At 50.0% G+C, this 69,686-nt stretch overlaps 3 protein-coding genes across 3 annotated transcripts; 1 reads left to right on the forward strand and 2 right to left on the reverse strand.

Moving 5' to 3' along the window:
- Positions 1 to 4,301: 4,301 nt before the first annotated feature.
- Positions 4,302 to 5,414, reverse strand: SSTR5 (somatostatin receptor 5). The gene has a single exon (XM_041462634.1). The coding sequence runs from the start codon at positions 5,412 to 5,414 to the stop codon at positions 4,302 to 4,304; it is 1,113 nt and encodes a 370-aa protein (XP_041318568.1).
- An 18,405-nt stretch (positions 5,415 to 23,819) lies between these two features.
- On the reverse strand, positions 23,820 to 31,408 carry TEKT4 (tektin 4). Its single transcript, XM_041462684.1, has 6 exons — positions 30,890 to 31,408; positions 29,321 to 29,391; positions 27,861 to 28,004; positions 26,119 to 26,341; positions 24,599 to 24,753; positions 23,820 to 24,039 (listed from the first exon to the last, which is right to left on the reverse strand). Exons 1-6 carry the CDS (start codon positions 31,406 to 31,408, stop codon positions 23,820 to 23,822), a joined length of 1,332 nt encoding a protein of 443 aa, XP_041318618.1.
- Positions 31,409 to 41,455: 10,047 nt separating this feature from the next.
- Positions 41,456 to 42,974, forward strand: LOC121350618 (voltage-dependent T-type calcium channel subunit alpha-1H-like). The gene is made up of 3 exons (XM_041462070.1): positions 41,456 to 41,767; positions 42,013 to 42,460; positions 42,898 to 42,974. Exons 2-3 carry the CDS (start codon positions 42,031 to 42,033, stop codon positions 42,972 to 42,974), a joined length of 507 nt encoding a protein of 168 aa, XP_041318004.1. The 5' UTR covers positions 41,456 to 41,767; positions 42,013 to 42,030.
- The last annotated feature ends 26,712 nt before the right edge of the window (positions 42,975 to 69,686 follow it).

Genomic DNA, 69,686 nt, shown 5'->3' on the forward strand with positions numbered 1-69,686 from the left:
AGGGAACACAGAAACCCCGGAGCGCCGCCCATCCCATGGCAACAGCGCCGGATTTCCATGGAGTTCTCCAAACAACGCCCAAAAGGGCAGGAATGAAGGATCCAGGAACACCAGGAGCAGGGTGAGGTGAGCAGCTGAGGCATTCCAGGTGAGCCAGGGGCTGGAGCTGCATAAAATATCCTGGGAATAAATCTGGGGATGAAATCAGCCGCTCCTGCCTCGGCTGCAGCTCCAAGGAGCAGGGACAGGCATTGGAAATTGGGATTTGTAGGATTTAAGGATGCTGCTGATGGATCAAGGCTGGGTCAGGACTTTGTGGCGCAGGGAATGTTTGGATTCCAGGGATAATCCCAGCCCCGGAACCTCAGGGAATAGAGAGCTGGGAGTTTAACAGAGGGAAGGTGCAAAAATTCCATGTGTGCCTTGCCCTTACTCCAACATCAAGCCACTGATAAATCCCAGGATAAATTCCAACTTAAATCCTGGGATAAATTCCACACTTCAGGCACTTTCCTGGATTTTTCCTCCCTTGGGGAGCAGCCAGGAGAGATCCCAAAGCCAGAGGATTCCATGGTGACCCTGCTGAAACCCAGGAAGTGCCCAAGAATCCCAAACCCTTTGGGATGCCCACCTGGAATCTGCCCTTTGGAACTGCTGTCTCCTAATGCCACTTGTCCAAACTGCACCCATGATTTCCCCCCCTCAATTAAACCCATTTTTCATGGAATAAAAAGTGAATCCCTGAAGGAAACTGCTCCTCTATCCCAAAGGTTGCTTGGTGGATTTTTCCACCCACCCTTCCTTCCCGTCCTTTGGTATCCAGCAGCTGGAATTCCCTTTGTTGCATGGATCTCATTGAATATTCATAGCTGGAGCCTGAACCAGAAATTCCAGTTTATTTTTTATTTATTATTTTATTTAATTTTTTACTTTATCCAAATTATTTTTCTACCTCCTGAAGGTCAGGTAGGCACCAGGCAAATTTTCCATAATCTTCCCGTGGGTGGATTTGTTGGTTTTTTTTCCAGCAGAGCAGAGCCAACATTTGGAATCCTTGGATGAATCAAAGGAAAAGCTGAATAAGCTGGAATTTGGAAGGATTGTCTGTCGAGGTATTAAAAATGTCACTCAATCCCTGGGGCTGAGGGATTGGGGCTGGAATGTGTGGAGAAAAAAAAGGGATCTGGGGAGTGTCGGTGCTGTCTGGAGCTTCCTGGGAAGGGCTGGCTGGGAGGACAGATTTTCCAGGGAATTTGTCAGTCTTTGTGGAAGGATGACATGTTTTGATGGAATGTGTGCAGGGAGGTTGGCAGCTCAGCTGGCTCCTCAAAATTCCACTGCCAAGCTGCCAGGAGAAGCCCAGGAACGGCGTTTGGGGTTCAGGGAAAAGCCAGCAGAGCTTCCTAAGGCATCGAGCAGGTCTGAGGAAAGATTTGTTAGGATGGGGAGGGAATCCCGTGGAGCAAAGGCTGAGTGACACTGGAGAGATGATCTGCAGGAGCTGCTCCCAGAAAAAAAAATTCCTTGGGCCAGGAAAAAAATAAACTCCTGCAAAGCAGCATTCCCATGGCACTGAATTCCCCAGGGTTGGAATTTTCCTGGGAACTGGGGCATTGAGAGCTTTCCTAAATTTGCTCCTTAAATATGATGGATTGCAGCATTACCAACGGGAATGTTGGAGGGGCTGGCTGGAATTTCTGTTTTCTGGGAATTGGGATCCCCATCCTGATCTGGGGGGGTGGGAAAAGAAGTGGGGTCAGTCTGGGGCAGGTGGAAAACAAGGCCCAGGTTTATCCACCTCTTTTCCATGGTTTGTTCCCTCCAGATAAAACTTCCTTAGGTTAATTCCAAGGATTTGATCAAACTCCATGGAAGGAGGGGACAAATGCTCTTTGCTCTGCTCAAAACAGGGTTTATCTCCTTCCCAGAAATCTGAATTTATTAAAATCCTTTTTCTTTCCAAAGCAGATTTTCCTGCCCCAACCTTGAGCTTTCCAGTCATTTCTCACTCCGGAGTTTCCAGGAGGGATCATTTCAGGTGGAAAACTGAGGGAATCACGCCAAACCTACAGGAAAAGTTAATTTTATTAATTAATCAATCAGCTAAACCTGGCTGTGCTGGGATTTGGAATGTGGGCACTGCCTGCTAGTGGGAGAAACATGGGAGTAAATTACTCATGGTCCCAGCCAGGCTCTGGGTGCATCCTGTGAGTTCCTGGCTTTGGGAATGTGAGTGTCACATCCAACAGAATAAACGGAATGATGGAATCACTAAAGTTGGGAAAAACCTCCAGGATTGACAAACACCCCCTGGAAACTGCACCAGTCAGCAGGATTGAGCTGGGTTTAATTTCTGAAAACAATTTTGAGTCCAGACTTGTACTCAGAGGGGATTGAGCTGGGTTTAGTGTCTGAAAACACAGCTTTGAGTCCAGACTTACACTCAGAGGGGATTGAGCTGGGTTTAGTGTCTGAAAACACAGCTTTGAGTCCAGACTTACACTCAGAACCAAGGAATGGACACAAAATCTCCCCAGGAGCCCACGGCCATCAGCACTGGCATCACAACAACGGGGTCACAGCACATTTCATGGGGTGGGAGGGTGGAAATGTCATGGCTACATTGATTCCTTTCCGGAATGTTTTCCTAATCTTGGTTTTTTATCCTTTCTGGCTGTGTTTGAAGAGTTCCTGGCTGTTCAGGCTCGCTGGGATGGGTTCATGACAGGAAAACAAAGCAAAGGCAGCACGCAGCACATCAGAACCCATTTCCAGAGCAGTGCTGGTGCCTTTTTTGCATGAAACTCTGAAGAAATCTCATTTTCCTTTCAGAAATCCCCTTGAAGAATTCCCAAAGATCCCAGCTGAGCTGTTTGCTGCTCGGAGCTGATCCCAGCAGTGCAAAGCAGCCTTAAACCAAGCTTAACAAGGGAATTAGAGCCAGCTTAGTGTTGATTTGCATCACTAGAGGGGTACAAAGCCTGGAAATCATTCCCTGGAGGACCCAAAGTGGTCCCAGACATCACATCCATCAGGACACCACGAGAGCTTGGCACTTCCAGCTGGGAAAAGCAGGGAAGAGCCCTCTGTGTACATTTCTTGGAGCTTCTGGGGCTCCACATTTTCCTTTTGCGTGAACTGAGCGCTCCTTGAAGTCCCCAAGTCCTCCAGGGGACTCTGCAGTGCCGGGCCCTGCTCCAGTTGAAGTCCCCAAGTCCTCCAGGGACTCTGCAGTGCCAGGCCCTGCTCCAGTTGAAGTCCCCAAGTCCTCCAGGGACTCTGCAGTGCCAGGCCCTGCTCCAGTTGAAGTCCCCAAGTCCTCCAGGGACTCTGCAGCGCCGGGCCGTGCCCTCAGACCTTGCTGGTCTGCATGTGCCCGTTGAACTCCGCGTTCCTCTGGGTCAGCATGGACTCCTGCAGGCGGCTGCTGTTCTCCTGCCTGTGCTCCACGGGGTCTCCATCCTCCGCTCCGTCGCCCTTCCGGAGGCAGAGAACCTTCTGGAAGCTCTGCTTGAAGTTGTCGGAGAGGAAGCAGCTTTGAGTCCAGACTTACACTCAGAACCAAGGAATGGACACAAAATCTCCCCAGGAGCCCACGGCCATCAGCACTGGCATCACAACAACGGGGTCACAGCACATTTCATGGGGTGGGAGGGTGGAAATGTCATGGCTACATTGATTCCTTTCCGGAATGTTTTCCTAATCTTGGTTTTTTATCCTTTCTGGCTGTGTTTGAAGAGTTCCTGGCTGTTCAGGCTCGCTGGGATGGGTTCATGACAGGAAAACAAAGCAAAGGCAGCACGCAGCACATCAGAACCCATTTCCAGAGCAGTGCTGGTGCCTTTTTTGCATGAAACTCTGAAGAAATCTCATTTTCCTTTCAGAAATCCCCTTGAAGAATTCCCAAAGATCCCAGCTGAGCTGTTTGCTGCTCGGAGCTGATCCCAGCAGTGCAAAGCAGCCTTAAACCAAGCTTAACAAGGGAATTAGAGCCAGCTTAGTGTTGATTTGCATCACTAGAGGGGTACAAAGCCTGGAAATCATTCCCTGGAGGACCCAAAGTGGTCCCAGACATCACATCCATCAGGACACCACGAGAGCTTGGCACTTCCAGCTGGGAAAAGCAGGGAAGAGCCCTCTGTGTACATTTCTTGGAGCTTCTGGGGCTCCACATTTTCCTTTTGCGTGAACTGAGCTCTCCTTGAAGTCCCCAAGTCCTCCAGGGGACTCTGCAGTGCCGGGCCCTGCTCCAGTTGAAGTCCCCAAGTCCTCCAGGGACTCTGCAGCGCCGGGCCGTGCCCTCAGACCTTGCTGGTCTGCATGTGCCCGTTGAACTCCGCGTTCCTCTGGGTCAGCATGGACTCCTGCAGGCGGCTGCTGTTCTCCTGCCTGTGCTCCACGGGGTCTCCATCCTCCGCTCCGTCGCCCTTCCGGAGGCAGAGAACCTTCTGGAAGCTCTGCTTGAAGTTGTCGGAGAGGAAGCCATAGAGGATGGGGTTGGCGCAGCTGTTGGCGTAGGACAGCACCACCATGAAGAAGTAGAGCCCCTCCAGGACGGGGTCGGCGGGCAGGATGAGGATCAGGTTGACGATGTTCATGGTGTAGAAGGGCAGCCAGCAGAACACGAAGACCACCACGATGATCACCACCATCCTGGTGACCTTCCGCTCCGACCTGCGGCGCCGCGTGGAGCCCACGCGGATCCCCGAGGACTTGACCTTGACCACGATCAGCAGGTAGCACAGGCAGATGACCAGCAAAGGGCCGAAGAAGCCCAGCACCGAGGTGTAGATGATGAACGCCGCCGACCAGACGTTGACCGGCTCCGGCCAGTTCATGTTGCACGTCTGGAAGTCCTCCTGCACGTCCGAGAAGATGATCACGGGCAGCACCACCAAGAAGGAGAAGGTCCAAACGGTGGCACTGATGAGCTTGGCCACCCTGGGGCGTCTCCACTTGGTGGATTTGATGGGGTGCACCACGGCCAGGTAGCGGTCCATGCTCATCACCGTCAGGCAGAAGATGCTGGTGAACTGGTTGATGCCGTCCACGGTCATCACCAGCCGGCAGAGGAAGGAGCCGAAGGGCCAGTAGGAGATGGCGTTTTGGGTGGCCAGGAAGGGCAGGCCCAGCATGAAGAGCACGTCGGCCACGGCCAGGTTGAGGATGTAGATGTTGGTGACCGTTTTCATCTTGGCGTGGCGCAGCACCACGTAGATGACCAGGGCGTTGCCGCTCAGCCCCACGGCGCACACCAGCAGGTAGCAGATGGGGATGAGCACCTTGTGGATGTACTGGAACGGGGGCGGCTCCGCCAGCGTCCCGTTCTCCGTCACGTTGGGCAGCAGGGAGGAGTTCACCTCGCTGGGAGCGGCTTCCATGCTGAACGTGCTGGAAAAGTACAGGGGATCCATGGGTTTTTGTTTTCTCTCCGTGGTTTTTTCCTCTTAAGAGAGATTAAACTTCATGGGCATCTTGTTCCTGGAAGGGAAATTCAAAATTTGAAAAGTAAAAAAATTCAAAAATTCAAAACTTTCAGAAATTCAAAAATTCAAAACTTCCAGAAATTCAAAAATTCAAGGAAAATAGGGACAGGACTTTTACAAAGTGGACTTTTACAATCACTTCCATTTTCTCTTCTATTCAGGATTTGGGGTTGGATTACTGAGACAAGGAGTAGGATGGGATCAATTCCCAACAAAGGAATTGCACAATGGGAGAATCCCCATGCTCATCCCAGCAGATCCCAGGTTCTGTTTCATTTTCACAGGATCCAGGGTTGGGTGTAGCTGTGATGGATTTTTCCCTGTGAGGCTGGAGAGGCTCTGGAACAGAATTCCCAGAGAAGCTGTGGCTGCCCCATCCCTGGAACTGTCCAAGGCTTGGTTGGACGGGGCTTGGAGCAAACTGGGATAGAGGAAGGTTTTGGGGTTGGAACTGGGACCAGGAGAGGAAGTAAAACTTTTCATAACAATGGAAAACCCTTGGAAAATATCCCTGAGCTCCAAGACAGAAAGGATCACATCTGAGATCTTCCCCACCACGTCAGGGTGTGTGCACAGAGAAGGGAAGGAATAAACTCTTTTTTCCATCTCTCAGATTAATATTTGTGTTCCCACATCCTCTCCTCTCACCCTGAGCTGCTTTCTATCCCAAAAATCCCTTTTTCCTGCAGGAAATCCAAGCTGCAGTGGGCAGCTCCAGGACAGCTGAGCAGATTTGAAGCTGAAATAAATTTTTCCAGTCATTCTGAAAAAGGTGGAGAATTTCCAACACCTCTTTCCTGTGGCGAGCTTGATTCCCAGGAATACTTTTCCACCTTTTTGTCAGAATGGGTTTCGATTTATCAGGTGGAGAAACTTGGGAACATCATACTAAAAAAAGGAGATTTAGAACACCAAATCCCACAGCAAATCCTGGTGAAGGTGGAAGAAATGCCCAGCAATTTTTGCTGCCATCACCTGACGATCAGATTCCCACAATAATCCGGGGGTTTGGATCTGGAATCACAAACAGGCAGCCCACAGCACTGCAAAAACTCCTTGTCTCCAGGAGCAATCCGAAACCACCTCCATCAGTGGCTGGGCTTTCTCCTGGGGTGAGAAAACCTGGGGGAGAGGAGGAGCCCCTGCAGCTCCCGGGAGGAATCACAAATGTGCCGAGCTGCTTTGGGAATGTGCAGATGGGGAGTAGGTGTCTCACGTGGCTGGGTGGAGATGCACCGGGGAAATTGGGAGTGCAGGGAGAGCTGAGGGAGCTGCTGGAGCTCCGGGGGGTGGGGATGGGGCAGGAGGAGCTGGATGTGCTGCTGGAATGTTTGGGGTTTAGGTGTTGGGAGCATCCCTGCAATTCCCAACATCCCGCTGCAGGTAGAGGTCAGCCGAGCTCCTCATAAATTAAACAGGAGTGGGTCAGAGCCTGGGTAAAATAGCACAGGAAAAGACCAGTTCTGGCTGGAAAAGTGGAATTTTAAATCCTGATCTTCAGCTTGTTTTGAATTCCTGAGTTGTAGCAAACCTCAGGTTATTTTTGGGGGAATTCTGGGAGAAGCCGAAACTGGGACCCCTCATTCTCGGCTGGGAGGGGTCTGGAAATTCCCATTTTCCTGCTGTGACCCCACTGGGATCACTGAAGGGAAGAACAGGAAGGAAAAATACGTGGGATGGGCAGGCAGGGTTTATAAACTCATATCCATGGGGCTGCATCCTTGGCATTGGGAGTGTTCTTCCCAGACAAGCTCAGCACACCCAGGCTGGGCCCAAAAAGCCCAAATTTCCATTGAGCCTGGGAAAAATTGGAAGGCACGGAAAGAAAAAGTGCTGGAGCTCAGCAGGGAAGGTCAGAAGGGGCAGTCAAGTGTGGCTCATCCTCTAAAAAATGGAAAAGGACACATTTTCCAAAGTCCCTTTTCCCACAGCGCACATCCTTGGATTCAGGACTGGAGGAATTACACAATAATTTCAGTCCTGGTCTTTCCACCATCTTTGGAGTTCAGGCCTTGGAAAGAGGAGCTTTTTTTTTTTCTTTGGATAATTCCCATTTCTTCTCCCCCTGGAGAAATCCTCCAGCCCCAAATCCCTGTTTGCAGAGGGCCTCGGGCTCTCCCAGCCATCCATTGGCATTCCAGGGGTTTTTCATGAAGGACTTGGGTGTGTTTTCCATGGAGAGATGTGGATTTTTAAAATTTTTTTTGTGGATTTTTGGATTTATTTTTTGGATTTTCCAACAGAGAGGAACTTCCAGGTTCCCTCAGCAGCCAGACTTTTCCTGGAGTCAGGGACACTTTGTCTCCTCAGCGTTTTGGGGCTCTTCCCGTAGGTTTGTGGGAATATTCACCTTTCCCTTGGGATTTTTGTTCTGTGGGATGAACTGTACAACATTTCCTGTCATACCCAGCGGATTGGGAAGGGAATCCCAGAATCCTGGAGGTCAGAAGGGACCTCCAAGCTCATCCACCAGCACCTCCCAATATCCCAGATCGCTCCAGCCTGGATGTGGGCAATTCCAGGGATGCCCCAGTGCATTTCCTGAAGGAAAATCCATTTCCTAAGGCTGCACATCCTTCCAACTCTTCCCTGCTGTTTACAGCACCAGGAAGGAATTGACTCCACCTGGACATTCCCAGGATTTGATGCCCCAAAGCCCCCAGATCTGCAATCCAAACCCAGATCCCCATCCCACGTTCGCTTCCCTCAGCCTTTGCCTTGCAGCCACCAGAATTCTGGGATTTTTCCTGGAAAAAAAAACCCTGAGCAGCTGCAAATCCATGTTTTCCTGGCTGCCTTGGAGGAGCACAGGGAACTTTTCCCCCTATCCAGGTGACAATTTGTCCCTCACCAGCACGATTTGGCCTCAGCTCCTTTTGTCACCACGACCCTGAACCTCCACAAAGGCTGATTAAAGACGATGATTAAAGGTAATTAAGAGGCGCTGATTGATCCCTCATAGCCTTGTTTGTTGTTCTTAATTAAGGGATTAATAACAAACACACCTCCAGGGGATTTCCTCTCATCCAGATTTTCTTCTCTTTGATTTCCAAGCCCCCACCCTGGGATTGTCCATAAATTTTGGGTTTTCTGCTTAAAATTGAGGAGCTGGGAATGTAGACCTGGAATAATCACTGACAGAATTCCAAGTTTTAACAGAACATCATCCAGGAAAAAATCAGCATCCACAGCAGCTGAATATATCTCTGTCCCTGCTTCCCAAAAACATTCAGGGAATAAATAGCAGAGGTGTTATGGTGCTAGAATTTCACATTTGTGAAAACTCCTAAATAAACCTGGGTGAAAAAAAAGCCAAGAATTAACAGAACAGCGACTGAAAAATCATCCCGACCTAAGGAAAAACAAACATTTAAAATGGAATTAAAAATTTTAATTTAAAATTAAAAATGCTCAGGCAGATCAAGACTGAAGTTTTCCCTGGGCTCTGGTCACAGCAGGAAAGCAAAAATAACTCCGTGGAGAACATTGCATGAGAGTGGGGCAGGGCTCAGGCAGGAATTGCAGGAATTAAACCTGATTTTCCAAGCTGGATTGGATCCTGCTGCCTGTTTGCCTCTGGAATCATCACTCTCTCATCCACGATAATTGCTGGGAATGGAATTACAGCACCAGCACGGCAGATTGCTGCTTCCAGCAGCAGGATAATTAGGGATAACACAGCCAGTGGGAATCCAGGCTTTTCAAACTGTCTTGGGAGGAAAAACACCCGGAGAACTCTCCAGGAATTGTCTCCCGGCAGCAGAGCTCCCATCCCGTGGAGCTGGCTGCAACAAATCCCTGGGATTTTCATCATTTCATCATTTCCATGGCTTGGAGCTGCGTGTCCATCACCTGCTGCTTCCCAGAGAGCCGCGGGGCCTCGTTCCTTGGGTTTGGGTGGATGGAGCAGGCAGGAGAGACGTGGCAGAGCAGCTCTGGGATAACTCAGAACTCCCGGGAAAGCTGGGTGGGAGCAGCAGGGAAATGCAGCATCACCCCGAGAGCTGCCTCAGCTCTGAGGGATGAAAATGTTCTGTACAATGCAGCAGGGATACCTTTGATGTCCCATTCCCACCACCTGGAGTTTAAAAAACCGGAAGGAATCCGTTGAGATTCTCTCAAAAATGAATTTTCTCCTTGGACAAATCTGCCTTTGATGCTTCTCAGGGGGAGTTTGTTGCTCTGAAAAAACAAATTATGGATTTTTCTCTGCTGAAAACAAAACTTTCTCACCTGAAATTGCTCCTCTGTTTCCACTCTCTGAATTAGGACTAAACCAATCAGCTGAACTCCGAGTTCCACAACTTCTTCCCACTTTTAACCCTAAAAAATCTTTTAAAATTGTATATTTGGCACCACCTTGCTACCCCTCAGCTCCTCCCAGGGTTCCCAGAGCACCTGAGAAGCTGCTCCGATTTTTAGCAGCAAACAACTCATGAAACAACACATAAACCCAAATCTTTGCTGAATCTTTTTTTTTCTCCCCAAACACGTTTAAGTCGTGCTCAGGGATTACTCACTGGGGCTGAGCTGCTCCTGCCTCACCAACACTCGTGGAAAGCAAATCCTGCTGGGTTTGCTCCCAAGTTTAAGATGGGTTTGCTCCCAGATTTAAACTGGGTTTGCTCCCAGATTTAAGGTGCGTTTGGTCCCAGATTTAAGGTGCATTTGGTCCCAGATTTAAGATGCATTTTCTCCCGGATTTAAACTGGGTTTGATCCAAGATTTAAACTGGGTTTTTCTCCCAGATTTAAACTGGGTTTGCCCCTGGATTTAAACTGGTCTTGCTTCCTGATTAAGACGGGTTTGCTCCCGAATTTAAGGTGGATTTGCTCTTGGATTTAAGGCGGGTTTGCTCCCAGATTTAAGATAGGTTTACTCCCAGATTTTAGGTGGTTTGTTCCTGGGTTTAAACTGGGTTTGCTCCCAGACTTACTGCGTTTGGTCCCAGATTTAAGGCTGGGTTTGCTCCAGGCAGAGCAAGGTGTGGAGCTCCATCTCTGTTCCCCCTCCGGGCAGCGGGGCTGGGCTGCCGCTCCCAAACCCGGCTCCAGCTCCAGCACCTCCCCAAACCCCGGGGGTTTTCCCAAAGGTTTCTGTTCCTCCCTTCCCCTCTGCAATCCAGGGACACGCAGAGGTTTCAGGGATATTCCAGGTCGGTGCAGGAGCGTTAATTCCAGGCTGAGGGAGAGCAGGAACAGCCCCTGGCCCCGCGGTGGAAGGAGCTCAGGAACAGCAGCTCCGGGGGCAAATTCCAGGATTTGGGGTGTCTGGCTGGGATCCATCTGCCTTGGATGCAGCCCCACCGCAGGCACCGAGCCCTGCTGGCTGTCCCCAGGAGCTGGGGGTCCCTCAAGCGCCCCCAGACTGATCCCAGCGCCCCGGGAGCAGCTGTGGGGCTCACCCGGGGGTCTCCTCCTCCCCAGAGCTACAAAAACTCTCTGCTTGAGCCCAAACCGCCTGAGCCCGGCTCTTTCTGAGCCCGGCTGTCCTTTCCCTGCTCTGGGCTCCGGCGCTGGGAGCTGCAGGGAGCCAGCCCAGGGTCAGCCGGAGCTGCTCCCAGCCCGGCCCCATCCCGACCCGCGATGTCACCTTGGCCCGACGCCCCCGATGTCACCGTGACCTTGACATCTCTGCTGGCTGACCCCCCTGGAGCAGCTGGCACCCCCTGCTCTCCCTGCCGTGTTTCACCCCAGGGCTCTGCAGCCCCGCCAGGGCTCTGTCACATCCCCGGGTGACAGCGGCCCCGGGCTGTGCCCGCTGCTGCCTTTCGCGTCCCTTCCCAGCTCCAGAGCCGCGCTCAGGCTGCTCCTGCTTCAAACGCAGCAATCCCCACGGCCGGGGGTCCCTCCCGGGCACCTCCAGCCAGGATTGTCACCCCACTGCCCGGAGAGTCTCTCCTTGTCATCCTCCCAGCCAGGATTGTCACCCCATTGCCCAAAGGGTCCCTCTCCGTCACCCCCACCAGGACGGGAGGGTGACCAGGTGACCTGGAAGGGTCACCCCACTGCCCAGAGGGTCCCCCTCGCCATTCCCCAGCCAGGATGGAGTCACTCCAGCACCAAACCCTCCCTTAGAAGGGCAAATTCTGTGTCTCCACAAGCCGGACCGGCGGCTCCGGTTCCTCCTCCACGCCACCGAGCCCCCCAAGCGGGGTGCGCCCTGCGGACCCCCCGCCTGCCCAGTGCCCATCCTCCCCGCAGCGATCGCTCCCGTTCCCCTCATCCCGGCTCGCCGTTCCCGGCTCCCGGCCGTGCTCACCTGCGGCTCCAGGGCTGCTGTTCCCCGGAGCAGGAGCCTGCCGCTCCCGCAGCCGCTCCGGGAGCGCTCCCCGCGCTGGCCGCTCCCCCGGGAGGAGCCACGGGGTTCGGAGGGGCCGGGGGTGCCGCAGCCCTGGGGCCGCCCCCTGCTCGGCAGCTCGGGCTGGAGCTGGGAGCGGCTGCTGCGAGCAGCGGGAGCGCTGCGCAGGGATGCTGTGCCCGCCGGTGCCCCCGCGAGTGCGTGTGCCACCTGCGAGTGTGTGTGTCACCTCCCCGTGTGCGTCTGTGCCACCTCTTCATGTCTGTCCCCTTTCCCATGTCTGTGCCACCTCCCCATGCCTGTGTCCCCATCCCTTCTCCATTCCCCCATCCCTGTGCTCCTGTCCTCATCCCTGGTCCCCGGTCTCTGTTCCCTTTTCCCATCCCTGTTCCCTCATCCCCATCCCCGTTCCCCATCCCCTTCCCTGTTCCCCCAACTCTATCCCCCCCATCCCCATCCCCCCCATCCCTATCTCCCATCCCCATCCCCGTTCCCCGTCCCCATCCCGGGCTGTCCTTACCCGGCTCTGCCGTTCCCGGCTCTTGAGCCGGAGGGGGAAGAGCCGCATTTCCCCCGCTCCATCTCCTGTCCAGCCCCGAGCAATCCTCCAAAGCCTCCCGCAGGCTGCGAGCGAGCCCCTCCCGACCCCCAAAGGCGGCAGCCGAGCCCGGGGTGCGTTTGGGGACAGCGTTTGGGGGCCTCTGACACCTGCGGGGCTCTGGTTTCTCGCCCCTGTCCCTGGGCAGAAGGGGAGCCCGAGTACCGGGGCGCATCGCGCCTCTCCCCGGAGAGCGGGATCCCATGTGGAGAGGTTTTCCTCCAGCTGGCTCCGAGTCAGGCCCTAAAATCGCTCCTGGAGGGAAGATGGGCGCTGAAAATCCAGGCTGCGAGGGGAGCCCGGTGTTGGGCTCGCTCCCTCCTAAACTCCCCGGGGTGCTGCTCGGCAGGAAGGGGCTGAAGTATTTGCGATTTTGAGTATTTTGCGATGCAACAAGTGCGATAAAAGTGAGGCAGAGCTGTCCCCCCTCCTCCCCGCACCCTCCCTGTGCTGTCACATACTCAAACATCACTCCCAGCATCACCTCGAGTGTTTTCTCCCCACTTTCTGGGCAGCCTGGGGGGCTCAGAGCAGCTCCGAGCTCAGCCCCTCCTCATCAGCATGCACAGAGTGTCGCGCTCATAATAATGGATCTGATCTTAATCCTCTGTTGAGGCTTTTCAATTAGAGCCGGGTGCTTGAGTCAGACGTGTGAACACGGGGGAAAAAAAGCGAGGCAGAGCTGCTGCTGGCATGTCAGGCTGGAATTCAATCTGCTGATGTATTTATGGGCATGGGTTGCTAAATGCGAGCGAGACTCCAGCCTGCTCTCGCCATGACAATGGGAAGAGTCATCTGATAAAAATAGAATTTGGCATGATAAACAGGCAAGCAGAGGAGCTTCGGATCACCTGCTCGGCAAACACGCCCAGAAAATGCCCACAATTTATTGCCCAGCAATGATCCCGCCAGGAATGACAGCTTGAAGCCAAATGGGGTTAATTTAAAGGAATTACCTTTATTTTATTAGAATTTATTGGCGATTTGTGCTAGGGAAAATGTTGCTGGATAAACACGGCGGTGCCTAAGTTGCCCTGAAGAAACAGCACTTTTCCTGTAAATAAACACTGGGAAAAGAGGAATTTTACTGGGATCTTTGCAGGGAAACAGGCAGGATTTTCAAAAGCTCTCAAGGCTGGTTAAATTCTTTACCCACTCGAGCCAACAGCGCCGTGTTGGGGCTGAATGGAGGGAACACAAAACCTGGGAGAGCATTCCCTGCAATCCTCATTTCTGTGCCCAATTCCCCTGGGCAGAGGGCAAAGAGCTCCTGGCATCCATGGGTGGCACAGAGACCTTTGGTGGCACAGCCCCCCAGAGGGATGGGAGAGTTTCTTTTCTTTTGAATTTTTCTGTGTCTCCCCTTTTGCTGGATGGAATATTTGATGATCCGCGCGCTTGTGACATTTTTTACGTTGACATTGCGGAGAGGAAGGAGAGCTGAGATGGAGATAAAAGCCTCAGAATGAGGGATTTGTGTTGGTTCTGCTCTTTGTGTGTGTCCTCGTGGCCGTGAAGGACAATGGGATGGTGGGGTGTGTGGGGAAGAGCGTTCCCAGCAGGACAAGGAGTGACCCTGCCCCTCTGGGTGCTGTGTCCACCTCTGCGTCCCAGCACAGAGGGGACAGGAGCTCCTGGAGGGATGTGAGGATGAGGAAGGGCTGGAGCAGCTCCGTGCCCAGGAAAGGCTGAGGGAGCTCGGGCTGCTCAGCCTGGAGAGGAGCCCCAGCTGAGAGGGGACTCAGCCCTGGAAGTCCCTGTGTGTCCCTGGGTGTCCCCATGGATCCCTGGGTGTCCCTGTGTCCCCATGGATCCTTGTGTGTCCCTGTGTGTCCCTGGGTGTCCCCATGGATCCCTGTGTGTTCCTATGTGTTCCTGGGTGTCCCTGTGGGTCCCTGTGTTTTCCTGGGTGTCCCTGGGTGTCCCCAGGTGTCCCCATGGATCCTTGTGTCTCCCTATGTGTCCCTGGGTGTTCCTGGGTGTCCCCATGGATCCCTGTGTGTCCCTGTGTTTTCCTGGGTGTCCCTGGGTATCCCCGTGTGTCCCCATGGATCCTTGTGTGTCCCTGTGTGTCTCTGGGTGTCCCTGGGTGTCCCCAGGTGTCCCTGTGTGTCCCTGTCTGTTCCTGGGTGTCCCTGGGTGTCCCCATGGGTTCCTGGGTGTCTCCAGGTGTCCCTGGGTGTCCCTGTCCTGCAGGGAGAGCTCTGCTCCAGGGGAATGGGCAGGGATTGATCCCAGGAATCCGCCCTGAACTTCTGCCCAGTCCTGAGCAGATCCCACAGAGGGTGTGGAGTCTCTCTCTTGGGGATATTCCCGAATTTCAGGATGCGATCCCACTCTGGGATGACCCCGTGCTCCCTCCCAACCTGCCCCATCCCAGGATCCCATGATCCGTGTCCAAACCCCTCCCAAATCCTCCTCATTCTGTTCCAAGCCTCCTCATTCTGTCCCACCCAGCAATTCCATGTCCTGGCACGATCCCTGGATGGGTTTTTCCCCAGGAATGCTGAGGATGGGGAAATGCTGGCACACATCCTGGCACCATCCCAGCCCAACTCCTGCGGCTGTGACACGGGGGAGCTGCGGGGACAGGAGCTCGGGAGGCTCCTCCTGCCTTTGGAATCTGGCTGAGGCAGCAGGGATGAGCTGGATCCCTATTTTTAGAAGGAAAAACTCCTGGAGAAACTTGTGGCAGCAGCTTCTCCCAGTGGAGATTGGCATTAAGGAGGAGGAATGAGGGGTGTGGAATCATCTCCAGGAGAGGTTCGGGTCCAAGCCTGGCTGGAATTGGATGGAAATGATGGAATTGGAAGGAAATGCTGGAATTGGGTGGAAATGCTGGAAGTGGATGGAAATGCTGGAATTGGGTGGAAATGTTGGAATGGAATGGAAATGTTTGAATTGGATGGAAAAGTTGGGACTGGATGGAAATTCTGGATTGGATGGGAATGCTGGAATTGGATGGAAATGCTGGAATTGGAGCTTTGATTAAGGACTGGAACAGGCCAATCGAGATCCCTTTAAACCTCAGACCAGCAGAGAAACAGAGGAGCAGAAGATCCTTGGGTTGCTCCCAGGTTCTGGAATGGTTGATCTAAACATTCATTGCGAGCAAATCCATATTTTTTGAAGGAAGAACTCCTGGGGAACTTAGGGCAGCAGCTTTTCCCAGTGGAGATTGGCATTAATGAATGAGGGGTGTGGAATCATCTCCAGGAGAGACTCGGATCCAAGCCTGGCTGGAACTGGGTGGAAATATTGGAATTGAATCCTTAGGGCTGGATTGACTCTGATTAAGGGCTGGACTAATTAAATCAAGATCCCTTTAAACCTCAGAACAGCAGAGGGACGGAGGAGCAGAAGGTCCTTGGGTTGTTCCCAGTTTTTGGAGCCTTTGCTCCAAAAATGGATTGGATGGGAAGGACTTGACACAGAATTTTCACATCCAGCAGAGGAAAAGGGTCAAAGCCAGTGGAAGCAGTGTGGAAATGAGGGAAAATCTGCAGAGCTTGGCCAGGCTGGGAATCAACAGAATCAAAACCATCCCAAGTGGTGAAGGGGCAGCTTTATTTTAAAAAAATTGAGTTGGAGGTTTTGGAAAAGAGGGAAGCAGTTCCTGGTTACACAGAGGGTTGGGGCTGGAGATTTGTCCACTCCTCATTCCCACAAAATTCCCTGAAGTGCAGGAGGGCCTTGGGAAGATCCCAATCCCAGCCAGACATTTCCAGTCAATCTGAGACTCAGTCCCAGCTCCTGAGGAACCCAAGCCCATCTCCTGAGGAATCCAATCCCAGCTCCTGAGGGATCCAATCCCAGCTCCTGAGGGATTCAATCCCAGCTCCTGAGGAACCCAATCCCTGCCTTTGCCTGGAATTCCCACCACGTTTTCCTCTAAGGATTTTAAATACTGATTTTGAACTTGACTTGGCCTGAGAAAAAGGAGATGAAGGGGATAAGAGCTCTGGATATTGCTGGGAAAATCATGGATCAGAGTGGAAATCATCACTTGGAGTTTCCAAAGCCAGCTGAGATTTAGGCTCTGGTGAGCCCTGAGTTATTCCTGTTGCCATAGAAATAAATGGATGTGTTTGCTGCTGCTCCCTGCTCCAGAGATATCCACAGATATCCATCACCACCTCCAGCCATGGCACTTGGTTCCCAGGTTTTCCTTCTCCCAGGAATTCCATGTCCAGCAGGAAGTTTTATTTTTATTTTTATGTTCATTCTTAATTTTTATTTTTATTGTTATTTTAAATTTTATTTTAAAAAAATTTTTAATTGTATTTTTAATTTTCTGGATTTTAAAATTTTTATTTCTATATTTTCATTTTCATTTTTTAATTATAAATTTTTTTATTTTTACTTTTAAATTTTTTTAAAATTTTTTTTGTGTGTGTTTGGTTTTTTATTTGTTTGGGGTTTTTTTGGGGGTTTTTTTGTTTTTTTTTTTTTTTGTTTTTTTAATGCTGGTGTTTGGCCTGAGCACTTTGGGAACTCCCAGAACCCGAGCTCAGCTCCCAACTGGGAGCAGCTCCGTGACATTCCCAGTTTGCAGCCCAATGTTTTCCCTACACTGAGAAAATCGGGAATTGCAGCGAGGCTGAGGCAGTTTCACCTCCCTTTGTTCTGCTCCTGAGGGAGAGAGGGAGGGAGAGAGGGAGGGAAATCAGCGCTTGTCAGAGCCTCTCCAAGGGACTGGAATTCCAGACCCATCTGGTGCCAGACTGGGGAATTGGGATGAGGAAGATATTCCCGCTTGGATTTCTCCCGCTGGGAGTTCTGAGCTTGGAAGTTTCCTCGGAGCAGGAAACCAAAGGGTTGGATTTGCCACCTGGAGGGAAGCTGGGCTTGGAATTTGCCTGGGAATTTATTTTTGGAGACTGGAGCTTGCCTGGGAATTTATTTTTCTTTCCGTGACTTCCCAGCTGTTCCCTACGGAGCAAAAATCAGGATGGAGCACTAGGGAAAGGCTGGGAGAGCTGGGAATGTTCACCTGGAGAGGAGAAGCTTCGGGGCGAGCTCGGGGTGGCCTTGCAGGGCCTGAAGGAGCTCCAGGAAACATGGAGAGGAATATTTCCAAGGGATGGAGGGACAGGACACGGGGAATGGCTTCCCACCGCCAGAGTCAGGGATGGATGGGATTTTGGGGATTGGGAATTCCTCCTGGCTGGGAGGGTGGGGAGGGCTGGGATGGAATTCCCAGAGGAGCTGAGGCTGCCCCATCCCTGGGAGTGAATCCTCCAGCCTCAGTTAAACTCAGAGTCGAGCCTTAAATGAGTGCTCAGAGCCAGGCCTAAAATAAGAATTAAATCCACTTTAGGATGGATTAGCCTCTGGATAAGGATTTATCTTGTCTTCAACCCTTATCAGCTTTATTTTCCTGTTCCTTCACCTCTTATGAGTTAAACTCAAAGTCAGTCCTTAACGAGTGCTCAAAGCCAAGCCTAAAGCAAGAATTAAATCCCTTTTTAGGATGGATGAGCCTCTAGAGAAGGATTTCTCTTATCTGTGACCTTTATCAGCTTTATTTTCCTGTTCCTCCAGACTACATGAGTTAAACTCAAAGTCGAGCCTTAAACAAGAATTAAATCCACTTTGGGATGGATGAATCTCTGGTTAAGGATTCCTCCTGTCTGTGACATTTTCTGAGCCTTTTCAGCTTTATTTTCCTGTTCTTCCAGCCTCATACGGGTTAAACTCAGAGTCAAGCCTTAAACGAGAATTAAATCCACTTTGGGATGGATGAGTCTCTGGATAAGGATTTATCTTGTCTTCAACCCTTATCAGCTTTATTCTCCTGTTCTTCCACCACTCATCAGTTAAAGTCAAGCCTTAAATGAGTGTTCAAAGCCAAGCCTAAAACAAGAGTTAAATCCCTTTAGGATGGATGAGCCTCTAGAAAAGGATTTCTCTTATCTGTGACCCTTATCCGTTTATTTTCCTGTTCCTCCCATCCGCCCACATTCCCCATCCTTGGCGAGGACGGGTTCGTGGTTTGTCGCTCTCCGTGGTGCTGCAGAGACTCCGGACGCACCAAAAATTCCCTTTTTTGGCCTCATTTTCCCCCCAGCTCCCACTCCCAGCAGGAATTGATTCCAGCCTGAATTCCATGTCTTCCCATCCCCAAAATTCCACAGGGAAAGCTGATCCTGATCCTTATTCCTGTTCCACTCCCACTAAACGCACTTTAAATCCCATTTAACTTTCCCACTTCTAAACAAGCCCGAAACTTCTAATTGCTTCCAGTGAGTCATTCCCGGATGGAATTGTTCCCTAAAAATTGTGGATTGGGGCTGAGGTGCCAACCACCAGCACTGAAATGGTTTTTCACACGAGATTTGAATAAATCCATTCAAATCCTGACAATCCCTGATAGCCTTGGATTGTTCTCCCAGACAAAGCCGAACAGGAACTTATGCAAAATCCCATTATTTTTGGAATTCTTTCTTTCCAGCGCCTCTGAAACGTGGTGAAATTCCTGGAAATACATTTTCCACCATGCCAGACTCTGAATAAAACTAAGGAAAGGGTCTGGAAGGGAAAGGGGATCTCAGAATTCCCTGGAGGAAAAGGATTCCTGCGTTCCTGCTTTTCTCCTCAGGAATTCCAAGTGCTGAATTTTGGGAATATTTTCACATTGCAGAAGGAATCTCTGGTGTATATTCCTGCCTTGGGAAGATAACAACACCCAGCTCTTATCAAAATCCCTCAGAATCCTATTTATGGAAATTAAAACCCCCAAAAAGATGAATAAAAATGGTTTTATCCATAAGGACCCAAAACTATTGGAATTGGAATTCTGGGAATATCAACCTTTTCCTAATGATCCCTTTGGGATGCACTTGGGAGAGATCTGCTGGAAGAAAGAATTCCAGGAGCAAAACCCGCTCCTGCTTCTTCCCAGGGCACAAAAAAGGAGATTTTTAATATTTTGGGAGCTCTGATAGGACTCTGCTTCCCCCATTCCTGGGAGCAGCCAATTTTCAGGAGCCATCCTTGAAATCCCTCTTGGAAATAAAGAAAAATGGAATTGTCCAACCAAATCCACCTTGAGTACTAAAAATAGCATTTTAATCCTCCCTTTTTACCCCAAAATGGGGTTTTACCCCACATTTTGGAACTGGGGAGAGATTAAAAATAGACCCAGTGCCAAGGTCCAGCCCAGCCTCTGGAATCTTGTGGAATTTGTTCTGCCCCACTGGAAAATCCCAGATTTTCCCCTCTTGTGAAGGAGTTTGGGCTGAGTGGAAGAATTTTTAGGGGGAAAAAAGGGCTTTGGGGGGATGGATTAATTTCAGTTGTGGCAAAATCAGGGATTTTTCTCCCCTAAAAGGGAAAGGAAAGCTGGGAAAATCCACCAAAATCCTCGGTGATTTTGGGGAGTTCTATCCATTTTCCCTGGGTTCTGTTTCCCATCATCAAAGAGCAGAAAATGTCAACAAATCCCAGGAATCCCATGGAAATAATCCCATGGAAATAAATAATGGAAATAACCCTGAAGTGGCTCCAGGATGGTCTGGTTGGGACAATCCAAGAGCCAAGGAATCTTCTGGATATTCCTGATTTAAATTCCAGAAAATAAAGCAAAATTAGGACGGGTTTGGAGCAAAAACTGGGAAAAGAGGCAGGAATTCTGCTCATTCGTGTCCTGATTTCCAGGAAATTGTTGATCCCAAAGCTGCAGCTCCAAGATTCTCTTGGTTCTGGAGAAAGCAGGGATCCCATGGAAATAATTCCATTTAAATAATCCCATGGAAATAATGCTGCAGTGGCTGCAGGATGGGAAAAACCAAGGAAGCTTCTGGGTATTCCTGCCTTAAATTCCAGAAAATAAAGCAAAATTAGGACTGGCTTGGTGCAAAACCTAGGAAAAGAGGCAGGAATTCTGCTTTCATTTTTTTCTGGAAAATCGTTGATCCCAAAGCTACAGCTCCAAGATTCTCCTGGTTCTGGAGAAATCCAGGATGAGGAAGGCAAAGCAGGAATGTGGGTGAGGAAAATTCCAGGAATAAATCCTTTGCCACCTGCTGGAAAAATCTGCTCAAGCTTGCAAACACTGAGGTATTTAAGGAAAACACCAGAAATTCCTGCCCTGCCTGCGTGGGAATCCTTGGAAAAGCTGGCAGCTCCTTCCTACCGTTTGTTCTGAGGTGGGAATTCAAAAATCTGTTAAAAATCCACACAAAAATAAAATTCCCAACCTGTGATTCCTCCAGAAAATGCTGGGATGGGAAGGGAACAAGGAGAGGGGAGAAATTCCAGATATGAAGGGTGAATCTCTGGCGTGGTGGAGGAGGCTCTGGCCCCAAATGAATCCTGGTGGACAGCAAATCCTAATTCCAAGAGGAATTTTGGTTTTTTTCAGAGGAAAACTCCTTCACTTCTCCTTGCAGGGCAGCAAAACCAGCTGGAATTTTATTCCAGAGGGGATTTTGGCATTGCCAAACCTGAGATGGAAAAAAGAGTTGGGAAATTGGGGATTTATGGCTCAGTTTGAGAATTTTGGGAGTGGAATTGCATCATCCCAGCTTTCCTTTTGCTTTTCCTATTCCTGCAAACTCTAAACCATTCCCATTTCCCTGCTCCCATTTTAATAAAATCAGGGAAAAGTTTGATTTATGAGTGAACTGCTCCCTAAAATGATCACAGAAAATCCTTTCTTTTTGCAGCCTGGGATGTGGGAATGCCTCAACTCCCAATCCCAGAGAGGGAAATGGGATCCCTCAGGCCCTTCCCAGATTTAGGATCCTGTTTTCCTCTGGCAAATCCCACCAGGAAAACACGACAGGAACACTGTGTTTACCTCCCTGGTGGATTTCTGCCATTCCATTTTTATTCATTCCCTGGGGGACATCATCCTAAATGAGGTTTAATTTATTCCCAGCTGCTGGTGTTTATTTAATTCCTACCTTTTTCCACCTGTGGAATAGCTCCATCCCAGCAGATGTTCCCTGAAATTTGAGGATGGAAGAGGAAAAGCTGCTCGGAGGGAGGGGTTGGGGTGAGAAGGTGAGACCTGTCCTGGAGCTGGGGAAGGGAAAAGGGAAAAGGGAAGAGGGAAGGAAAAGGAAGGAAGGGAAGGGAAGGGAAGGGAAGGGAAGGGAAGGGAAGGGAAGGGAAGGGAAGGGAAGGGAAGGGAAGGGAAGGGAAGGGAAGGGAAGGGAAGGGAAGGGAAGGAAGATTGACCCATGGATGCAAAATTTGGGATGAAGAGAAGCCTGAGAGCCCAGGCCCCATAACCCCATCCCAAAGCTGCTCATCCCTGGGGTTGTGCAGCTTTCCCAGCCCGATTCCTCACTGCTTTTCCAGAATTTTTAATTATCCCAGCTCCCAGTCTCCCTCTCTCCAGCAGATCCAGTCTAAAATAATTACAATAATCTGCCAAATTGGCTCTGTTTTCCCAGGAATGAAACATTTCCACTGCAGCCAAATGGGCCCTGCCCATTCCTCAGGAACATCCGTGCGCTCCGATGGCACAGGCAGTTAAATGGAGCCTGGAAAATAATCTCATTTCTGCCTCCTCTGCTTTTCATTCCATTTTCCCTCCAGACCAATTATCCCCAGGAATTGAATCACAGGGATTGGCACCGCTGCTCCCTGCGGGAAAAGTGGGAAAACAGCCGGAACCACCGGGGGGAAAGGAGGGGAATGGTTTGGGATGGAGGGAAAGGGGCTGGGAATTCTCCCTGGGAGGCACAACTGCTCTGGGATCCTTCTCCCAACATTTTCCTGCCCTTGGCAGGGTGGGAATGGGATCAACCCCTCCCAACAGAGGAGATGCTCCAAAAAACCAGAATCCTGGTGATTTTTAAAGTCCTTTCCAACCCAAACCATTTGGGTTTTATGGAAAATAAAAGGAATTCCATTTCACTGTAACTTCTCAACCCTTCCCCCTCCAGCTTTCAAACAGGCTGGGAATAAAATCCCTCTTATCAGCAGAGGGTGATAAATGTTGGGATATTTGATAAACGTGTCAGGGTATTGGATAAATGTGTTGGAATATTTGTTTAAATGCCTTGGGATGTTTGGATTCTTTTTTCCCAGCCCATTTTTTCACTTTTTATGGATTAAAGGCTGAGGTTTCCCACGCTGAGGTTTCCCTTTTTCCAAGTGCTGCTGGTTGGGAGGGGTGGGAGCAAAATTTTGCTGCTTGGAATCCTGGGAAAAGTGGGATAAAGGCTGCTCCAGGGTTTTCCCTTCAGTCATAATCCTATAAAATAGAATAATTCTGTATTATAAATATATTTAGCAATAAAAAGAGGGAAGATTTTGGGAAGGAATTCCAGGCTAGGATGGAATTCCAGTGAAGCTGTGGCTGCCCCATCCTTGGAATGTTCAAGGTTGGACAGAGTTTGGAAAAACTTGGGATGGTGGAAGGTGTTGGAGTTGGAATTGGATGGGCTTTAAGGTCTTTTCCAACCCCAGTCATTCCAGGATTCCCTGATTTCTCCCTCAGGATCCAACATCTGGGCTAGCAAATGCAATAATGAGGAGAAATCCATGAAAAACCCCAAATGACAACACAAACCCTTGGATCCCAAACCCTCCTTGACATCCCCAAAGGAATGAGCAGCTTTTAGCAGGAATAGCAATTCCTGGATAATCCTAAATTCAGATAACACAAAATCCCAGGAATTCCAACCCCACACCCCATCAATGGGCTCTTCAAATGTCTCTGGCCAGGGTTTTTTGTGGGATTTTTCCTTTAAGGAATTTTTTTTTTTCCCTTTGAGCAGCTGCTTTTTAAAGGTTAAAAATCCCTGTAAAACAGGAAATGATGGAATTTTGGTCTGGTCATTTTTCCCTGGTTTTGGACACGTCACATATTTAACAAATGCCCAATAATGGCTCCATGGCATTTGCTGGGGGAGCTGATGTGGATAATTGTGGATGAAACGATGGATAACAGCTCATCCACAGGTTTTGCTTCCAGGGAAAAGCCAAAACTCAGCACCAGCTCCATTCCACATCCCAGTGCTAAAGTGGAAATTCAGGATTCCATCCCAAGCTGGTTACCTTTTTCTTTTTTTTTTTTCTTGAAAAAAAAATTAAAATTAAAAATCCTTGGATTCATCTTGGCAGGTGCCATGGATTGGGAGTGGTTTTCCCAAGGGCAGATTGGCATCAAACCTGGAAAATTTGTAGAAAAATTGGGGTTTTTTTATTAACAATGTCTGAGCAGCTTAAATTCCTTGCTGAGTGGGTGAAGGAGAAAGGAAAGGAGAAAGGAAAGGAGAAAGGAAAGGAGAAAGGAAAGGACTTAAAGCATTTTAAACCAAGTAGAAGAAAACCAAGTGAACAGAACACTTTAATGTACAATTTCTCAATTTATTTCATATGAAAGCTCTCAGATTTTTTTCCCACACTTGCCAATGGCTCAATAGAAAAGAAGGAATTGTGTTTTTCTCCTGGATTTTTCAGGCTGGGTACAGAAATCACTGTTTGTAACTCGCCACCTCCAGGTCCACGGGGTAGCGAACTCGGTTGCCCATGCACTTCTCCCTGTCAATAAAAATGCTGTTGGCTTTCACAGCAATCTCCTTCTCCAGCTTCATCCTGGTCTCCTCCAAATTCTTCAGGTTCTGCTCTGACTCCATCAGTTTTCTCTTCAGGGCCTCCAAGAATACAGTGAGCTCTTCCACTTCGTTCACCAGCCTGGAAGGAGTTGGGTTAAGTCATGAAAAATCAGGGGATGGTGATCCAAGAGATTGGACTTGGGGTAAAGATCAACTACAGAATCTAAAATTCATCAGGAAAAGACTCCAGAAAAATCCAAGAAAATATTAGATTTGGGGTAAAGATCATCTACAGAATCTAAAATTCATCAGGAAAAAAACTCAGAGAAATTGCTCAAAAAGGTAAGATTTGGGACAAAGATCAACTATGGAATTAAAAAAATTATCAGGAAAAAGCCTCAGAAAAATCCAAGATTGGATTTGGGATAGAGATCAACTACAGATTCTAAAAATCATCAGGAAAAAGCCTCAGAAAAATCTAAGAAAAGATTGGATTTGGGATAAACTACAGAACTGAAAAGTTATTTCTTACTTAGAGTAAAAAAAATAAAAGTCATGAGGCAAAAATTTAGAAGTTGTGAGGTAAAAAACTTTTTAAAACTTCCCCAAATCACTTTGGGATGGAACAGGAGCCTTGGAGGAGTTGATTAATGACCTAAGTTGGGGTTAATTGCCTAAATTGGGGTTGATTGAATGACCTGAACTGGGGCTCATCCCTGCAGAGCTCCACGTTGGGCCTGAAGGATCTGTCGTAGAGCCTGGTGTGAGCCACCTTCAGATAAGCTTCCTTGTCCCTGATGGCTTTTTTCAGGTTCACAATGTTGGCTTCCTCATCCCCAATATCCTTCAGGATCTGGAGAGAAAATCCAAGGAAAAAAAAACAAACTTCAAACAATGATGAATATCATCCCCAAAAATATCTGTTCATGGTGAAGTGTTAAAGTTTTCACCACCAGTCTGGGGAATGAAGTACAACAAGAATAATTTTCATTTTAGATGATAATGCAATTAATTTAATTTTATTCAAGATTAAATGCAAGAATTAAGATGGGTTTGACCTGTTTATTTTTAATATTACACTGAGAATCACAGCTTTAGTTTAAATAAAACAGAAAATATTCTGCAGCCTCTGCCATGTCCCAAAACTATGGGAGAGATCCCAAACCTCTCCCATGTCTCCTGTGGGATGAAAACACATCCCATCTCCATGGAGTGCTTTGAATTGTAAATTTTAACTGCAAATCCAAGAAAAAAATCAATTTATTTTGAAGGAGAGCTGCTGATCAGCTTGGAAATACCTTGTTTTCTCAAGAAAATGGAAAAGACAGGAAATTGTGAAATTCTTCCCTTCATAACCATTGATACACATGCACAAAATAAAGATATAAAGATATCCAGCTGTCATTCCCAGATCCTAAGGAATTATTACTTTTTCCACACTTGCCAATGGCTGAAAGAGAAAAAAGGAGAATTTTTTCATATTGGAAAAGGGGAAAGGCCCAAAGCCACCCCTTGTTCATAGAAAAAATAAAAGTACTGTGGTGGTTTTGACCTCTTTATTTTTATTATTACACAGAAAATTACATTTTCAGTCTAAAAAGAAGTAGAAAATATTCCCTCAAAACCACTTCCATTTGTTCTGTGGGATGACAACACATCCCCAGTCCAGGAATTACCACCAGGGGCTAAGGAATGAATTGTTCTCCACATTTCCAATGGCCTCGGTGCAGAGATGAGGAAAATCTTTACTCCCAAAGTTTTTAAAGAAGGTCCAAGACATCATTAAAAAAAAAAAACCCAATAAATAACTTTTAAAGAGCACAGAATTCCACATAAAATCCATTAAAATCCACAAAAGAAGGAGCTGCTCCACGTTGGAGGAGGCTGAAGTCATCTGCCAGGTTGACTTCGCTGCCATTCCAGAAAAATCTGGGAATCCTGGTTCAACCAGAGCTGCCTGATCAGCCAGTTTTAGGGTTTAATTCAGGTTTAAAGTGTTTATTTCAGGATTAAGGTGCTTCATTCAGGATTAAGGTGCTTCATTCAGGATTAAGGTGCTTAACTCAACTCCATCCCACCAAAAAGCACCAAGATCACAACAAAACCCTGACTCCTCTTCCCGCATCCTAATCCGACACAAAAATATCTCACTCCTACATGGATTAAACCAATTTTTTTTTGGTTTAACGATGCCAGAATGGCAGGAAACGCCCCGGACCTGCTGCAGGTGCTGCTCCAGGCGCAGTTTGGCATCATCCAGCTCCCTGCAGTGGGTGTCAAAGGCCTCGCTGACCGCTGCCCGCTGCATGCGCAGGTCCTCGGACGCGTCGTGGATGATGCTGTTGATCAGGGATCGGAGCTGCACCGACGCCAATTTTTCCTGTTCCGCCCTGGAAATGTTGTCGTGGCTGAACTGGGCCCAGGACTTCGGTGTGGAGGCGCTGGAAGAACAAGGAATGGGGTAAATTGGGAATTTTGTCCTTGAGAAATGGTTATTTCTCTGGGAAAGCAGGGTCGGCTTCTGGTGGGGTCGGCTCTCGGTTGTGGTGTGGATTTCTTGTGAGGAACAGGATGAATCCTTTAATGAGTTAATAAAAATTGTCAAATAAATTAATAAAAATCCTTGGATAAATAAAATATTCTAATAAATCAATAAAAATCTTCTAATAAATCAGTTTAAATCCTTGAATAAATTATATAGACATTCTTGGATAAATTAATAAAAATCTTCTAATAAATCAATAAAATTCTCAAATAAAGTAATAAAAATCCTCGAATAAATCAGTTAAAATCCTTGAATAAATTAATATAAATTCTTGGATAAATTAATAAAATATTCTAATAAATCAATAAAGATCCTCATATAAACTAATAAAAATCCTTGAATAAATAAGTTAATATCCTTGAATAAATTAACAAAAGTTAATTTTGAATAATTGAGTAAATTAAGAAAAAATTATAACAAATCAATATAAAATCTCAAATAAATGAATAAAAAATCCTCAAATTAACAATCTCTCACTCCTGTGGCTTCAGAGGGAACTAAAGCCTGAGATAAAATCAGCCCAAATGCTTCCATCTTGAGCTAAAGCTGCTCAAAACGTTCACACATTTTTTGTCCCGATCAGTCCTGGCAAATAAACTTGGGAATATATCCAGGATTTACAGGCTGGAAACAAAAAAGCTCAGGATCTTGACAGGCTGGAGAAGGGAAGGCTCCAGGGAGAGCTCAGAGCCCTTCCAGGGCCTGAAGGGGCTCCAGGAGAGCTGGAGAGGGGCTGGGGACAAGGGATGGAGGGACAGGACACAGGGAATGACTTCACATGGAAAGATGGGATAGTGGGAAGGAATTCCCTGTGAGGGTGGGGAGAGGTTGAAACAGAATTCCCAGAGAAGCCGTGGCTGCCCCATCCCTTGGAAGAACCCAAGGATGGAGTTTGGAGCAACCTGGGATGGTGGAAGGTGTTGGGATTGGAACTGGATGAGCTTCCAGGAGCTTCCAACCCAAATATTCCACATCGGACACCCACCACAGCCTTTCCATCCATGGAGCTGCCTCGAAGCTCTTCCCATGCCCAATCCCAGCTGGGATTGAGCATTCCAGGTGTGCTGTCCCAGAGGAGTGTTGGGATTGGAACCCGATGAGCTTCCAAGAGCTTCCAACCCAAATATTCCACACTGGACACCCAGCACAGCCTTTCCATCCATGGAGCTGCCTCGAAGCTCTTCCCATGCCCAATCCCAGCTGGGATTGAGCATTCCAGGTGTGCTGTCCCAGAGGAGTGTTGGGATTGGAACCGGATGAGCTTCCAGGAGCTTCCAACCCAAATATTCCACATCGGACACCCAGCACAGCCTTTCCATCCATGGAGCTGCCTCGAAGCTCTTCCCATGCCCAGTCCCAGCTGGGATTGGGCATTCCAGGTGTGCTGTCCCAGGAGGATCCTGGGAATTACTCACTTCTCCTCAAACTTGACAGAGCTGGGGTGGAACTGGACGTTGGTGCTGTCGGTGCAGTAGCCGACGCATTTGTCGTCGATGTGATATGTCTCCACCTTATCCGACCAGTCCAGCTCGCAGTTCTCCTTCTGGATCCGGTTGGATCTGGAAAGTTGGGATCACAGCTCAGCTGGAAGCAAGAGAATTCCCAACCCAGCCCTCTCTGGGAAGCACAACTCCACCATTTGTGTTCCACAGGGAAACAAGACCGTGAAATTCCTTGCGGGCTGGAAAATGCCAAACTCTCCCTTCCCACCGCCATCTCCTGGAAGAGGAGCCTGACTGAGATGGGATTTTGGGAAAAAATTCCAGTGTGAGGGTGCCTGGAAGAGGAGCCTGACTGAGATGGAATTTTGGGAAAAAATTCCAGTGTGAGGGTGACTGGAAGAGAAGCCTGATTGAGATGGGATTTTAGGAAAAATATCCAGTGTGAGGGTGGTGGAATAGAATTCCCAGAGAAGCTGTGGCTGCCTCTGGATCCCTGGAAGTGTCCAAGGCCAGGTTGGAGAACCCTGGGAATGTGGAAGGTCCCTGCCCATGGAACTGGAAAATCTTTAATGATATTGAGATTAAAATTGCTGCTTTGTTGTTAATTGGAGTCACACATGGCTCAGTTAATTATAATTATAATGATTCTATTATAAAAGCCTGTGGGTTGTTATCAGCTGATAACAGCAGGTGTCACTCTCAGCCAAGGAATTGGGAATTCTCTTGGAAAATAGAAATAAAATGGGGTTAAAATGGGACTAAAACTGAACTAAAATAGGGATAAAACTGGGTTCAAATGGGATTTAAATGGGGCTAAAATTATCTTAAAACAATTAAAACTCCCAAATTAGACTCATTAGGCTCCTCTCACGCTTTAATTAATATAACAGAGCTACTTTAATTGGCATTTACAGCCATTTAAAAAAAAACCAAACAATATTTCTTTTATCAGGTAGAACAGGAGCAGATTAAAGGATTTTTTAAACTAAAATATGAAGTTTCCAGCAGTTAATTCCTTTATATTGATGGATTATACAATATCATCTTTCCAAAGGGCTTGTTAGAAATTCCAAGCAAATAATCCTTTGGAATGGCAAGGAACACCCAGCCTGGCACAGAAATTCCAGATTTAAAGTTCACACTGACCTCTGGTGGCAAAAAAATTCTGCTTGGAAAGCTCCTTTTGTCCCAAAATTCCCTTTAATGATACAAAGATACTCCCAAGAAGATATCCAGAGAATATTTTTATAGCACTGGAATTTAGTGTGGGAAAACAAATCCAACACAGTTGTGGAAAGCAGGAAAATCTAAATCTACCTGAAAATCCGGGTTTACATGGAATTCCCTCAGCTCCTAAGCCTGGCCTGGCTGAGATCTGTGTCCATCTTTATCCCAGGAATTATTTGGCTGAAGAATCCTGGGAAATGTTTTACCTTATCTGGGTGGCAGCTTGGATGATGGTTCTTTTCAGAAGATCCCGGATATCCCGGATCAGATCCGCTTCCTAAAGAAAAACAGGGACAATTCCGTGGATCCAGAGCAGGAAACACAATCCTGAGGAGCAACTCGGGGATAAATCCTTAAACTTCCTTATCTACTCTCACTTTGTTGTGGTAAAACTTGGAATTTTGGTGTCATCAGATCCTGAGAGAACTCAGCTCTAAACTTATGGAGGCTGAAAAACCTGGAATACTTCAAAAGCCTGGGAATTCTGTGCATTCCATGGAAAAGTCTGAGTGTTATCCTGTTATGGAAGGAAATCTTCCCTGGCACAGATTCCCAGAGAAGCTGTGGCTGCTCCATCCCTGGAATATCCAAGGCCAGGTTGGAAGGGGCTTGGAGCAGCCTGGGACAGTGGGAGTGCGTGGGAATAGTGGGAAGAGGTGGCAATCGATGATTTTAAAGTTCTCATCCATTCCAAACCATCCCAGGATTCCATGATCCCATCAGATTAAACAGAATAAATGAATTCCCTGCTCAGTTTTGAGATAGGGAAAAATCAGGGAATATCCCCATGCCTGGAACCATGGACTTGATCAGCTTTAAAGTCTTTTCCAACCGAAAAATTGTAACAATTCCCACATGGAAATATCCTGCACCAACTCTTCCCTGTTTATATTTTTAACTGGAAAAAAACTCTTAAATATTAATTATAAATCAGAAATTACACTCAATTTTCATTTAAAATATTCCTAAATCCTATAATGCCTTCTATGTGGAATGCTAGAACATCCTGAGTTGTGAAGGATCCACAGGGATCAAGAAATTCTTGGTTCTTCCCAGGATAATCCCCAAAACCCCACCAAGTTTAAACATTTCAGTTTGATCCATATTTTTTGAATATCAATCCTCTGTTTTAATGAGTAACTGATCATGAATCTGCTCTGATTGGAGGCTGCAGGTGAATAATCATTAATGCATTTATGGGATATTGGATAGGTGTAATTCCAGGATGGAAACTGTGGTTTTTGCAATATCCAGCACAAGAATGACACTGGAATTTGACAGGATCTTGGTGACAGGGTTGGATCATCACCTTGGCAAAACTCGGGGAGAATTAATGACAGAAACTGCCAAAATTTGGACAATTAGAGCATGGGAACAGCCAAGGATTATCCCAGTGTTCCTGAACTTCTGGATTGTGGAGTTTTAAAGTGTAACCTGCAGAGAGGAGGGGATTTCAAGGCGAGCAGAAAAGGCATTTGTGCCAAAATAGGATTTTTGTGTTGGTGCAGGAAAACTCTGGGTTGGTTTTGTTGCGGTCTGGGCTGAGGGAGGGATCTGCTCTCCTCCAGCCACACTTCCCAAGGTGATTTGAAACACTTTTTAAACACAGCAAGGGCTCGAACAAATCCTCGGAGTGACGCCGAGAGTGCAGGAAGGAGCACCCGAATCGCAGGAGACACCTCCAGCAGCCGCAGCTTCACCTCCTCACTGCTGCTCCTCGTTTCAGCGCTGTCACCAACAGAGCTGGGCTGTCACCGAGCCCAGGTGCTGCTCACCTTCATCAGCTGCCTCTCCACCTCATCGGCCGCCAGGTCCGGGGGCTGCCGCCGCTCCCGGCACTCCAGGTTATCCACGACAACCGCGTAGGGCACCTCGGTGGCGTCGAGCGCCCGCTCCAGCCGCAGCTTCTGGGCCGCCAGCAGGTTGGTCTCGGCGTCCAGCTCCATGATCTCCTTCTGCAGCTCCATCCTCCAGAAGTGGATGTCCTGCAGCCGCTGGCCCAGAGTGGCCTTGGAGTATTCCTGGGCTCGCTGAGCGCTGGCGGCCGCATGTTTGACCAGGCTCTTGGCCTCGGCGCGGCCGCGCTCCGCCTGCTCGCCCGCCGAGAACGCCTGGTAGCAGACGCCCGCGTTGCGGCGGTGCCACTCGGGCAGCTGGTATTTGGCGGTGCGGAAGCCGGCCATGGCCATGCCGCAGCAGGAGCGCGGCCTCTCGCTGCGGACCACATCGCAGATCTTGCTGGGCAGCGGGCAGGAGGGAACGACCGGGGGATGCGGCTCGTCGGGCTGCGCCATGGCGGAGCCTCCGCCGCTCCCCGCTCCCGCCCGAGCGTCCTCCCCTCACCGCGGCAACCAACGACAAGGCGGGCCCGCGGGTTGATGGACAGCTGTATTCACCAGTCAGAGAGCGGATCGTCCCACAGAGCGGCGCTGATTGGTGAATGTGCTGTCTGCTCCCGCCCCCAGGCGGCTCGTTGCCGTGGTAACGGGAAGGCGGCTGCAGTTAAATTGGGACGGCTGCAGGGAAGGCCGCGAGCTGCGAAGGGTTGAGGGGAGATGTCAGGGATTTTGGGAGGGCACGGGCACGGGCACGGGCACGGGCACGGGCACGGGCACGGGCACGGGCACGGGCACGGGCACGGGCACGGGCACGGGCACGGGCACGGGCACGGGCACGGGCACGGGCACGGGCACGGGCACGGGCACGGGCACGGGCACGGGCACGGGCACGGGCACGGGCACGGGCACGGGCACGGGCACGGGCACGGGCACGGGCACGGGCACGGGCACGGGCACGGGCACGGGCACGGGCACGGGCACGGGCACGGGCACGGGCACGGGCACGGGCACGGGCACGGGCACGGGCACGGGCACGGGCACCTCGTTCCAGGAAGGAAGGGAGAGGTCCAGATCCGGTGCTTGCTAGCACCTGGAGCCTGAAATCTGGTGTTTGCTGCCTCTGCCAGAGCCCAGATCCAGAAATTTCTCAGTTCCGGGCACAGCCCAAGTCCAGCAATTTGCCGGCACCGGCACCGGCACCGGCACCGGCACCGGCACCTCGTTCCAGGAAGGAAGGGAGAGGTCCAGATCCGGTGCTTGCTAGCACCTGGAGCCTGAAATCTGGTGTTTGCTGCCTCTGCCAGAGCCCAGATCCAGAAATTTCTCAGTTCCGGGCACAGCCCAAGTCCAGCAATTTGCTGGCAAAGGAAAGGCAAAATCCGTCAATTTCCCGGTACCGCCCAGGTCTGGTAATTTGCCGGTGCCAGCACTCCAGATCCAGCAAATTGCCGGTGCCTGCACCGCCCAGGTCTGGCATTTGCCAGCACCGGCACCGCCCGGATCCAGCAGTTTCCTGCAGCTGGGGCACTCGGGGCTCTGGCCGAGCAGCAAAGGTGACCCTGAGCCAGGATCTTTCCTGGGCTGCAGCAAAGCCTCGGCACACAAAGACCTTGCCCTGCGCCAGGAGGGATCGTGCCAGCAGAGCTGACCCGAAATTTCTTCTCTCAGGCAGCTTTAGGACGCACAACATGGAGAAAGCAGAGCGGACTCTCAGCTTGGTGCAGTCCTCCAGAAGAATCCTGTGCGGGAAGCAGCCTGGGAGCAGGGTTTATGTGGCAGGGGTGGGCAATTTGGAGCCTTTTTCTCCCCTGTGGGCTGAGGGTGGCCCTTGCCCTTCTCGAGGGCCCTAGGCCGGCCATGGCGAGGGTGGCTCGTTGCCATGGTGACGGGAAAAGGCGGGAAAGCGCCTGAGGGAGGTGTCATGGCGGCCGGGGCGGCCCTCATGGAACCATAGGAAGGACGTTGAGATTGAACGTGTCCAGAGGAGAGCAACAAGATGAAGGGCTTGGAACGCAAACGTTTGGAAGGACGGCTGAGGGAGCTGGGGTTGTTTAGCCTGGAAAAAAGGAGGCACGGGGGTGGCAGGGTTTCATCCCAGTTCCAACCCCTCTGGTTTCCCTCGGAAAATTCCAGAGAGCCCCCCGCTGGTTTTAGGCTGTTCAATTGAACACGTTTGTGCTCTTTGTTCTGCTTTTATTCCCACATATTCGTTGTTGAGGCCTTTCCTGTGACTCTGGTCCTGTTGGGGGAAAGGGAAAAGAAAGAGGGGGATGGGAGAAAGGGGAATAAAAGAGGAAGAGAAGGGAAGTTTGGCTCTTCTGCGGGAGGTGTGGATCTTGATGAGATTTGTGGAATTCTCTGGCTTGGGAAGAGTGCTTTTTTCCAGCTGGCAGAACTTCAGGATGAACCCGGCAGGTGTGGGCAGAATTCCCGGATTTCCACAGGGAATCCCACGCTCCAGGTGGATTTTAAAAGCACCTCCCCATTCCTGCAAAGCTTGGGGGATCACTCCTCTTTTGGAAAACCAGGGATGTACAAAAAAAGCAGGATTTGGAGGGAATTATTGCTCAGATTCCAGCTTCTCCCAGCACCTCAGAGCTTTGAGGGCAATTTGGGAAGGATTATGGATATCCCTGCTGGATTACAACAGCGCTGGGAGAATTCCACCATCCAATCCTGTTTTCTCCCAATCCTCCTCACACTCCGCTCTGGAGCCGGTTAGCTCTTGGAATAATCCCTGGAATGTAAATTATCCCAGGTCTGTTCCGGGGTTTCACAGAATTTCTAGGCTGGAAGAGACCTTTATGAATCTTTTCGGATCTTTTCCAAGGATAAATGGGATCTGACAGAATTTCTGGGATTTACCTTGCAGGGAAGTGCTGATGTCATTTATTTAATTCCTTCATGGAAAAGAGGGATAGAGGATTTTTTTGGGATGCTGGCAGCAATTTGGGAAGGGTGGATGAGGGATGCAAAACCCATCCCTGGGACAGCTCAGGAAAGGGAAAAGAGCCCGTCCCTCCCGTCTTTCCCAGTTTTCCAGCCTAATAAAAGGATCAGGGATGGATTGATCCTCCTGGGGATGGCAGAGGGACACAAGTGTCCCCTCATCCCGGTGTTCCCGTGTCCCCCATTCCCGCTTTTCCCGGCACACATTCCTCCATGTGCCTGCGGCGCTGCCGCCGTGCAGGAGCCGCTCGCCCACGCAGCTCCAATTCCCCGTCTGGAGCTGGGAAAAAAACCTGGAGCGATCCCAATCCCAACATTCCCGGCTGGCTGCTCCCGGTGTGGAGGGACGGGAGGGGGGGGGAGGCACATCCAAGAGAATTTTGAAATTAAGGAATGTGGCTGTGCCGCAGGGAGGGGTTTTTAGCCGGGCTGGAGGGGGATGCGAACACAGGGATTTTCTTCCCGGCGTTTGGAGCAGGGGATTCTCCGGGATAAAGGGAAAAGTCGGATGTGCTGGGATTTGGAGAAGGAAGGGGGGGATCTTGAATATTCCAGGTGTTGCTGGCTCTGATCCCAGCACTGTGCCTGGAGTTTTGTGGGATTCCTTGTTTTCCACGCAGGGAACATTCCTTGTTTTCCAAAGCAAATCCCTCTTTTGGGAGAAGCCACATAGAAAAGCAGGAAGGGAACGGGAGCTTCCCTATAAAATATTCACTGGCTCAGCTCCACTGGAGCCTCCTGAGGAATTTTGGGAACTGGGATAATGAGGCTCCACTGCTCTTCCTGCATTTCTGCCTCCTCCTGGCTCATCCCTTATTAATGTGCCCTTTCCATGACTTTTCGGGATGGCTCTTCCTGCAGGAGCTTTTGATCCCTTTGTTCCTGCTCGAGGAAGGGAAAGCACCGGTGGAAAAATGGGAGCAGGGAATTTCCTTCATGGATTTTTTTTTTTGATTGATGGAATTTTATGCCCTGCCATGGATAGGGACACTGGAATTCTTCCATCCCAGCCTGGAAAACATTTTTATGGGAAAGAAGGAGGAATTATTTTCCTCCTAGGATCTTCTGGAGCACAAGAGGAGCCTCCTGGAAAAGCTTTCCCATCCCAGGAGGAACCTGGAGGCTCCTGCTGCTCGGATCATTCCCATGATGGATCATTTATCCCATTCCTAAAATCCCACTTTTTTTGTGGGATTGATTCTGGAATGGTCAGGCCAGGATGATCCTGGATTGCCCCTGGAATGGTTTGGATTGGGAAGGGATCTTAAAGCTCATCCCATTCCAACCCCAGCACTTCCCATTATCCCAATCCTCATCCAACCTTTCCTTGGACACTTCCAGGGATCCAGGGATTCCACAGCTTCTCTGGGAATTCCATCCCAGCCAGGAATTCCTTCCCAATATCCCATTTATCTCTGCCCTCTGGCAGTTGGAAGCTATTCCCCCTTTTCCCATCATTCCATACCCTTGGAAATATTCCCTCTTCATCTTTCCTGAAGATTTCAATCATTCCCACCCAGCTGAGGGGATTTTCCTGGAAAAACCAGAAAAGGTGGTTTTATCCCACTTTTTTAATGCTGGGAATTCTCCATCCTTGGAATGGAAAGAGGAAAATCCAGGAGAGTGGGAACACCGGGAATTCAAACAGAGAGTAAACCGGGAGTGGGAGAGATTCCAGCGGGAGTGAGGTCAGCGGGAATCCTCGGCAGGAAAACCCGGCTGGTTCCCATGGAAACGCCCAGCCAGGATTTCACACTCCACGAGTTTCAAGTCGGCATTCCTTAAAAAAAAAGGGAAAAACCCAGGGAGGGAATCCTGAGGGAACCCCTCCAGCACCTTTAATTTTCCTTCATGGAATGCATGGATAAATAGGGAATATTTGGGAGTGGAGCACAATTCCAGGAAGCTGCTCCCAGTTCAGACACTTCCAGGTGATTTTTCAAGATTCCAGAGGGTTTGGAATAATTTTGCCATGGGATAATCAGTGGCACAAGGAGCTCGTTGGAAATGAAAGGAATTTTAGGGAATGAATGAAAGAAAATTAAGGGAAAAAAGGGATTAAGAGGGGCTTGGAGGTAAAGAATCCATAAAAATCCTGATTTTCCTATTGGGAAAAATACAAAATTGCTGGATTTGGGAGGAAAAAGGAATTTTAAGAATGAGAGGTTGCCATGGGCAACTGGAATTCCAGCCCCGAGGTGGGAATTCAGGAATTCCTGAGTGGAGCAGGGATTCCCTTCCAGCAGCAAAGCCCGTGGAAGAGGAAAATCAGGAAATGCAGCTGGAAAATCCAATTAAAAAGGATTTTAAAAAGGCAAAATTCCCAGGCTGGAGCTGTTGTGGATCCTGAAGGGTTGAAATTGTGGGCGAAAATGGGAAGGGGTTTTCTGGGATGAAGTGGATGAGTGGGAATGGGAATTGACAAAAATATTCCATAACTGATCCACAAAAAGTCAAATCATCTGGATTTTTGGGGATGATTCCCAAACTCCAGTGGCAGCTCTGGGCTGGGCAAATTTGTCAATTCTCTCCCCAGAGAGAATTCCAAAAGAAATCCATGGATTTAGCTGTGAACCAGGAGTAATGATGAAACTGGATTGGGAATTTTGTTATTCCTTATCTCCTTTGGGATACACCAGATCGATTTATTGGAGCTAAAATATCCCAAAAATCCCCTTTAAACAGAAAACAAACCAGGAATGAACCCCATGGACAGCCCGGAATCTTGGGAAGTTGCTCCAGCTTTGCCTGGGAATCCTGCTGGAATGAAAGCCCCGCTGCAGAGCAATCCTGAGCCTCCGGAATAATGGAATTAGAGAATGTTTTGGGATGGAAAGCTCAGCCTGTTCCATCCCAACATCTTCCAGAATTCCAGGCTGTTCCAAGCCCCATCCAGCCCGGCCTTGGACATTCCTGGGATGAGGCAGCCACGGATTCTTTGGGAATGCTGGGATTTTAGGGAAAATCATGGAAAATGCTGTTCCTGAGGGATTTTGGGATGGAGGCCGGGCTGGACATTGAGAAGAGGAGGAGAGCAAAGGAGATAAAAGGAAAATTCCTGAATTGTCCTTGGAATGTGGGATGGGAATGGGAAGAACCTCCCGGGCCCTGGAGGGAACTCATTCCTGCCTTTCCCAATCCCACATTAACCCCATTATCCCGTTTCTAAAACTCCCTCTGGGGAGGCTCCTTTCAGCCTCTGGATCATTCCCAAAGATTTGTTCTTGTTCAGGCTTTTAGAGCCAAAGCCAGGCTTTACAAAGCCGGGCTTTTAGAGCCAGAGCCAAGCCTTAGAGTCCAAACCGGGCTTTCAGAGGCCTCCCATGAATATTTTAGGCTGGAGCAGCACAGGGATGAAACCCTGCAGGGATGGGAGATGCTCCAGGGGGAATTTTCCAGAATATTCCAGCTGGATTTGCTGGGATGAGCTCAGATTCTCCGGGGTGTCCTTCTCTTAGAGTCTGGAGTATCCAGGGAAAGCTCTGGAACGGGAAATGTTTTGTCTTCTGGAGTTGGGATCAGCTGTGATTTCATCCCCATGTGGGCTGGGGTCTCCCAGTTTTCCTGGTTTTTTGTGGTTTTGTGAGGGAATTCCCAGCTCTGCAGCCCCTCTGCACTAGGAATTCCAGGGGCCCTCAGAGCTGGGGCTGCGTCTCCTCATTTCTATCCCAAAAAACCCCCAGGATAATTTGGCCAAGAACAGAGGTTCCGGAGCTCTCACCTCATTTTTTCGGGATCACCAAATCATTTGGGCTCATTTGACCCCTCCTGATCCCGGTTTTTAGAGGCCAGATAAGGAGCTCATCCCAATTATTCATGGACAAGATGATTTCCCTTTTTTTCTGGCTTCATTCCTTCCTTGTTATCCCCAAAAAATGAACATCCAGGCCAGGAGGCCAAGGAATCTCCCAGATAACAAAGAAAAATTAAATTACTTTATTCCCCCCTGGCCCAAGGAGGTGAATTCCTCCCTGAACTCATCCCTGAGGATTATCAGGAATGAACTCCAACTTTTCCAAGGTTTTTAACCTGGCCCAAAGGTTCCCTAACCTCATTCTGGGTTGAAAATTCCGATCAGAGAAGTGCTGAGCTTCCCAAAAAATAATCACAGCTTGAAAGCAGAATTCTGGGAATTGGAGGTGCCAACCTGAATTTCGGGAATGCAAATTTGGATGAGGGAAGGAATTTTGTAGGGAATATTTAGGAAGTGCAGGTGGCTTGATTCCATTATTCCCAATATCCGAAATTCCCTTAAAAATTGATTTCTTGGAAAACATCAGCATTTCCTTCTCATGGTTTTCCCATGTTTCATGAAATCCAGGGATTTGGATGCCTGGGATTCAGGAGCTCCTGCGGGATCCAACCGGCTCCAAAGGAAATCCGCAAGCTCTTTCCCTGCTCCTGGAAGAGCAGAAGGAAATTCCCGTGAGGATCAGATCGTATCCAAGGATTTTTCCCATATTTAAAGGGCAGCCCCAAATCCTTCCCGGCGGGATTTTCCCTTTTTTCCCTGGAAAAGAGGCTGCCAGCAGAGGGCACACAATCGATGGAGATGGGATCCTGCTCCCAGCTCTTCCCGAACCCCTTTTCCAAGAGGACAAATGGAGGCAGGAAGCGACATTCCCAAGGTTGGAGAGGATGGGGAATGGGATCTGGGATCCACCAGAACTTCCAGGAGTTTGGGATGTGGTTATGGATCAGAAATCCCTGGCTGCTCCTTCCCAGGGATCAGAAATCCCTCAGAACTTCCAGGTGTTTCTACTTTGGGATCAGAAATTCCTGCATGCTCCTTCTCATGAATCTCAGATCCCTCAGAACTTCCAGGAGTTTGGGATGTGATTAAGGATCATCAGTCCCTGACTTTTCCCTCTTAGGCCTGGTGGGAACGCCATAAATCCCAATAAAACCAGCAGAGCATTAAAAGAACCGGGAGTGATCCATAAAAAAATCATGGAAAGAGCCGGATGTGACTCCCAGAGCAGGAACAAATCCTGGCTGTTGTTCCCTGGCACCTTTGGAATGTGGTTTGTCCTTCCTGATCCATCCTCAGCTGGAACATTCCCTGCTCCATCCCAAACTTTAGCAGGGATGTAAATTCCCCTCTGGATGCACTCCCTGATCTTGGATTTTACTTTGAGGCTGGAAGGGAAAAGCCAAAAAATTTCTGGGATGGAAAAGGGATTGGGAGGCTCCACAGATCCCAAATTCAATGATTCCTCCTAAAACATCCTGAATTTATTAATCCTGACATTTCCTGCATGGATCCCTGGGTGGATGAACTCCTCCAACACATCCAGCTCTCCATAAGCATCCTGGATAATTAATTTGAGGAATTAGCAGCAATTCCAATTATTTTGTTCCCTCGGATTTGGGATTTGGTGCCACCAAGGGGAAAGGGGAAGGGAATGGAAAGGGTGAGAACTGTGCAAAGCAGGGATTGCATTGCAGATTCCACACTTTGCTCCCAGCTCATTAGGACAAATCCTAAATTCCAAAAGGAAGCAGTGGTTGGGAGTTGGTGGAGCTCTTCTGGAGTTTCCCACTCTGGAATTCTCCAGCTCGGGACAAAGAATTCTAGAGGGAAACAGGAGGTGGAGTCAAACGGGAATGGGGAGAAGGAGGGGCCAAGAGATGCCTCGACCCCATCCCAAAGGCAGGCAGTAAAATTCCCGGTTTTCCAGCGGGGTGTCAGGACAGCAGGATGCTCCGGAGAATGCTGGATCCATCCCCAAATCCATCCTCCAATCCACCCCCAAATCCATCCTCAGAGCTGCATGAGGATTTATTCCCTCCTGTAATTCCTGAGGATCCCACAAGAGACTGGGAGGAGCAGGGCAGATCTTGCTCTGTTTATCCCAGGGTTAATTCCATGGGGTTGGAATTAGTTAAAGTTGATTTTTTTTTTCCACATGGACACCTTCCACTATTCCAAGATGCTCCAAGCCCCATCCTCGAACAATTCCAGGGATGTGGCCAGAGCAAGGATCCTCCTCATCATTCTGGAATTCTCTTTCCCAGAGTCAGGAATCCCAAAGCCTTGGGAAACAATGTGCCTGAGACCCCCACGTGAGCTGGAAACCCCACATCCTTCAGAATTCCCGGCTGCCCCGGCTCCTCCCGGCCCCCGCCCCCGCCGCCCCCGCTCTCCCCTCCCCTCGCTCTCCCTCCTCCCCCGGTAAATCCGAAGTTTCCTGTTGGGCACGGGCGAAGCTCGGCGGAGCTGCCTCCTCCTCGCTCCTTGGGATTTACCGTCGGGAGAGGCTCGGGAACGGCCCCCGCCACCGCCTGAGACCCCCACGTGAGCTGGAAACCCCACATCCTTCAGAATTCCCACAAACTCACCCCAGTTTCCATTGAAAACATTGGCAAAAAGGGCAGGAAACAGAGAGAATTCTACCCCAGGGAAGGAATTCAAGCAGAATTCAACTGGAAGGAGATCCAGGTGATTCCCTTCGGATTTTCCCATGTGTCTCATCCCAATCCTTCATCCCATATCCCTCCTATCCCCGTGGCATTCCCACAAGCAGCCCCTGCACACAGGTTGGATCATCCTGATGAATTTTTGGGAAGGCTTGGATTCCATCCTCGAGATCTTTTCCATTCCCCTCTCTCCTGCTTGGCGGGGCTTTTCCCTTTGTATCCCACACTAAAATCGCCACACCCTGTTCATCCCAACTCGGAACATCCCATAAAACCTTGGAATCGCCGCTAGATCCCAGCTCTTTAGGAGCTCCATTAGGCTCAGCTTTGGGTGCTTTGAAAGCCGCCTGACCTCTCTTCCCAATCAGTTCCCAGTTATTAACCGGGAAGAACATCGGGAGCTGCATTTGCAAATGGAATGTGCTGCTGGATAATGAACTCGCACTCCTGAAAACATTCCAGGGGACGGCAACACATCCATTCCTGGATTTCAATCCCATCCCCGCACCCCCAGCTTGAGAGAATTCACGGAATTCCAAGGAATTCAAAGGGATAAAACTTCCCGAGCGGAGTTGAAGGGCTGGAGCAAGTGAGGACTTTCCCTGAGCTGTTTCTTGGGATCTCTGGGAGTTTCTTGGGAGTTAAACCCTAGAGCAGCTGAGCTGCGAGCTTAGAGCCGAGCTTAGTTATTAAACCTCTCCTACCTCCAACCTGGGCTCATCCAGGGGCTGGGGGAGCGCCGGGAGGGGCGATCCCCCTTTTTGGGGCTCCATCTCCCTTTTTTAGGGGCGCATCCCCCCCTTTTTGGGGTCTCCCTCCTTTGGAGGTACCGGAGCCGCGCAGCCCTCGCAGGATAGAGCGGAACCAAACCCGCACCTCCCGCTCCAAATCCTCTCCGCCCGCCCGGGGATGCTTTGGGGGGTCCCCGGCTCGTTGCCCCCCACCCATGGGTGCGCTCCCGTCCCGCAGCGCCGCGCGGAGCCCGAACAAAGGCGGGGGAGGGGGCGATGCGGGGCTGCCCCGGCTCCTCCCGGCCCCCGCCCCCGCCGCCCCCGCTCTCCCCTCCCCTCGCTCTCCCTCCTCCCCCGGTAAATCCGAAGTTTCCTGTTGGGCACGGGCGAAGCTCGGCGGAGCTGCCTCCTCCTCGCTCCTTGGGATTTACCGTCGGGAGAGGCTCGGGAACGGCCCCCGCCACCTCTTCCTCCTCCTCCTGCTCTTCCTCCTCCTCCTCCTCTCCCCAGCCTTCCTCCATCCTCCATCCCCGCGGGCGGGCGCCGCACGCCGAGCCCCAACCCCTCCCTTCCCCCCCCCGCTGGATTTTGGGGGTGCCACCGTGCCTGGGAGGGGGGGGCTCGGCCACCCCCCGGAGCCGCGATTGTCGCCGGTCCCATGTGAGCTGCAAGGCACGGCTATGCCCCTGGGGACACCGCGCTCCGCCCAACTGAGGTAGGACACCCCCCAAGAATCCACCATCCCCCAAAGCCAAACGCCAGAAGGCTCCTCCGGGAGGTCCCCGAAGGGTGGGGGACACCCCCAGCTCGCCGTGGGGGGCGGGAGCGGCCGCGCCCGGGCGGAGGCTCGACCTCCCCCCGCCCGCCTTTGTTGTGGCTGGAGCGCCGGGACCCGGCGGAGCATCCCCGGGAGCCGCGGCGGAGGGAGCCCGGCCCTGACCCGCTGCCCTCGCCCCGCAGGTGCCGCTGGCCGCGACCATGAGCGCCGGCGAGAGCCGCGAGCCGCCGCGCCCGGCCGAGGTGCGGGTGCCCATCACGGCGCTGCCGGCGCCGCGCCGCCCCGCCGAGCAGCCGCCCGAGGATGCCGGCAGCGGCTCCGGCAGCGGCTCCGGCTCCAGCAGCGGCTCCCCCGGCAGAGAGCCGCCCGCCGAGCTGGGCTCCGAGGAGGAGGAGCAGGTGCCTTACCCGGCGCTGGCACCCACCGCCTTCTTCTGCCTCAAGCAAACCACCCGCCCGCGCAGCTGGTGCCTCAGGCTGGTCTGTAACCCATATCCTTTCCCTCGGGACACCCCCGGGACACCGCGACACCCCCGGGACCCTCCCCGTGGCCGGAGCATCCCAGCGGAGCTGCGCGTCCCCGCTGCCGGCAGCGCCCCGGGGATGCCACGGAGCCACCGGCGTGTCCTCGGTGTGTCCCCAGTGCCAGCTCGGAGAGGGGGACGAGGGGGATTTGTGGCAGCGGGACACGCAGGGAGCGTGTCCCCGGTGTCCCCCGTGTCCCCCGTGCTGGGGGCACGCCAAGGTCCCGCAGCGGCTCCGTGCGAGTGTCCGGGACGGGCAGGACGGAGCCGCTCGGGGGGTGCGGAGCCGCGGCCCCCCGAAATTCCCAGCGGGAAAAAAAATCCCTCAACTCCACTCGCGGCTCGCTGGGATGGGAATCCTCGCAATTCCAAAGGCGACCTTGATTTTATTGGAATGCCGGGGGGGATCAGCCCCTCCGCTGTTTATATAAGAGCCGCGAGTGCACGGGAGCTTTCCCGACGGGGAAAAATGGAGCTGGAGTTGCTTTGGGAAAGGCACATTCCCGAAAAGTCCCCTCCGCTTTTGTTCTGCTGCAACTTGCAGGGAAGGAAGGGAACAGTGAATCCCTTAAATCTCCGCGGTTCCCGGTGTCCTTTCCCGGCTTTAGGAATGTTAAATAATCACCCAGCAGCGTTTTCCTCTGGCTCGTGACATCCAGGAGGTGGAATTTTCCCCGGAATGCTGGGTGCGAGCGAGAGTTGTCAGTTTGTGCAGGCAATCTTTGGGAAGTGAGCTTTTAGCACGGGCATTGTGTGGAGAATTCCTGCTTTTCCCTGCCCCCTATCCCTGCCTGCTTCTCTCCCCCTTATTTATTAATTTATTAACCCCATTATTTATTAATAAGCTGATTATTGATCTGCCTCAGCTCCCCACACAAGCCCCTGGTTCTCCCCAGCAGCCAGCCCAGCAGAAATTGCACATTCCTCCCCGGAATGCTGCCCCGGGCTGGGAGCTGCAGGAATCATCAGAGGGAAAATCCTACAGTTTTTATGGATTTGGGGCTCCTTTTGTTTTGCACAAGATGTTGACCAACTTTGGTTCTGTAGTGATTGCTAAAAACACTCAGGCATTCATTAAGGGTTGGATTTAGTCGGGAAAAATCCCTCTCCCAATTTCTTTTCTCTGGAAAATGGAGCTCCTTGGCCCCAGCTGATTTCTTGGCTCTGCTCTTGTTGGGTGAAGTCTCTGCTTGCAGCAAATCTGGGCTTAAATTCCTCTTCCTAAAGTGCTCCTTGCTGGTTAAGCCAGGCCTAACATCGCCAGTGCCCTCCTGGGTGCTCATTCCAGCATTCCCAAGAGCCTGCATGCTGGAAAAAAGGGATTTGGGGCAACTGCAACTGGGATTTCCAGCCCTGAGGGGGGAACTTGGACATGAGAGGGTGGAAAGGAGGAACTGATGCTTAAATATTCCACAGAATAATAATTCCATAAGAAAAATGGAATTGCTGGCCCTGGGCAGGGCACTGTGTTGTCACAGGCAGGAGTGAGTCAGGATAGATTTATTCCCTAATCCAGGTGCGTGTGATGGAAAACTTTGGGAGGAAAGGTCATTTCCTTTGGATTTGGGGGAGTCTCGGGGTTTGGCATTCCTGAAATCTCCTCTGGCAGGTGGAGAATTCCAAGGCAGGTGTTTTGGGAGAGGGTTCAGGTGTGCTGAGGCTGGACTTGGATTTCCCTTTTGGGAATTCCGAGCAGAGCACCTGCATTTCCCAAACTTCCTCATCCAACAAATCAGCTGGAAATGGGGATGGATTGCTAACAGCCAAGCAGGAATTCCATACAATTCCCAGGATTTCAGTGCTGGTGTTCTTGGATGGCAGCAGGAGGGATGAGCTCCTTGCTAGGATTTATTCCCATTTTCCCAGTCTCCAAAATCAAATCCTTGGATTCAGTTTTTCAGGAAGAGCTGGATGGGATTTTTGGAGCCACCTCAGAGCGGGATCTGGGTCTGGGTGTGTTGGAAACACCTGAAAACCAGGATCTCGGGAAAAATTCCATGGAGTGGGACACTTGGGAAGCAGCTGGAAGAGGGGATTGGAGGAGGAGCACAGCTGGGTCAGGGCAGTGAGGGCTGGAATTCCTGGGAGATTTTCCCAGAGGGAAAAGATCCCACAGAGGGAATTTCTGGCTCGGTGGGTTTAGATTCTCTTCCTGCCCTTCCCGAAGCACAAATCCATAAACCGGGAAAAAGGGTGTTGGGGATTTTCCTTAGGATTTATGGAAGGGAGGGATGGGAACTGGGAATGCTCCCAAAATCCTTGGATCTTCCCGAGGTGCCCTCCTTGGATGGAGCTTTTTGGTTGTTTTTCCCAGGGAAGTTGTCCTTGCTCCCACTGGGATTTACTTGGTGGGAAGAGGAGAAAGTCTCACTCTGTGCCCTCCAATTCCCATATCCCTCTTTTCCCTGTGTTTGCTGGTTTGGGAATTCTCCTCCTGTGAAATTCCAGCTCCAGGGTCCAATTTCCAGCACCTCCTTGAGGCTGATCCCATGGGACACTCTGGGAATGGAGCTGCCTTCTGATGAGGCACCCAAAATTCCCACTGTGCTTCCATCCAATAAACCCCGTGGGGATCTCCCTTTCCCACCCAGATTTTCCAAGAGCTGCCAACCACTCCAGATATTTCTGGGAATCGGAGCTATCCCAGCCCTGTGGCCCAGAGCAGGTGGGAATCTTCCCCAAAAACGTGATTTGTGTGGAGCTTAAGCAGGAAGGGGTCACTGGCAGGCTTTGGAATGGCTAAAAAAAGCTGGAGCCGGGTTCTGGAGGGGACAGGTGGGGTGGGATCAGTTTACGGAGCCGGGAGCATTCCCGGGAAACATTCCCAGCCAGAGGCATCAGCGGGAAAACGGGGATGGGGCACATGGAGGAGCTGCACTTCGGGGTTCCAACGGCACTGCTGCCGTCGGGAATGCCGAGAACAACCTGGAAAAGTGATCCTGGGAAGGATCCTGCTCTGCCTCCCCCTCTGCTTCCAGAGGTTTGGGTTCATGACATATTCCAGTTGGGAAAAGAGCTGATTTTGGGGGGTGGGAGCACTAATTAGGAGCGTGCTAATTCAATTAATCCGAGCAGGGACACTCTGCTGTCACTTTTGCTGTGCAGTGGCATTCCTGGCTTTATTCCTGGATTTTCTGAGCGCAGGAATCTCTTCCCGAGCTCCAGGGTCACCTGCAATCCCAATTCCCACCCCAAAATCATGGATCACAACACACAAACAACCCAAACGTCATTTCTGGGATACAAGCCCTGATCTAAACAGGATTTTCCCTCAAACCTGGGTGGATTTTCCCTCTGTTTCCCTGCGGTGCTTTGAATTTCACTTTGTTTTTTTTTTTAAATCCACTTAAAATTGGGATCAAACTTCTTTATTTTCCTTCGGATTGGATCTCCTACGTCTGTTTATTTCTGGAGGGCTGTGGGTGGCGTTTTGTGCTGTTCCCGTGGGGATTTGGGATTTGCCACCCCTCAGGGTCATTCCCTGGCTTTTCCCGAGTGGATCCATGGAAACCTGGAATGTCAAATGGGGTCTTCTTGAATATTTGGGATTAGCAAGGAAGGGGTGAATCCCTGGATGTCCTTAGGAGGGGTTGAAAGCATCTCCTGCATTTTTGGGTGGTGGATGGACTCTGATGTGGAGGAAAACTTGGAATCAATTCCAGGACATCTCCAAGGGGAAAACTGGGATGGAGGGATGGGAGGCACAGCACTGGGAATCTGCTTCCAAACCTGGCTTTTCTAGGATCCCTTTATCCTAACCCACGTTTTATTACCAATGGATTCCGGAGTTGTCCATCCCTGCATCCCCAAATCCAGGGTTTTTCACAGAAAATAGGAATTCGGTGATTCCAGAGTGGTTTGGGGGCTGGTTTTCCTCGATTTATTTTAAGTTTTCCTGGGCTGAATATTTCCTGGAAAATCCCTCCCAGTGCAAACTCCAGCTCATCCCATTGGATTTTTCTGAGGATTCCTCATAATCCCTGGGAAGCATCAATTTATTCCCATTCCAGACTAATTTCAGAGCAACTAATTCCCATTTTCCATGGTATTTATGGCTGCATTTCAGGCTGGCAAATTTCTTGGATATGTGAACCAGCATATCCCAGGAGTGGAACTGGGAATGCAGCAGATCCGAGGCCCCAGCTCATCCCTCGGGTTGGATCTGGGGCAGTGGGATTCCAGATCTGTGGAGGATATTTCCTGAATGACCATCCAGCTTCTCTGGGGTGTTTTGCTGGCTTTTAGGGATTTTTTAAATGGAAAAATGGGATTAGATTGATTTAAACTCCCCCTTCCCTTGGCTTTGTGTTTGGGGGCTCGGGCTGATCCCTTGGGAGCCAAATCCTGACTTTTCCAACCTCCAAGTGGGATAATTCCATTGGAACTGGGATCACTCTTGTTTGCAGTAAATAAACGGGGAATTGGGATATTCTCCCTGTTTTTGCATGGATTTGGGATTTGTTTCCCAATCCCTGCTGCAGCCAAGAATTCCTGCTGCCCACTTGGAGTTTTCCCTGGATTTCCCCCCTGGTTCCCAGTCTGGGATCTCCTCAGGCTGCTGGAAATTCAGGAGGAATCCCAGGGATGCCCATCCAAAGCCATCCAGGTGTGTTTTCCTTTAATCCTTCAGAATTCCATCCCGTGAGCACCTTCCCAGCATTCCAAGGCTGGAATTCCTCATGTGAGGAATATTTTCCGAGTATTTACACAGATGTTGGAAACTCGGATTTTGCTCTTAATTCTTGAGGCAGCAGCTGCTGCTTGGGGCAAATCCCTAAATCCCCAATCCCTAAATCATTGGGATTTTAAGGAAAAGACACTAGAGGGAATATTTCGCTGCCTGGGATAGGAGGGAAGTTACTCCAGAGTTATTCCATGATTCCAGCTAGGAGTTAATTCCAGAAATGTCAATCCTTTTCCTGAAGCAGCAAGGGAAGGGAATTGGAGGGTGATGAGCTCCGTGTCCAGGGCTCTTCCTGACCTCCCTGGAAATCTGGGAATGGTCACTCCAGAGTGGTCTGGGAAACTTTGACAAAAAGCAGCAGGAAAAGACAATTTCCCCTCTTTTTTTTCCCAGATAAAAATCCGGTCTGGGCACTGCAGCAGGAGCAGGGATTTGGCAGTGGATGAAATGCTCAGCTCTGGGATCTCATTTTCCCTCTTTCCATGGACAGATGGGAATTGTGTGAGCTCACAATGCTCCCACTATTTGGCTGTTTTTCCCTAGAATTCCAGAGCAATGGGATGGCTCTGTGTGTGTGTGCAGCTATTCCAGGCAGGAATTCCAGCTGGGTCTCTGCTCCCAATCCCTTCCCTCCATCCCAGTGGGGAGGATTTGCCCAGATATCAAAAATCCTGGGAGATCTTGCTGGAAGCAGGAGTTGCAGTGTGGATTTTTGGGATATCAGCCCCATTCCCGAGGGATGGAGGATGTTGGATGGATGTGACACACAGGGATGTTTTGGGAAGAGCATCCCGTGGGATTCGTGTGGAACTCATTGTACCCAAAGTCTTTGATCCTCTCTGCCTTCTTGTTTGGATTTTCCTGCTGTTCCAGGAATTCCTGGGAGATTTGGGATCAGAACACAGGTGTTTCCATGGATTTCTGCTCCTGTCTCCGAGGACATGGAGAGAAGGAGGAACTGACACCTCCTTTACTGGGAATGACAGGGAGGGAAGGACGGGAGACAAAGCAAAATGTGGGATTTGGTGCCACAAAAAAGAATTCTTTAGGACTGGGAAAGGGCTCATTCCAAGGGCTGCCGGCTCGGGTGGGATGGGGCTGTTTAATCCCAAATCCGACCTCCTGGGAATCCCAAATCCATCTCCAGTATCCCTTGGGACAGAGCTGAGGGCAAACAAGGCGGGATCATCCCTGCTGGGGTCACTTTAGGCCCGAGTTTAAGCCAGGCTTAAGCCTGTGTTTCCCAAGAGTCGGGAATCAGGGAGACTCAGGAATCAGGGATTTGGGAGCAGGGAGATTTGGGAACAGGGAAACTTGGGAATCTGGGAGTTTGGAACAGAGAAACTTGGGAATCAGGGAGTCTCAGGAATCAGGGATTTGGGTGCAGGGAGATTTGGGAATCAGGGAGCCTCCGGAATCAGGGAACCATCAGGGTTCCAGCCCAGCAGCATGTTCTGATCCCGGCTCCTGCTGGATGTTCTCCAGGATTTCTGCACCTTCCAATGGCTCCTGGAGCGACCCAGTGCCAACAATTCCTGCTGCTCCAGACATCCCTGGGATTCTGTCTGCCTGGGAATGCTGGACCAGAATCCCTAAAAAGGCTCCAGGGCCGGGTCTGCCAAGAGGGATGAGCTCAGTCTGGCTGTGCATCCCGTGGGGTTGGTTTCTCTGGAATTCTGGGATGTGCTGCCCTTTCCAGGGGGTTGGGAAGCCAAAAGTTCCATTTTTTTCACCAGGAGTCTGTCCCGAGCTCCTTTAGACTGGATGTTGGAAAAACTTGGTTTATCCATGGAAATTCTTATCAGTCCATTAATATTACTGGGAATGGGATCTCTCCGGGTTGGAAGAAACCTGGATAAATGTAGAATTAATGCTTGGATTTATATCCTGGCAGATCCATGAATTTCCAGATGCTGTTTGCAGAGCGCTGGAGAAGTCTGGGACAATGGCAGGAGCGATGGAATTCCCACCAAAGGGGCGGGGCTGGATTCCCTTTGGAATGGCTGGAATTGCTCCATCCCAGTTCACAAACTGGCCCAGACCAGAGCCAGCAGCTCCTCCCAACCTTTGGAATATGGATCCTGGAATATTCCCCTCAACTGCCACTGTTAGACACAAATGCTTTGCATCTGATCCAGGCATCCCAGATTTTCTAGCAATGTTTTTTGGGATCTGAGCATTTTCCACCTTCCTTCCCAGTGTCCTGGAGCATTCCTTTAATCCCAGAGCATTCCTGGATTCCCAGGGAATCCCTCGTATCCCTGAGTATTCCTGGTGTCCCAGAGCATTCCTTGTATCCCAGACCAGGCTCAGAGAGAAATCCCAACCATAAAACTCCTCTGGAGCACTTCATATTCCAAGCACTGCCTAATTCCTTGAATTCTGTAGGAAAAATCCTAGGACTGGGGTTGGGTTTAGCTCTGATTTGGGAAAGGTTTTGGAATTCCAGACGTTTAATTTGGAGGAAAAACATGTGGAATAGGAGGGAAAAAAAAGTGAGGAAAAGGCTCTTTTCCAGCTGAGCTCAGCACAAATTCCATGGATTGAATCCTGCCTGGAATTTTGGGGATTGAAAGAGGCATAAAAGGATGGAAGGGACAGAATTTCCCAGGAATTTTGTAATTTAGGGATCAAGTGTTGCTGTCCCTTCAATTCCAGTTGGGAACAAGAGGTGACAACGGAGAAAAGTTCAACTGGGCTGGAAAAATGGGAATATTTTAATATTCCCTGTGCTGCCTGATCCCAGAGTGTGAAATTTCCAGGGACTTTCCCTTTAGCAGCTCCCAACGGAATTCTGCTCCAGTTCTTCCCTCATTCCCCGGAATTTTGCTGTTAGAGCAGCGAATTTTCCACATTTCAATCAAAAGTCTATTTTCTTCCCTGTCTTTTCCAAGTCAGATTCCCACCATTCCTCTCCCACCTGAACTGGGATATCCACAGGACAACAGGATTTCCTGGAAGTGCTGGAAAAGCTCCAGCCAGGGGATTTTCCAGGAGTGCTTTGTGTTTCCTGGAAATGCCAGGAGGGAATTCCAAACCAGAACTTGGATCTCATCCTCCTTCATCTCCCTTCTCCCATCTTTTCCACGTCCTGCTCTTCTTGGAACCCAACCCAGCTTTTTTTAGGATGAGAAGGGAATTCCCAGATTGAATCCAGGGAGAACAAATTTATCCAAGGAATTGGGACTTGGCAGAACATGAGGGGAGAGAGGGGGGAGAAAACCACGGAATTTTTTACTTTTCCTCCATTTTCATGGCAAAATCTCATTTTTCCCTTTGGGAGCAGCTTTCAGGCCACAAAAACCAGGAATTATCCCTAAAATCTTCATTTTATTGGAAATCCCTGTCAGAAAAGGCAATTTGGGGATACAAGTGGGAATTTTGGTGCTGTTCCTTCATCCATGTGCATTCCTGGTGAAATTCCTGACGGATTTTCCACCCCATGCCCAGGAAAAGTTGTTTTGGATTTGGTTTTTATTTGGGATAGGGGGAAGGAAAGGAGGAATTAATGAGCTTGGAGCCGTTGCCATAGCAACCTGTTGCTAATGGATCTCTGGGGTTTCCTCTCCACCTCCAGCCGCGTTTCCTGGGAATATCATTCCCATGGCAACGGATGGCGCTGATCCCTCCCAGGCCACCGCCTTGGAAGGGCAGAAAAAAGCTCCTTTTTCCATCATCCCAGGAATTTTTAATGGGAAAAAAAATTCCTGCTACTCCAGAGAGATTTTTTGGAATGCTTGGAGTAAAAATTCCCAACTTGCTCCTGTCTTTTTTTGGGAGTTTTTCATCCCAAATCCAGCCCTCACCTCCCATGTGCTCTTTGCTGCCTCTTCTTCCTCACCCTCCTCCTGAAGTTGGAATTCTGGGAGAAAAGCCCAGAAAAGTGGGAATTTTGTGGCAGGATAACGAGGCACCAGGGGAGCTGCTCTTTCCTTTGAAAAATTCCCCTTCCCTTCCTGCCTTGGCTTTCCGTTGCTTTTGGATGATAAAGATTCCATCAAATTTCTGCCTCCCAGCTTGAGCTCTTCCCAATCCAAATGAATTTGTATCCAAATGGATTTCTTTGGATGAGCAGCACTCCGAGGAGCTGCTTTTCCAAGGAAAGTTGGGCTTGTTTCCCTTTCAATCCAGGGAAGGTCACTCGGAGTCATTATCCAAAGTTTTCCTTTCCCGTGGCCGTCTGCGGTGGATTCCTTGTTTTCCAAAGGCTTCTCGGGAATGGATGGTTTTGCTAGGATTGTTTGGATCGTTTGGATTTTCATTTAGACTGTTTAACTCGGAGGTCCTGGAGTTCAAACACTTTTCCAGCCTTTCCAGAGGCTCCAGCTCGATCCACCCTGGAATCCCGGGAGGATCTGCACCATTCCAATGGCAGGAGGACTTTTTGGGATTTACAACCCAATCCAGTGCTTCTCGCTCTTCCTTTTCCCAAAGTGATTCCTGGAAGCCCCCTCCCAGCCGGTGTGGTCTCGCTGTTCTCCGTGCTGGATTCCCGGCGGTGCCCGGAGAGGAAAGGTTGGATTTGAGGGAGATTTATGGATTCTGGCAGCTCTTCCAAGGATGTTCCAGCATCCTTGACCTTGGAGGAGAAGCTGGGCAGCACTGCAGGTTCCCACTTGGCTCCTTGGCGTGAATTCCCAGCCTGTCAATCCCAAAAATGCTGATGTTGAGATTTTAGCGGAGCGTTAAAAATCCGGGATAATTACCTTGGAATTAGATCGTTCCATGGGAGAGGTTCACAGCTGTTCCTTCCTAATCCGAGGTGCTGATTTAGGCTTTATTCCCTATTTCCTCTCGGATTGTTTAAAGGGAAAATAAATTGGCTCAATTTAAAAAAAAAGATGGAATTCTTGCTTTTCCGACAAATCTAGGCCGTGATTAAATCCTTCACGGTAAAAAAATCACTCCAATTATTGGAGAGGGAATTTTTTCCAACTAAAGCTTAAGTGGTCACCCTCGGCTAAATTCCACCTTTTATCAATTTAATTGGAAAACATTCATTCCATGAAATAATCTGGGAATGCTGGGAAGGAATCGCCAGTTGCCAGGACAACCCATTTCTCCCTGGCTCCCTTTTTAATCCTTATTTTTCCTCCCCCCTTTCTTTCTCCAATGTCACTTTGGATCATATCATCCTGACGGGAGATTTCATTATTTGGGAATTCATGCAGCCTGGATTGAAAGGCAGAGGGATTTTTGGGAAGTTAATGGAATTTAGGGAGCTCTTCTTGTATCCGTGCCTGTCCTCCACGGAAGGTCACGGGGAGAAGAGGGAATTACAGGGAAAGCTGGAAAATCAGTGGAAGCAAACAAGAGGCATCTCCTCCCTTATCCCAACACCTCATTCCAGCAGATTCCAGCTGGGAATGTCCTTGAATCCAAGTTGGATTTATGACACGGGACACAGCGTGGGATCCATGAGGTTCTGGTCAGTGAAATTCCAGTAGCAGAATGAGGGTGGCTCAAAGTCTGCTGGATCCAGGATTTTCCTGGAAAACCACTTCCCTCTCTCCCATCCTTTCTCCTCCCCACTGAAATAATCGGGATTTCAGGTTGGGATGGATTTTTGGTTCATGAAGAAGGAAATAATTCCAGAGGAAGTCATGGACACAGGGCTGGATGTCACTTCAAAAGGAAGAGTTGGTGGCAGATCTGTCCACATTCCATAGGAATGGATTGGACATTGGGAAAAGAAGCCTGGGCAAAATCCCGAGAAAGATCCAAAGCTTTCAGTGCAGCCTGGACCAGGCCAAATCCCAGAAACCCATGGATTTGGTCATTCCAAGGAAAACCTTGGCTCAAAGGGTTTGACATCCCAGGATGAAAACCCAAGGACAGGATTCCTCATGCATTGCTGGGAAAAGTGGGAAAAGCTCTGGAATACATGCAGGAATGGTGCAGCAGTGATTTCCAGGGAGATCATTTTGGAGCTGGATTTGGGGGCTGTTCCCACATTCCACAATTGTCCCACAAATCCCAGAGCACTGCCGGCCCCAATGCTGGAATTTTGGAGAGAATAGGATAATGTGGAATTTTTGGGAATAGACACCCAACTCCAGAACTTAACCTGAAAAAGAAAAGCCTCAAAAATAAGGTTATTCCTGCAAAATCTTGGATTAATTGGAATCCACTGAAATCCCAGCCTGCTCTGACGGGGATAAATCCATTCATTCCGGCCCCGTTCCTGATCCATTATTTATGGCCCAACATTTGCTCTGGAAAACATCTCTGTGTGCTCACTGCCAGAACCTTTGGATCCCGTGGGATTTTCCCTGTTTAATGAGTCCCGGGGGCGGAAAGAGGGGTCAGGAGCGGGGGAGACTCTGAACGTCTCCGCTCGGGTTTTTCCTGCTCTGGGTTGCTCCAGTTTTGTAGGAATTCTCCTCCCAGCCAGCGAGATCAAAGGAAAAAGTGAAAATAAATCCGTGGATCCACTTGTTGGGATTTCCCTTTGGAGACACCTAAATTGCAGCTTTGCTTTTCCATCTGCTAATTATCCATTGTTGGATTTTTCCATTTAATTTGTTGGTTGTTCTTTTTTTTTTTTTCTTCCCCCTTTTAAATCCGTTTTTTTCTGGGAGCACTGGGTTCTGCAGGAAGCTCATCCGTCCCATCCCAAGGATGCTCTGGAATGAATTCCCTTAGGATCATTCCCATTTTTCTGCCCCCTCCCTCACCCTCGTGGCTCTGGCTCCAACGGGATTATTTATTTTCCATTTGCCAAAGGATGGAATAATCCATATCCGTGTGCCTCCCGCTCTAATCCCTCTTTTTTTTTTTTCCCTGGGTGATTGCATTCCGTGTGGGAGGGGCTTTAAAGCTTTTTTGGGTTTTTTGGGGTTTGGAATTCAAAACCAGGCTGGAAATGCAGATGGAGTGTGAGGAATATTTTCCTTGAATTTGTCCTTTCCCCGGACTTCACCTGAATTCCAGACAAATCCGGGAATTGCTCCCTGCCCCCATCCTTCCCCCAACATCCTCAGTCAAGGATCAAAAATCCAAATTCCTAAAAAATCAAGGTAGTCAGTGAAGCTTCCTGGCTCCATCCCCTCCATCCTGGAGAACTTTTTCCATGAACTGTGTGGATTCTGATTTCCCTTTCCTGCTAATTTCGAGGGAATGAACCAGTCAGGCTCCTGGAAAAGGCAGCTTTTCCACACTAAACCGAGGGAAGAAAGAGGATTTAGAGGAATTAGGGGGGATATTCCCAGCATTCCTGATCCATTTGCAGTTCCATGGGAATGTGGCAGTGCTGTTCAATCTGTGCAGCCTCATTGATTCCCAATTAATTGTTGGGATCACTTGATCCCATTCCCTGTCCCCAATCCAATATCACTCATCCCACACGTCAACACCAACTCCAAACATCCCAGGCAGATTCCAGCCCTTCTCAGATGTGGATCTGGACTCCCAAAAGCCTTTTTTATCCAGGTATTTAATGGAAAAATCTTAATTTTTTATTTTTAATCTCAATTTCCTCATCAGATTTTGCAATTTTGGTGGTTTTTTCCTTTTTTTCCTGGATTTTTATGATTGGATGCTCCATCCTCCCCGTGTTAAGCAGGAAAGGGCTGATATTGGGATCAGGAAAATAAGAAATCCATGGATTTGGCTTGGCACAGGGACAGTGACCACTCTAATGACACTTCCAGAGATCCAGGGGTAGCCACAGCTTCTCTGGGAATTCCATCCCCTCCCCTCCCTCCTTCCCAAGTCCATTGAAACCTCCTCTCTTCCAATTTAAAGCCATTTCCCTTTCCTGGGGAGGGAGGAAGCTTTTAAAGGAAAAAGCGCTCTGGGAATATTTAAATTTTTCCCTCTTTGAGCAAAATTCCTCCAAAATTTGATAAATCCTGGGTAAAACCACGTGATTCCAGACAAACCTTGGCCTTTCCTTGTGCTGGGCAGTGAAGGAGCAGGATTGGCTCCAAGGAAAACTTTGGGAAGAGCATGGAGATGTCAGGGCTAATCCAATGGAAGGGGAAAAATGCCCGGAGCCCTCCGGTGTTCCCGAGGTTTGTCAGGAAATCTTTCCTAACGACTTCACTTCTCCACCTGGAGTTCCGATGGGGTTTGGAGGGAAGGACATCGGAAAAGATGGATAACAACGGGAATTCAGCAAGGACTCCGGCCAATTTTCCTTTGCAATCCAATTTCCACAGGCAGGATGTGCCACTGGAAATGCCAGGGCTATTTATGGATCCTGGGATCAAGGGGAAATGTAGGAAACTTGGGAATTTCAGCAGTTTTATCAGGATCTGGGAGGAGGGAGAAGCAGTTAATGCTGGGAATGGTCTGGGGGACACATCCAGCCCCATTCCCTGGCTGAGGAATCCCAAATCCTGCTCCTTCCTTGCCTTTTGTTCTCCCTGGGTCATCCATATATGGGGCTTTTCCAGGAGAAACCTCCCAGCAGGGCTCCAATCTAAACAGTGGCAACATCCCAGGATTTCTGCAGCTCCAAGCTCCTGGAACAGCTTCCAGCTGGAATTAGGAGCCCTTGGGAATTCGGAATCCCAAGCAGTTCTTCTGTCATTGTCAAACTCCCACCTGGAATTTGCTTGGAATTCGCTGTGGCTGTATTGGAAAGCTGAAAGGAGAATCGTTCCAGGTTTCTCCCAGGAGAACCCAGGAAATGCAGGAATTCCTGGGATTGGAGCATTTTTAGGAGTTTTTCTCATTTTCCCCATTTTTTTTGTGGCTGTACAAAGCTCCCACCTCTGGTAGTTGATCTCTCCATGGATCCGTGCTTTGTGCAATCCAAAATCTGCACCTGTAGGGATCACACTTGGAATTCCTGCTGGCAGACTCAGGTGGTGCATCCAGAATTCCCTGATTTTTTGGGATTGGATCAGAAAGAAAAAGGAATATTTTCTCTGCTCCACGAGTGTGTGAGCAGGGAAGGGCTGATCCATGAGGGAAACTGGCCCAGATTCCCAGAAAAGCTGTGGTTGCCCCTGGATGCCTGGAATTGTCCAAGTTCAAGCTGGAGCAGCCTGGGATAGTGGGAAGTGTTGGGATTGGAACTGGATGAGCTTTAATTCCAATTCCAAACCAGTCTGGAATTAGTCTGGATCAACGGCAGCATCCAAAACTTCCCAGTTCAATGGGATCATCCCCTGGGTTGTGACGGTGGATTTGGGATAATTAGGGCAGGATTTGATCCTGGGTATGTCGGTGTTGTATCCATGGGTATCAGCTCCTTGTGTCCTAAGGGACAGGAGAAAAAGTGGGAAGAGAAGTGGGAAAACCAAAGCTTTTCCATCCTTCCTGTCTCTGTTTTCACAGGATGGAAATATCCTGCTCCAACCATAAATCCCGATCCCCAGGGGGAATTTTTTTCCCCTCTGGAAATGGAATTTTGTGCTGGCATAACCTGGCAACCCACCCACGTCGGAGGCCGAGTTATCCAATAATTATTGGATATTGGACTGGGAGCAGCTTCCTCTGCATCCCTGGGCTATTGATCCTTGGAGTAGCCTGGGATTGGAAATGCAGGGAAGGAAATGGGAATTGGCATTTGACAGGTGGCTCTGCTGGGGATAATAATGGGATCATTTCCTCTGGAGCAATGGGAAAACCAGGCTGATCCATCAGGGATGGGGATGTGGGGTTTGGGGTTGGCTGGCACTGGAGAATTCATGGAATCATGGAATGGTGTGGGTGGGAAGAGGCCTTGAAGATCATTTTGTTCCAACCCCAATGCTTCCCACTATCCCAGGGTGCTCCAAGTGTCCAAGCTGGCCTTGGACAATTCCAGGGATGAGGCTGCCACAGATTTTCTGGGAATCTGGGGCTTTGCCACCTTCCCAGCCAGGAATTTTTTCCCAATATTCCATTTAAACTTTCCCTGTGGCACAGAAGCCCCATCCATGTCCTCTGGACATGCAGCATCCCATTCTCCAGGAACCTCGGATCACTTCCCAAATCCTTCTGAGATTCCAGGAGAGGGCACTGAAAAGAATTCATTGCTTAAAATGAGCTGGGAATTTCATCCCAGAGTTAAATTTCAGTCAAATTCCCATTCTTGGGAATTTTGTGTCTGGTTTGGAGAAGGAAAAGCATCTTAAAATCCAATGTTATTGACTCATCCTCTGCCACACTTCCTGCAAATCTGGCTTTGGGAAAAGCTGGAATTTTGTGGATGGAGGGGATCCATGTAGAGCAGGAGCTGGGAGCTGCTTTGGGCTCATTCCAGGCTGGCTCCTGTCTCCCATGGGATGATGGTGCTGAGGATTTTGGGAATATTTGGGTTCAGAGGCTCTGGATATCCCAACCAGGATGTGTGGAGCTGTTTGGTATTGGAGCTTCCTGCTGATCCAGATTTTTCTTAGGGATAACTCGCCCTTGGGAAGCCAATTTCTTTTGGAATTAGATTCAGTTGGTTTTAAACTTTGGTAAAATTTCGATTTTGGCTGTGGAGATGCTGGATTTGGATGATTTTTCCTAGAAATGGGATATTTATCCCTGAAAACAATCCCTGCTGCTGTGGGTAATATGGGATTTCTGCTTCTCCCCGCTGCTTTCCCAAGCTGTGTCCATTAAATCCCAGAAAATCTCTTGTCCCTGCTCCCCGTGACACTTCCACCTGATTTTTCCTTTCTCTTTATCCTTCCATCCCCTCTCCTGCCTTTCCCTGCTCCACTTTTCCCGGGAGTTCAACCCCTGGTCACAGCCAGGTCAGAGCAGGATTGAAACGAGGCCAGGCTTTGTCCCAGTTGGAAAACGAGGAATATTTTTGCTCTTGGAAAACATTCCCGATGTCACTTTGTGTTAGACACGACAGCACCGCCAGCACATTCCCGGTGTGTGCTGGGAAATGAGGGATTTCTGCTGGGAAAAGAGGGATTTCTGCTGGAAAAGAGGGATTTCTGCTGGGAAATGAGGGATTTCTGCTGGAAAAGGAGGGATTTCTGCTGGAAAAGGAGGGATTTCTGCTGGAAAAGGAGGGATTTCTGCTGGAAATCAGGGATTTCTGCCTTTTCCAAGAGAAACCAGGTGCTCAGCAGGCAGGAATTTCTCCTCTGCTGCTTTTCCATGTCATTTTTCCTGGGAAAAAATCTCACTTTCAGGGAGAAGGGTTCGCTGGGAATGGGAGAGTTTAAAACATGTTGGGACTTGAGGATTTGGCCATGACCAAAATCCTGTTTTATTCCTATTGGGTTTTTTGGGAATCATCTAAAATCCCATGGGATTTAAGGCTGAGGAGGAGGGAAAAGAGCATGGAATGTTTGGATTGGGATCCAAGGTTGGGATCAGCCTAACCTGGGCTGCTGATCCCTGATCCCAGGGATCCCAAATCCCCCTTTTCCATGGAGCACAGGCTGGGAATGCAGCTGTGCCAAGGGCTGCTGCATCTTCCACAATTCCACCCCAAAATTCAGAATTCCAGCCTCATCCAGCCTCCAAGCTGCTGGGGTTTCCCTGGATTTGTGGTGTTCCCCAGGGCATCCAAAATTCCATTGCTGATCTCCCATCCAAAGGGGCTGGAAAACAGCAGAAAAATTCCTTTGATTCCCAAATCCAGGCCTGGAGTCCCAATTCCTCCAGGGATCTTTAGGAGGGAGCAGTGGTTTTGGAGCTGTTTTGTAGGGCAGGATCAGGACAATTCCAGCATTTCCATGATCCAAGGTTTCTTTGGGAATATTTTGGTGATAATTATTCCCCATTCCCAGCACTTCCAGAGTCTCCAGGAGCTGCTGAATCCTGGGAATTTGTCTCCAGCTGCTCAGAGCCATAAATACGGAATTTGTGTCAGCTTTATCCCTTTGGATTGGCACCCAGAGGAGGGAAAGTGCCTGATCCAGCATTTCTGTCCTGGAAAAAAATCCCAAAGCCAGCAATTTTGGATGTCAGGAAACCCTTTGGTGTCCAAGGCTGTCATTTTGATCTCCTCTGATTTTCCTTTCTGAGTGGAAAGAAGGGAATGTGCCCTGGAAATCTGGGAAGCGCTGGGAAAATGCTGGGAAAATAAATTTTTTTATCATCCTCTTAGGGAATTAAAAAAAAAAAAATTCTGGGAATTTTGAGAATTGGATTTGAGGGGAGAAGGGTCTATATCTTACCAGTGGGAATACTGGGATGCACTGGGGCACTGTGGAATCCCTGGAAGAGGAGGAAGCAGCAAATTCCCACTTCTTCCTCCTGCACAGCTTAAAAGTGGTTATGGAAGGAATTGGGAAAAAGGGAGGAAAATCCAGCTGGGAGCTCTGTTCATTCCTAAGCCATAAAATTCTGGAAAACAGGGACTTATAGGGCAACACTTGGAATGATCCCACTTTGTGGAATTAATGGGAAGGGTTTTTTTTTATTTTTAAATCCATTTCCAAGAGGAGAAATTTTCCCTTCAGCAAAAGGGTAAAAAGATTCCAAACCCTCTGGCTCCTGGAGTATCCTCGTTTTCCAGCCCAGCAGAGTTGGCAAAGCTGCTGGTTTTCCTTCATTTCCCATTTCTCCCGGTAAAATAAGGATTGGGAAGTGACAGGTGTGAAGTGGGAAAGGCCTGGGATAGAGCTCTGGCATTCCAGCTCCTTCTCCCATTGGATTTGCCTCTTCCCAGTTGCTCCCAGCTGGGAATGTTGCTCCAAAGGGAGATTTGAATGGGAAGTGGGAACAGGAGCGTGCCTGGATGTCCCTGTGCTCGTCACTGAAAATTCCAGGAATCCTCATGGATGCAATGGATGAGGTTAAAGCGCAGGGGTGGCTCCCACCTGCAGAATTCCCTATTAATTAGTGGGAATTAAGGAGTGGTCTCCGCATGGAGGCAGGAGAAGGATTTTCCCACCATCAGCTTTTTGGGTCCTGCTTTTTGCCAGGAGTCAAAGGCAGGCTTGGATCAGAGAATTCCAAGAGATCTAAAATCGCTTTTTTTGACTTGGCTTCTAAAACAGGGCACAGAAAATCCCATGCTGGAGAATTCCACGGAATTCTGAGGTGCTGCAGGGAGGAAGAGTTTGGGAAAGGCACCTTCGAGTCAGGAATGGGGAATCATCATCCAGGAGCAAAAGCTGGGCTGGGAGGGAGATCCCTGGATAAAACCATCCAGGATTCAAGGATAGGGATTCCTGCATCCAGCCCCCGGGGAAGCCTCTCTCCCTGCTCCATCCTTTTTCCATAAGGAAAGCTTCTTCCTAACCCTGGATTTGGGATGGGTTAGGCAAATCCAAAATGCCTTGGGCTGGGGGAGGCAGCACCCGATGGGATGATGGGATGGGATAATGGGATGATGGGATGGGATAATGGGATAATGGGATGGGATGGTGGGATGGGATGGGGACAAGGCTTTTCTTTCACCACAGCCACCTGCCCAGCCATTCCCAGCCCCTGGCACAGCCCGGAGCCTCTGGAATTGTCCCAGGCGCAGAAACCCGAGCGGGCTCTTTAATCCTCGGCTGCGCCAGGGAAAATCTCAAGGTCACAGCGAGGCTTCGGCTCCCCCCGCCCCTGGAATCTTTCCTTTTATGTGGGAAGTGTCGGGATGGCTCCTGGCCAGCTGCCGGTGTCCCTGTCCCCTCCTCCATCCCGGGAACCGCTGCTCCATGGGTGTCCCCGAAGGAATGTCCTGGGGGGGATGAGCAGAGCCAGCCCAGGGCACTCAGCTCTATCATATAAAACCTTTAAAAGCTCTAGAAAAATATAAATTATTAAATATAAATAAATGTAAATATAAATATATTTTTAAAATTTAAAAAATTATATGATTTTATAAAGATTTATGTGATTTATAAATCATATAAATCTTTCTAAAAGAAAAGTTTTATCAAGTTAGATTTTATTACTTTAGCTGAGTTAATAGCTAACCTATTAAGTTCCCGTAAGAAAAAGATTCTAAGAATGAAAATTAGTTTACGTAGCAATCTATTCTTGTAAGAAAAACAGTTTATGCCTAAAAAATATATCGCTTGAAAATTCATTTAAAAAATATATCACATGAAAGTTTATATAAATGAATTATCTAGAAAAAGTTTAATAAACTTATACACTAGCTATTTACCTACCAATAAACTAAATTTTAGTAGATTGCTAACTAATTAAATTTAACACAGAACCTTTAATATTCCTATAAATATCAGCTAGGTAAATAAAAATTCAGCCTCTCTACATTAAAAAACCCCAAATGTCTCGGCCATCTCTGTACTACGAGATGGGAGCATCAGATAAACCAAGATCCTTGTCTGATAACCCATTCCTGGTGGGCTCCATGGAATTATTTGGAATGAGATAAGGATTGGGCTTGGAATAACCTGATCCAGTGGAGGGGATAAATATCTGTGTTCAGAGCTGGAGCTGGGCACGATCCAAACCACAGCTCCTCTTTTCCACAGCTTGGGAACTCTTGGAGAGGCTGGAGCAGGGGGAATTCCGCGTGCCGGGGTCTCCAGCTGCATCCCATCCCACGCGGAGCCATCCCGAGGTGCCTGCAGAGCGGGAATGCTCGGCAGCCGGGGCGGGGTGGGATCCCTGCTCCCCAGGAGCTCCCCAAAGCCCCGTGCTGATCCCAGGGAAGGGAGCAGGGCAGGGACAGCTGCACGGCAGGGACGGCAGCCAGGGCAGGAATGTCGCCGTGCTCCCGCTGCCAAGGGCAGGCCCGGCCCAGCGGGATTCCCACCGTCCACACCCCGGCGTGGGATGGGAGCAGCTGGATCCCAGCCCCCCCTCCAGGCTCATGGAATGCTGCTGGGGTGGGAATTGCTGGGTGGGAAGGAGCAAAGTCCATCCCAGAGCGCCTTTGGAGTCACCCAAGTCCTGCTGGGGCTTCCCTGAGGCCAGCCTCCCTTGGGAATCCAGGGAATATCAGCGTGTGTGTGTCCCTGTTTGGATCCTCCTGGAATGCCACAGGGGTTCTGTGCCAGGCTGGGAGGGGAGCCCTGGCACAGATTCCCAGAGAAATTGGGGATTCCCCATCCTGAGAGTGTCCAAGGCCAGGCTGGACGAGGCTTGGAGCAATTTGGGATAGTGGAAGGTCCCTGCCCATGGAATTGGAGGAGCTTTAAAATCTCTTCCAACCCAAACCATTCTGGGATTTTTTTTCCAAGCAATCTTTTTTGCTGCTGCAAATCCCGCTGTGATCCCTCTCTGCTCCCATCCTGGTGCGCCTGGACACAGGGACATGGGACACTCCGTGTCACCAGGGCTGTCCCAGCTGCCCCTGGAGAAGGAGCCGGATCCATTTGTAGCTTTAAATAGGATTTGGGGAAGCAGAGGAGAGCTCCCGATGTGTGGGAAATCCATGGAAATCAAAGCGCGGGAGATTCCGTTGTGCAAACTGGGAGATTCCCGCCCCTGGAGCTGGACTCATCCTGATGGGGGAATACAGGATTTTTCCAGAAGTTTCCTTCCTCCTCTTCAATCCCTCCTTTTGGGATTGCTCTGGTTTGACTGGGAGGCCTCATTGCTGATTTCTTATCCCCATGGATATTCCCAGCTGGGAATTCCTGCTGGAATGACTCAGCCCCTGCCTTAACCTCAGCCTAAAACTTCCCTGATGCTCCCACCCTGCAATTCCCAGCTGGATTTCACATTTTGGGATGCACTGGAAGAGATTTTATGGCTGAGAGGTTTTTCCCAGCAGAGAAGTAAATTCCAATCCTCATTTCCTTGGTGTATTCCCATTTTCCTCTGTGTTCCATCCCTTCTCCCTGCTGGCAGCTGGGATGTCTGATCCATGGGGAATGCTGGTGTTCCATAGGGGAATGTTGGCATTCCATAGGGGAATGTTGGTGTTCCATGGGGAATGCTGGTGTTCCATAGGGAATGTTGGTGTTCCATGGGGAATATTGGTGTTGCATAGGGAATGTTGGTGTTCCATAGAGGAATGTTGGTGTTCCAAGGGGAATGTTGGTGTTCTATAGAGGAATGTTGGCGTTCCATAGGGGAATGTTGGTGTTCCATAGAGGAATGTTGGTGATCCATGGGGAATATTGGTGTTCCATAGGGGAATGTTGGTGTTCCAAGGGGAATGTTGGTGTTCCACAGGGGAATGTTGGTGTTCCATAGGAAACGGTGGCACTGCTGTTGCAGTTTGCTCCCTGCTCCCATTATCCCACCTGCGTTTTTCCATGCCCTTGAGCCAGGATTTGCTGCTGAGCTTGGCTTGGGAGCCTCATGGTTGGGATGACAACACAGGAACTCAGGTCAGGAATCCTGGGAGAGGCTCAGGGCCAGCTGTGGAAGTGATTCCCAACATCTGGCCTGGCTAAACACAGCACAGAATCCCCCTGGAATGGGCCAAACTGGGAAATTCCCACTCCTGGTGGCTCTTTCTTGAGCATTTCCCACCTCTGGAGGTATCCAAGGAATACCTGGATGTGGCCCTCACTGCTCTGGGCTGACAAGGTGGGATCAGCAATCCTGGAGGGCTTTTCCAACCTCAGTAATTCCAGGATTTTATGGAGAGGGAAGCACTGCTGGAGGTATTTCTGTCCCCGTGTGCTCTGGGCTTTGCAGCAATCCCAGGTTTTTTTTCCCTGGATTTCTGGTGCTATCCAGTAGCCAGCGGGTTTCATCCCCAGCCAATCTTCCCTCTGAATCTCACAGAATCTCTCCTTCAGCCCGAATTCCAAATAAACATTGCCATGTTTGGAAATCTCCCTGCTGGGCCCCCCCTTTCCTCCCGCAGGAACTTTGGCTGGAGGGTGACTCATCACAATCCCTTCCCAAACACCAGAAATTCCCAACGGAGCAGCCGGCCGGGATCCGCAGGGGCCTTTGGATACCACAGAATCCCAGCCATTCCCACCCCTTTGGCCTCCAGATGGATTTTCCCAATTTTTCCCCCATTTTTCCCCCCCTATTTTGCATTTTCCAGGGCACTGGGAGCTCCTTTGCCAGCAGCAGGAGCAGCAGCCTGGATCTGCCATTCCATGGGGGGATCCCAAGTTTGGGAACATCTTTTTCCCACTTCAGCTCTTTCCAAGGCACTCCCAGGCTGGGTTTATCCCTCTTTTCCTCCGTGGAGTGGATTTTAATGGAAAAATTCACTATTCTTGGAATCCTACTGAGCAGGGGCTTGGGGAGGCAGCCGAGAATAACAATTAGTGCTGGTCAGCCTGGCTCATTAATTAATTAATTAATTAATGAGCTGCAAATTACACTTAGGTGAGGGATAACCTTCGAGGTGTAATTAGAGGGGTGCAGTAATTAACCAGGCTGGGGTGGAGGGGAGAATTCCCAATCCAGGCTGGGATCCAAAGCTGCCTTTGGCAATCCATGGGGACAAATCTCCGCTGCTTCCGAGGGGACGGAATCAATCAGATCCAGCCCCAAAATTCCAAAAATAGGAGAGATGGAGGCATAATGAAGCAGCAGTGGTGAAGGCAGGGTGGATTTATGGGATTTTGGGAAGGAATTCCTCCCTGTGAGGGTGGGGAGGTCCTGGCACAGATTCCCAGAGAAGCTGTGGCTGCTCCTGGATCCCTGGCAGTGTCCAAGGCTGCTGTTCCATCCTTGTGGATTGGGGTTTTCCTTACTCTGGGAATGCTGGGATGAGTCTGGCTTGCTCCTGGCGTTTCTCTTTGGACACTTACAGAGAGTCCCAGAGGATTTGGGGGTTCCCTAAATCGTGGAATGTTATGGAATCACAGAGCCATGGAATGCTTTGGGTGGGAAAGGACCTTGAAGTTCATCCATTCCATTCCATGGCAGGGACACCTCCCATCATCCCAGGGTGCTCCAAGCCCTGTCCAGCCTGGCCTTGGGCACTGCCAGGGATCCAGGGGCAGCCACAGCTGCTCTGGGAATTCCATCCCAGCCCCTCCCCACCCTCACAGGGAATAATTCCTTCCTCAAATCCAATTTAAATCTATTTATTCCCTCCTGTCCCGACCCTGGTAAAAGTCTCTTTCCATAATCGCTCCCAGTTCCAGAGCCATGATTTTGGAATATTCCTGGGATATTTCACCAGAGCTGCTTCAGCTGATGAGATCAGGGGCTGCCAGGAGCTCCCATCCCTTTTACCCATTGCTATTCCTGGAAAACACGATTTTCCAAGGCTCGGGAGCTGCATTTGGGCAGTTCCTTTAAATAACCCTGATGATAAAGCGTTATCCATGGAAAGGCCATCTGTTCCTTGTGCTCCCAGAGTAACTCTTCACGCATCCCTCCCTCCTTCCAGCATTCCCAAAGTTTCGAGCTAGGCTCTCCCCCACCTGTCCCACCCATTCCAAACTTTTTTTCCAGCTTTTTGCGTGCCCCAAGTCCAGCTCTGCTTGGAGGAAAGGTTGGATCTTCACCTGAAGTGCCAGGAGCTGCTTCCCTTGGAATTCCTGTCTCATTCCACAGGGCTCTGGAATGATCTATTCCCTGTGTTCCCAGACTGTGCAGGGCAACTCCTCCCCACATCCCTTCTTCCCTCCAGCTTTCCCAAAGTTTCCACCTTGGGCTCTCCTACCTGTCCCACCCATCCAAGCCCTTCCAGGCTATTTTTTTCCCAGTTTTTTGTGTGCCCAAAACCCAGCTCTCCTTGGAGGAAAGGTCACTCTCTGCCCCTGAAGTGCCGGGATCTGCTTCCCTTGGAATTCCAGCCTCGTTCCACAGGGCTCACGTGGGGCTGGGCTGGAGCAGGGGGAGCAGTTAACCTTAATCAGGGCAGCCAGAGGAAAGGTTGGGAAATAATTCTGCTGGAATGTTTGGATTCGGAGAGCTGACATTAGAGCGAGTAAATGTCAGAGGGAGTTTAAACAACGGAACAACTCTTGGAGGGCCATGTTTTCCTCTGGTGGATTTCCAGAAATCCGCTTCCTTTGCACCCAGAATTTCTAAGCAGGGCTTGTTTTCCCACTTGGAATTCTGGCCATGAACCTGCTGCTCCTTTTCCCCCTGCAGCCCAACTTTTCTTCGGACCCCACTTGTGTTTTCCCAGTTTTTTCTACCTTTCTGTGTTGGCTAGGTCCCTCTCCAGTGCATTTTCCACTGATCCCACCCTCACCCCACCATTCCATCAGTCCATGGCCACTTCCTGAGTTGTGTGTTATCCTGGGATAACAACTCACCAGTCCAGCCATGGACATCCCTCAATTTGCTCCTCCCAACTTAGAATTTGGGGGGATCCATCCTCCAGGAGCAGGTTTCATCCTCCAGGAGCTGGATCCCCCCTCCAGGAGCAGGATGCAGCCCCCACGAGCCGGATTCCCACTCCCAGCTCATCTTCCAGGGCTTCCCCGCTCCGTGGCTCCCATCCTCCATCCCTGCTCCTGGCAATTACTCAGCTGTTTCTCAGCTGTTCCCTGGAGCGGCAGGGATGAGAAGGCAGCAGAGATATTGCTCCCAGGTTTTTTTTTCCCCGTGTTTTATGGCTGGGATAAGCTGCTCCCGAGCCGTTGGAACAGCTGTGGGTCGGCAGAGCCGCGTGCCGGGCGTGGCTCCGGAGGCAGCGCCGAGCCCGAGGGCTCCAGGTGGTTCTTTATGATCCCTGCTCCTGGTGTTCCTCATGGTTTGGGGGGGCTGATTGCCAGGCTTTTCCAAACGAGCCTTTTGGGAGGGGTGGGATTAGGGAAAGGCCGGGAGAACAGGACTGATCTCCTCAGGCTCCGATCCTGACAAATCCTCATGCGCTCCCTGGGCAGTGTTGGTTTTCCTGCTGGGTTTTCCCGAGGCTGATGGATCACCTGCTTCCCTGCCTCCCTCTCTTTCATCTCCTGGGATTTGTTTGAAATCCTGTGGATTTGTTTAGATGGGATTTCCCGGTTTTCTGTGGCTGAGGGCATCCCGGCCATGCACTCGTTCCTTGCTGTTTAACAGATCCTGCAGCTCCCACAGCCCAGGTTTGGTTTTTCCTGACCATAAGCTGGATTTTCCTGAGAGAATCCCTTCCCTTGATGTTTTCCAAACCCTGCAAGCTCCTGATCCTCTGGGATAAATCCATGGCTGGACCCTCTTGTCCCCCTGTTGGTTCATTTGCCTCCAGAGGCTGCTCCATGAAGAAGCATTGGAATTGCTATCCCAAATTTCCAGAGCTTGGCAAAGTTCAAGCAAAACCTTCCCCGGCCCCTTTTCATTCTCCAGGCCCAATATCCCAAAGAAAATCCCTTTGCTCCCCGTGGCCTGCAGGCAGCTCATTCCTCACCATGCCAGGTTGGAGCAGGGCGACCTCGTGTTTAACTGGGCTGGAAAGGAGAACCCAAGAGGGAAAACCCAAGGATCCCAAGGCTCATCCCGCAGCACTTTTTGGGATGATCTGAGGGTGCCTCACTCCGGGATAACCCCGAGGCTGCTCAGGTGCAGCTCCCACCCACGCCCGCTCGGCAGGACCCGCAGAGCCTCGCCCACATTCCCGGGTTGCCCTTTCCAATCTGGCAGCTGCCAGGTCCTTGGGAAGCGCCTCAGCAGCGTTCCCTTGGCAACGGCAGGAGCTGGGAATGGCAAGGTGTGTGGGAGAAACACCAAACCCCCCATCCGGCCACGGCCTCACAGGGACAGCCCCATCCCCAAGGATTTTTCCCGGGTTTTTTTTTTTCACAGCCAGGGGGGTATTTTTAGCTCTGACACGTCCCAGGGATCAAGTATCCCACAGGATGGGGGAGTTGGCAGGGGGGAACCCTTGGGATTTACCGTGTAAGCTAAGCCTGGCCCCGGCTGCCAAGGATGAGCTTGGATTCCCCCGGCTGCTGCTCTGGCTGAACTTGGGGTTACCTCCAGCATTCCCCATCCCGAGGAATGACTGACACAGCGGGAAAAATGCCAGAGGTTTTCCAGCAGAAGGGGGAACAAATGAACTTGGTGTGCAAGCCGTGGCAGTCTGGGCTGGTGGCAGCTCCCTGCCAGCTCCGCTCTCCTTCTCCTCCTCAATTTATTAATTTGTCCGTCTGCTCCCAGGGAAGGTTTTTACAGGAGGTTTTCTCTTCCCTTTCTCAGTCCAGGAAACCAGAGGGAAAAAAGGAGCTGGGAAGGAATCTAGGCCATCCCATTGTGGCTCTATCTGGGGCTTAAATCCATCGAGCTGGGCTTGTTTGAAAGGGCCCATTTCTGTCTCAGGCTCGCTCGTTTGATTTTATTTGGATTTTCCTTTGTTCGCTCAGCTGGAACAGGCGGGCGCAGAGGGAGGGGAAAGCAGAGGATTCCAATAATGGGGTTTTGGCAGCAAGTTGGGCATAAAACAGCTTTATTTGGGATTTTGGTCCTTTTTTGCAGCAGCAGCAGCAGCAGATGAAAGGAACTCATGGAGGGGCTGGGGCAGGGGCTGGTGATCCCCGGGCTGTGCCATGTGAGTCGTGTCCCACCCCAATAGCTGGGATTTTGCTGGGAATCCCTGTCCTTTTCTGTTGGGAATCATTGGGAATCCCTGTCCTTTTCTGTTGGGAATCATTGGGAATCCCTGTCCTTTTCTGCTGGGAATTATTGAGAATCTCTGCCCTTTTCTGTTGGGAATCATTGGGAAGCTGTTGGTGATTGATCCATGGCCCCAACCTCGATGCATCCACCCCACCCCTGCACCCACTGCCCCCAGGGCATCCCAAATCCTGGGATGAACACAGCAGGACGTTGAATCATGGAATGGGTTGGGTTGGAGGGGATCTGAAGGATCATCTAGATCCACCTTGGAGCCTTGTTCCCACTGTGGGATTTGGCTCCCAGCTGGAAGGCAGACCAGCTTTTCCCCCAGGGAGTTTCCTTTGGGTTTTGCTTCCTGCAAATCCAGATTTTGCTGTTTTGGTGCTGTTTCCCTTTTCTGCAGTCTCAGAATCTGCTGATGGAAACCTCCTGTTTGGTCATTTTCATCATGTCAGGAGCCCAAAACTTCCCAGATCCCTGGGATGGGATTTTGGGATGTGTGTGCTGTGGCAGTGTGGGATCAGGGAATGGTTTGGGTTGGGAGGGACCTTAGGGATCATCTCATGCATAGGCAGGGACACTTCCCACTATCCCAAGTTTCCACCCTTCCCCTCTCCCTCATTCCCTGACCTCCCACCCAATTCCCCTGGCATTCCTGGTGGCACTGCATGGGCTTTAAGGTCCCTTCCAACCCAACCCATTCCAGGATTCTGGGAAGCAAAGCTTTGCTGTCTGATCATCCCTAACCAGCAGCCAGGGTGGGATTTTGATAAACTGAGCTTATCTTGGGCTCAGCTTGATGAGCTTGAGCCTAAACCGTTGTGCACGTGCTGAAGAGCTCGGCTGAACAGGAACCCTTGGGAGCGAGCAGGCACCGGAATGTTTTTGGGAGGAATCATCTCAAATGTCGAGCTGATCTCCAAATCCTGGTGGGAGTAAATGTCACTGGAAAGGCTGAGCCTGTGCCAGCCGTGGGGGGAGTTTGGGAGAGGCTGGAGTTGATTGGAGCAGCTCCAGCAGGCAGCAGAAGGGGGGGTAACTCCAGGATCCCATGGAGAGCAGCATTCCCGGGATGGTGACAGTGACAGAGCCAGAGCCCGGGGCTCTCCAATGGGTTCCTGCTTCCTTTGGTGTGAAACCACCTTTGGAAACCTGGGATCTTGGAACAGTAAACTCTGGGGAGCTTCTGGAGGACACCTCTGAAGGGTGAGCTCTAGGCTTTGGAGTTTTCACCCTTGGTTTTCCCATGGGATGAGGGGATGGATTTGGAGCAGCCAATTCTGTTGGAGTGATGTCATCACAAGGTGTGGATGGGGAAGCATCGGATTCAAAGTGCAAAATTCCCTGTGAGAGACAGGAGCTGGATTCCTTGCAGGACAAGG

This window comes from Pyrgilauda ruficollis, unplaced genomic scaffold (genome assembly GCF_017590135.1).
Source record: "Pyrgilauda ruficollis isolate IOZ18807 unplaced genomic scaffold, ASM1759013v1 scaffold16, whole genome shotgun sequence".
NCBI classification, from domain to species: Eukaryota; Metazoa; Chordata; class Aves; order Passeriformes; family Passeridae; genus Pyrgilauda; species Pyrgilauda ruficollis.

What these genes read in the sequence shown, in the direction of transcription:
- LOC121350618 (XM_041462070.1), top strand. Translation starts at nt 42,031, where the DNA reads ATGAGCGCCGGCGAGAGCCGCGAGCCGCCGCGCCCGGCCGAGGTGCGG. An exon ending in GAGCCACCGGCGTGTCCTCG is followed by an intron (nt 42,461 to 42,897) that starts GTGTGTCCCCAG and finishes TGCAACTTGCAG; the next exon opens with GGAAGGAAGGGAACAGTGAA.
- TEKT4 (XM_041462684.1), bottom strand. Translation starts at nt 31,408, where the DNA reads ATGGCGCAGCCCGACGAGCCGCATCCCCCGGTCGTTCCCTCCTGCCCG. An exon ending in TCTGTCAAGTTTGAGGAGAA is followed by an intron (nt 26,342 to 27,860) that starts GTGAGTAATTCC and finishes TTGTTCTTCCAG; the next exon opens with CGCCTCCACACCGAAGTCCT. An exon ending in TGGAGCAGCACCTGCAGCAG is followed by an intron (nt 24,754 to 26,118) that starts GTCCGGGGCGTT and finishes TTTTCTCTCCAG; the next exon opens with ATCCTGAAGGATATTGGGGA.
- SSTR5 (XM_041462634.1), bottom strand. Translation starts at nt 5,414, where the DNA reads ATGGATCCCCTGTACTTTTCCAGCACGTTCAGCATGGAAGCCGCTCCC.